We start from the raw sequence: 60,016 nt of genomic DNA, 5'->3' as shown, positions 1-60,016 counted from the left end.
GCAGAGGAGAGAGAAGAGAGAGGGGTTGCAGAGGAGAGGAGAGAGAGAGAGAGAGAGAGAGAGAGAGAGAGAGAGAGAGAGAAAGGAGAGAGAGAGAGAGAAAGGAGAGAGCGAGGGGTTGCAGAGGAGAGAGAAGAGAGAGGAGTTGCAGAGGAGAGAGAGAGAGAGGAGTTGCAGAGGAGAGAGAAGGGTTGCAGAGGAGAGGAGAGGAGAGGAGAGAGAGAGAGAAAGAGAGAGAGAAAGGAGAGAGCGAGGGGTTGCAGAGGAGAGAGAAGAGAGAGGAGTTGCAGAGGAGAGAGAGATAAAGAGAGGGGGAGAGAGAGAAAGAGAGAGAGAGAGAGAGCGAAGGAGGAGGAGGAGGAGGAAGAAAGCGCAAGGATGGATCTAAAGGAGGAGGGGCAAGAGGAAAAGGAAGAAGAGGTGGAGGAGACACCAGAGCGAGGGCAAAGAGGAGAAGAAGGAAGAGGAGTAAGTTGAGGAGGAGGAGCAGGAAGAGGAGGAGAAGGAGGAGGAATAGGAGGAGAAGGAGGAGGAATGGGAGGAGCAGGAAGAGGAGGAGAAGGAGGAGGAGGAGGGGGGAGGGAAAGGAGGAAACCGAACCATCAGCACGAGGGCGAGGAGGGAGAGGAGGAGGAGAAGGAAGAGGAGGATGAAGAGGATGGGAAGGAGAAAATGGAGGAAGGGGGGGGAAGGAAAAGGAGGAGAAGGAAGAGGGAGAGGAGGAGAAGGAAGAGGGGGAGAAGGAAGAGGAGAAGGAGGAAGAGAAAGAAGATGAGTAAGAGGAGGCAAAGGAAACGGAGGAAGAGAAGGAGGAGGAGGAAGTGGAGGAGGAGAAGGAGGAAGAAGAGGAGGAGGAGGAAACAAAGGAAGAATAGGAGAAGGAAGAGAGGAAGGGGGAGGAAAAGGAAGAGGAGGAGGAGGAGGAAGAGGAAACGTAGGAAGAGAAGAAGAAAGAGGAGAAAAATAAGAGGAGGAGGAGGAAGAGAAGGAAAAGAAGAAAGAAGAGGAGGAGGGGTAGGAGGATGATAAAAAGAAGAGAAGGAGGAGGCGGAGGAAAAGAAGGAAGAGGAGGTGGAAGAGAAGGAAAAGGAGAAGGGGAAAAATAAGAGGAGGAGGAGGAGGAGGAAAAGAAGGAAGATAAGAACAAGGAAGGGGAGGAACAGGAGGTGGAGAAAAAGAAGAGGAGGAGGAGGAGAAAAGGAAAAAGAGGAGGAAAAGAAGGAAGAGGAGAAAGAGAAGGGATAGGTGGGGGAGAAAGAGAAGGAATAGAAGAAGGAAAATGAGAAGAAGGAAGAGGAGGAAGAAGGAAGAGGAGGAGGAGGAGGAAGAAGAAGGAAGAGGAGGAGGAGGAGGAGGAAGAAGAGGGTGACGAAGACCTGGGAGTCGAGGAAATCAAAGCCAGAACAATGACGGCAGACACCCCTCTTGACAGTTCTCGGTCACCACCCTCCCCCCTCTTCCCCCCACCTCCCCCTCTTCCCCCCACTACCTCCCCCGAGGATCCTCCTGAACGAGAGGGGAAGGAGGAGAGGAGGAAGTGAGGGGGGGGAAGAACAGGACAGCAATTAGTGGTTACTGCGGTGATGTGGGGGGGAAGGAGGAGGAGGAGGAAGAAGATGAGAAGGAGAAAGAGGAGGAGGAGGAGGTGGAGGAGGAGAGGGAATAAGAGGAACAGCAACAGAAATTGGGGGATAATAGGAAAGGGGGAAAGGGAAAAGGCAAGAGAGGATGAGAAGAAATTGACAAGGAAAGGACGAGAGAAACATGAGGAGGAATTGAAGGAGTATTAGGTAAAGAAGGAAGAGGAGGAGGAGGAGGAGAGGATAAGTAGGAATAGAGAAGAAACAGGAAGAGAAATGTATGTGAAGGAAGAAGAAGAAAAGGAAAAGGAGGGAGAGGAGGAGGAGGATGATGATGAGAGGATAAGCAGGGATAGAAAAGGAATAGGAAGAGAAAAGTGTGAGGAAGAGGAAGAGGGGGAGGAAGAGGAGGAGGAGGAGGAGGAGGAGGCAGATGTGTCGTGAGAGGTTATTGGCCAATCGTACCCAAGTGCTGGAAGCTGACAAGAGGTCAAGACGGGTCAGGTTAGGCCTTTCTAGGTCAGGAAGGTCATCCTAGGTCATGAAGGTCATTCTAGGTCAGGAAGGTCATCCTAGGTCATGAAGGTCATTCTAGGTCAGTACAAGTCATCCTAGCTCAGTACTGGTCATTCTAGGTCAATACAGGTTTCCTAGGTCATCCTATATATAGTTTTTAATATTCGGAGCCAAAGTTCCTCAAAACCAGAATCACTTCCCAATATTGGAAACATCTGAATTCAACAAATTCCCAGTTGGGTGGAGGAACTATCTACAGCGTAAGTGTCGACGAACTTTTGAACGCAACTGCACCTCGCATGAAACACCCTCCGTCGCAGTTGAAACTTTTCTTTTCACCCTGACTGCCGGCATACGATTTTATTCAGCATTTTGGGGATTCTAGTGGCACCTCTATGGACCAGAACTACGCAGGATACTTTTACGTATGGAGATCTCCGCTCAATTGAAAAAATAAATAAATAAAAAAATGAATATGTAAATAGATAAATAAAATAATTCTAAAAAAGTAAATAAATAATAGTAAATAAAAAAATATAAATATCTTGGTTCTAGTATCTCTCCTGAAATATTTCCTTCGCCGGCTCCTCTTATCCCATGTGGCGCCAAACGATATTATTCACTTCATTGGCGCCAGATGATATTATTCACTCCATTGGCGCCAGGCGATATTATTCACTTCATTGGCGACAGACGATATTATTCACTTCAGTAGCGCTAGACGATATTATTCACTTCATTAGCACCAAACGATATTATTCACCTCATTTGCGCCAGACGATATTATTCACTTCATTGGCACCAAACGATATTATTCACTTCATTGGCGACAGACGATATTATTCACTTCGTTGACGGCAGACGATATCATTCACTCCATTGGCGCCAGACGATATTATTCACCTCGTTGGCGACAGACGATATTATTCACTTCGTTGACGGCAGACGATATTATTCACTTCAGTAGCGCCAGACGATATTATTCACTTCATTGGCACCAAACGATATTATTCACTTCATTGGCGCCAGACGATATTATTCACTTCGTTGGCGCCAAACGATATTATTCACTCCATTGGCGCCAGACGATATTATTCACTTCGATGGCGCCAAACGATATTATTCACTTCATTGGTGACAGACGATATTATTCACTTCGTTGACGGCAGACGACATCATTCACTCCATTGGCGCCAAACGATATTATTCACTTCATGGGCGCCAGACGATATTATTCACCTCGTTGGCGACAGACGATATTATTCACTTCAGTAGCGCCAGACGATATTATTCACTTCATTGGCACCAAACTATATTATTCATTTCATTGGCGCCAGACGATATTATTCAATTCGATGGCGCCAAACGATATTATTCACTTCATTGGCGCCAGACGATATTATTCACTTCGTTGACGGCAGACGATATCATTCACTCCATTGGCGCCAGACGATATTATTCACTTCATTGGCGCCAGACGATATTATTCACCTCGTTGTCGCCAGACGATATTATTCACTTCATTGATGCCAGATGATATTATTCACTTCGATGGCGCCAGACGATATTATTCACTTCATTGATGCCAGACGATATTATTCACTTCGTTGGCGCCAGACGATATTATTCACTTCATTGGCGCCAGACGATATTATTCACTTCGATGGCGCCAGACGATATTATTCACTTCGATGGCGCCAGACGATATCATTCACTTCATTGGCGCCAAGTTCCCCTTCACTGAAGCGATCAACCCCTTCAGTCCCCTGGAGACGATTTACAAACGACTAAACCCTCTTAAGAACATAAGAACGGAGGAGACTGCAAGAGACCATAAGGCCTACACTAGGCAGTTCTATGCCCCTTACCACCTGTCATCCCCATCCATGAAGTTGTCTAACCTTCTCTTAAAACAACCAATAGTTTCAGCGCTCACTAACTACATGGTTACTAAGTCTATTCCATTCGTTAACTACTCTGCTGGTAAACAATTTCTTGCCACCCGTGACCCGTTGGGTCAAATAAAATTTTAAATGATGCGTTGTTGATAAAATGGTCAATACAATCTTTATTAGGACAATGCTCTATTCAGTAGACGAAGGCAGTGACCTGATTAGTTATAAGAAGTGAAATGCAGAAGATTGTGACGTCATGTCGTCGTTGCTTGGAACACTACGCATCATATGATTTATGCGGTTCGTAATATTTTAATAAACTCATTATGCCTCATAGATGCTAAGTATATATATATATATACAGACTATAATTTCAGCTGCTGTCTCAAATATTCCCGCTTGAGAAATCTGGCAGCCTTGCTACGCTGGCGCCACCGGCTTAAGGTGGCGGCACACTAGGCATTTCTCGCTAGCATGCTACTTGCTTTTGCTACTTCGTTTGAGTAGAAAGGACTTCGGTTGAAACATTCTAGACTTCGGTAAGAACCTCTCAAGAATGTGTCTAACATTCGTATTCTAGGTTTACGCTTCTCGTAGTTCGTCCTTCAGCTTCTCAGATGCAAAAGTAATTTGACAAATTTGGGAAATTTGAAAAACAAAAATATCGTACCCGAAGTCGTTCCTACTCAAACGAAGAATCAAAAGCAAGTAGCATGCTAGCGAGATACGCCAAGTGTGCCACCACCTCTTGAAAAACAAAAGATCCTCACCGAAATCGTTTCTACTCGGAGTAGCGAAAGCAAGTAGCGTGCTAGCGAGAAATGCCTAGTATGCCGCCACCGTCTATTCTGGTTGGCTTCAGGGGACCAGATGTCCACCATCAGGCAGCACATTATCGCCAAACGATTCTAATCAAGCCAGAGAGGAACCTCACGCGGGAGGTTATACCCGAAGGCGGGAAATTGAATAATACAGAGAAAGACAGAGAGAGAGAGAGTGAGAGTGGGGGAGATAGAGAGAGAGAGAGAGAGAGAGAGAGAGAGAGAGAGAGAGAGAGAGAGAGAGAGAGAGAGAGAGAGGGAGAGAGGAGGGGGAAAAGAGAGATAGACAGAGAGAGAGAGTGAGAGTGAGGGAGAGAGAGGAGGGGGATAGAGAGATAGACAGAGAGAGAGAGAGAGAGAGAGAGAGAGAGAAAGAGAGAGAGAGAGAAATTAGGGGGAGAGAGAAAGATAGCGAGAGAAAGAGAGAGAGGGGGGTTAGAGAGAGAGAGAGAGAGAGAGAGAGAGAGAGAGAGAGAGAGAGAGAGAGAGAGAGAGAATGCCATCAGAGCACGATTTCAGAGAGGCATCCTCCAGACACAGTCCCCCCTCCCCTTCTACCCATACTCCTCCTCGTCCTCCTCCTCCTCCTCCTCCTCCTCCTCCTCCTCCTCCTAATTTACATGAGGGATTGCCTACACCGCAGGCATTATCCTCTTGTCCGGGGCCCAAATGTTTTCCTAAGCTCCTTTCAACCCCAGCGATCGATTCCCAAGACAAGAAAATATTTACCCTTGAAGGAGGAGGAGGAGGAGGAAGAGGAGAAGGAGGAGGAGGAGGAAGTAGAGGAGTAGAGGGAAGAGGAGGAGCAGAGGGAAGAACAGGAGGAGTAGAAGGAAGAGGAGGATAAGAAAGGAGAGAGTAAAAGGAATAGAATGTGGAGGACCAGAGGGAAGAGGAGGAGTAGGAGGAGGAAGAGGAGGAGGATTAGAAAGAAGAGGAAGAGGAGGAGGATTAGAAAGAAGAGGAAGGGGAGGAGAAGGCGGAGGAGGAACAGGGGTAGATGGAAGAGGAGGAGGAGGAATAGAAAGAAGAGGAGGGGAGGAGAAGGCGGAGGAGTAGTAGAAGGAAGAGTAGAAGGAGTAGAAGGAAAAGGAGGAGGAGGAGGAGAAAGAGGTGAGGAGGAGAAGGAAGAGGAGGAGGAGGAAAAGGTGGAGTAGAAGGAAGAGGAAGAGGAGGAGAAGGAGAGGGAGGGGGGAGTAGAAGGAAGAGGAGGAGGAGTAGAGGGAAGAGGAGGATGAGGAGGAATAGGAGAATGGGGACACGCCCCCGGGGGGTAGGGGGAGGAGGACAAAGATCAAGCAAGCTCTTAGTCGGATGCCACAATCACTCTTACCCATGGTGTAGTAGGGACTACCTCGGTTCTTGTGTGAATTAAATCGCCTGACGGCACTATCCCGGGTAAGTTCAGACGCTTTTATTCAGCTGAAGGAGAGTCCATTATGGGACAAAGAAGACCTTTCCCACTTAAAAAAAAAAAAAAAAAAAAAAAAAAAATTGTCCTGCCTCACAGAGTCACACGATTCCGTTCAACTCTGGGCCACCTCCTCCGCGCATGAAGGGCATAAGTTGCTCGACCGAGCACTATACATTTCCGTTGGGACACGAACCCCGGCACCCGCTACTTCCAGACAGCTGAACGTCTTCACTCATGAAGTCTTGAGTGATTCCGAGACTTTCAACTGGGTGACATAGAATCGCTTACGAAAACTGCTGCGAGAGAGAGAGAAAGAGAGAGAGAGAGAGAAAGAGAGAGAGAGAAAGTGGGAAGGTGGATGATGGAGGATGCGATTCTTGTTCCATGTCTTTAGTGAAGAACCTCGTGCGACATATATATATATATATATATATATATATATATATATATACATACACACATACACACGCACACACACACATATATATACATAAATATATAAGGAGGAGGAGGAGGAGGAGGAGAAGGAGGAGGAAGAGGAGGTTATCAATGGTTAGTAGGAAGAGGAGGTTATCACTAGTTAGTAGAACAGGAGGAGAAGGAGGAGGAGTAGAAGGAACAGGAAGAGGAGGAAGGGAAGAAGGGAAGAAGAAAGAGAAGGAGGAGGAGGAAATGGAGGAAGAGGAGGAGGAAGATGAAGAGGAGGATGAGCAGGATAGGGAGGAAGAGAATAAAGAGGAGGAGGGGAAGAGAAAGAGGAGGAAGAGAAGAAAAAGAATAAAGAGGAGGAAGAGGAAAAGGGGAGGAGGAGGAGGAAGATGAAGAGGAGGAAGGGCAGGATAAGGAGGAAGATGATAAAGAGGAGGAGAGGGAGGAGAAGGAGGAGGAAGAGAAGAAAAAGAGTAAAGAGGAAGAGGAAATGGAGGAGGAGGAACAGGAAAAGGAGGAGGAAGAGGAAGGTATTTGCCTGTTGTCAGTTTCCCTTTTATGCTAATGAAGAGGATATTTGAAGCTCACAGAGAGATCTTCAAGATCGAGTGCCAGCCCCCCAGGGCTGTACCTTTTAGAGGCAAGGGTGTAGATGACGCGCGAACGGGAGATCATCCTACCCGACGTCCGTCTCGCAGAAACACCCCTCGTGGGGTCGATCGTAAAATGAATAATGAATAGATAAATGAATGAAAAAATGAAAATATATAAATAAGAAGTAAAGGAATAGATAAATAAATAAATAGATTAAAGTAAATTAAGAATAAGAAAAATCAATCAATCAATCAAATGAATAAAAATAAATGCCAATAATAGCAAATAAATAGATACATAAATAGATAAATTAATAGATAGAAATAAGTAAGAAAAATCAATTAATCAATCAATTAACCCATAAAAAAATAAGACAATAATAGTAAATAAATATATTAATAAATAAATTAATTAAAATAAGTAAGACAAATTAATAAAAACCAACAAATAAGTCAACAATAGTAAATAAATAAACACAAAATAATTTTTTTGTGTTCATTTATTTACTATTATTGACTTATTTTTATTTACGTCTGTTTATTTTTCTCACTTATTTTCATTTATTTATTTATTTATTAATATATTTATTTACTATTATTGACTTATTTATTTTCATATTTTATGGGTTTTCTTACTTATTTTTATTTATTATTTTATCTATTTATCTATTTTTTCATCTATTTATTTCCTATTATTGAATTTTATTTTTATTTATCACATCCAACTAAACGACATTGGCCCTCGAGTTGCCAAGTAGCCTTTTCCGTCAACAAATTCCCCCTTACTGATCTCAACCCCAGATTAAGCCAAAGATCTTAATTCATTAATTAAATATCTACATTATCTCATCTCACATAGTTCAAGGACGACTTCAAACAGAGCGAGGAACGTGTTAGAGGATGAGGAGGACGAGTAAATGGGTTATCACACTGAGCTATTTTTCCTCCAACCTCCGATTAGTCGGCGGTACCGCCGTCATTAAATATACTGGAGGAAAATTATTTTCCTCCAGCATATCAGATTTCTTCCCGAAAGCTGTGGGTTGCTAATCTCCTCCAACAGTCGGAGGAAAAATAGCCCAGTGTGATAGCCCATCACTATCCACCTCCATCTCCCTCCATGCATCCCAATTTCAAATAGATACGAAACACATGAGCTAATACTATTTTTTGTTATCTATTTGTCCGTTTATTTAAAAATTCATCCATCTGCTTATTTTAGTTGTGATTACTCATTTATTTACAGTGTTAAATTTAGGATCTGTTCATTTAATTTGTGAGTATATATATATACATATATATATATATAATATATATATACAGGTATATATATATATATATATATATATACATATATATATATATACATAATGTACAATATTGAATGGGTCCCAGTGAACAGATTTACATTTATGAACCACAATTAACTTTGATTCTAAGCCATCAACGTCGAAGAACTCGAGGAGGCATACATGCAGAAATTTATATATAATATATATATATATATATATATATATATATATATATATATATACATATATATATCATAGAGAGAGAGAGAGAGAGAGGTTTCCTCTCTATCGACATAGCTTTTGTAATCATTCTCAAGCCTATCCACCACGTCAAGGTGGCAACTCTTGGATAGGATATATATATATATGTATATATATATACATATATATATATGTATATATACTGTATATATATATTTATATATATATATATCGTAACATCATGACAGGTGTATGAACGGTAAGAATGCAAAAACACGATTGGGAACAAGGGACTATTCCTGACCGGTTTCGCCTTTACCTCTGAAGAAGCCTCAAAGGCGAAACCGGTCAGGAATAAAGTCTCTTGTCCCCAATCATGTCTTTCCATTCATATATATATATATATATATGCTTTGTTGAAGTCTACAGCAGTAGTAGCATTGTTCAACTTGTAAGAAGTACTCTCGATATTTCGAATGAGAGAGCGGAGGTTGGAGGTCAGGGTATTGATAGAATCTCCAAGGTACATGGTGTTTACTCTAGACGTCTTTCGACCCAATCAGAGGTCATCTTCAGGAGTTACAATATACACTGTGAAAACAGGAATGACATACGAGGTGTGGCGGGGGAGATTTTGTACCCGCGAAGAAACACTGGGACAGGAAGTCATATGAGGTGTGGCGGGGGAGATGTCGTGTGGCGGGGGAGATGTCGTGTCCGCCTAGCTACCCACGGAGTGCCGACGGGTTCCCTGTAGGTTGCTGGTTGGGCTTCCTCATTGATGGGAGTGAAACTTCAGGCTGTAGCTGGATATTGATGGAGGGTTGATCCAGACGAATAAAAATTGATTCAGCCATCCTTAATCTCCTTCTGTCTTGTTCACGATACAGTATTGTTGTTTGTGTTTCTAGTTGTTGCCTGGTGAGGGAGTGTCCATGTGTGTTACTAGTGTGACGGAGTATTGCCCCATCCTGTAAATGTGCCGTCATCCTTTTTGACAAGGTGGTAGTGGTTGAACCTATATACCGTGAATTGAGGCGACTGCAGTCACCAAAGTTGCAAAGAAATTGGTATATGAGATTCACCTCTTGTAAAGGTCTTGCCTTTGGGAGGTAACTATTTTTCATGATGAGGCTTGATGTTCTTTTTGTTTTGTAAAAGATTATGAGCTTCAGGATGGCATGGGGGTCTGTAGGGATGACATGTGTGCTGATGATCTTTCTTAAAGCCTTTTCGTCTTCTTTATGTGCGGAAGACATGAAGTTTTTATAGAAGAGGGAAATATGACAAGGTTTTTCTGTTGTAGAGGGGGCTTGTGTCACGAAACTGTCTAGATGTCGCTTTATTGTCTCATCAACCAATTGTTTTGAGTAACCATTATTGGCAAGGAGTTGTGAGACTCTCTGCAATTCAGCATGGGTGGAAGTCCAAGTAGAAGAATGTGTGAGGGCTCTTTCCTGCAGTATTTCTCTGGGCACTCGCTAGCACCGTTGAGACAAAAACCCAGGTTTGTAGCCTTCACATATACTTCGGTGGAGAAAGAGTGAGGGCCTCGGTGAACTAAAACGTCCAAAAAGGGGAGTTTATAATTGGCTTCGAGTTCATGGGTGAAGTCAAGGGAGGAATGACGTTTAAAGGTGCTCACGATTTGTAAAATACTGTTTTCATTTTCTGCACTAATGAAAACATCGTCTACGTACCTTACATATACAGATGGTAGAAGTTCGGGGTGATGCAGAAATATTCTCCTTTCTATGGTGCCCATATAAAAATTAGCGAAGAGGACGCCTAAGGGGGACCCCATGGCAACACCATCAATTTAGACATACATATTACCATCAGGTCCTGACCTCCAACCTCCGCTCTCTCATTCGAAATATCGAGAGTACTTCTTACAAGTTGAACACTGCTACTAATGCTGTAGACTTCAACAAAGCCTGTATTCAAAATGGCCTCCTTCCAAAATATATATATATATACATATATATACACATACATATATAACATATATATATACATATATGTATATATATATATATATATATATATATATATATACATGTATGTATGTATGTATGTATGTATGTATGTATGTATGTATGTATATATGTATAAAACACAAAGATCAAGTGTGTGTCAGCTCGTTCAACACAAAGCAACATGTCGCAAATGACTTTGTTTCTTTGAACATGGTACAACTCGCTGCCCGTTTAACGAAACGCTTTCAACACGATTAATCTTGTCGTCAGAGATGTTGAAAGCAACAAGATGAACTGATTTCGTTAGAAAAATCTTACAATTTATAGAATACACAATAGGTGTGACGTTATGAAATAGTCGACAGAGAAATTCTCTAGATTATAACTCTTCCCAGTCGGTAAGAAGTGCGATTGAACGCGATTTAATTTATTCGTTTCATTTATTAATATGTTTGTTTTATTTGTTTAACTTTTTTTCTTGTCGTGTGGCCTCCCGGTCATTTGTGTTGTTCTTCCTAATCCTTAGACAAGAGGATTATCAAAATCCTCCATACTTACCTGAGAAATTTTTAAATATTGAATAGTGCTTGATCAGCTACCAGTAATATTTCAAAGAAAATATTTCGAGCAATATTATTGTAGATAGTTTCCTTTTCCATTATCGTTTTCTTTTATTTGTTTTCTTTTTCCATCACCGTTTTCTTTTATTTGTCTATTGTGAGCGCATTCGAAAATCAGGCAAATCGGCAGTCGTGGGCGTTGTGATAAGTAAAGCGATAATATCGCTTTAACCGGAAATTTTTATCGCTTATATTTATCGCTTTCAAATTTCCCGCGATAAATCCAGTGATAAAGTAGAAGACGAAAAACCGTTACGGCGGGAGGTTACAGGCTCATTGTTACGCGGCAAACAGATATGGTGTTTTAAGTGTAAAAAAGAGGTTTTTAAATGCATAAGTAGCAGAGATAGAGTATTTTTTTATCTATCGCAGGATTTATCGCTTATCGCTTAAAGGTATCTTGTAAATTTATCGCTTTATCGTTATAGGACTAATTTATCGCTTTATCATTATAGCTTTATCGCAAAATTTATCGCTGCCCACCACTGCAAATCGGTAGAATGACAGTTTGTGAACTTGCCGACATATTTGTAGAAACATATTTTATCATCAGCAAATTACTTTCCCTGACTCCAATGGTTATCACACTGGGCATCCACGGACTTCATCAGCGTCGACCGTTGAGGGTTCGTTTGAATACAAACGACTTCGGTTACAATATTTTATTTTTTATCAAATCTCCAAATATCAACTCACCTCTCCGTCATATATAGCAAAGCTGAATGATGAACGAAGAGATTGCAAACCTGAACGAATGTTAGACATACTATTGAAATGATCTTAGAGAAGTCTAGATTTCTGTAAGCGAAGTCATATTCTAGTTATTCAAATGGAGGTTGGAGGTAGGATGTGGGAGGAAAAATAGCCCAGTGTGATAATCCCTTCAGTTTATATCTTTGTCCTTTCTTATTACACATTGAGTCACGTCATGTTTCTCCGCAATTTTTGTATTATTATTATATACATCAAATGTGACATGATTTTCTTGAAATTTCATCTTCAATCAGATAGTTCAGATGTCAGAGTAGCCCTACTGTATATATTTACATTCTCCTCGTGTATTTCTCTAAAGTTAATTTACGTTCATATAACTAAAACTTATTTACTACATTTTAAGAGTACATAAGTCTACCATTTTTACCATACATATTGCTCACAATATACTATGTAAATTTCCAGAAACATTTATCAACCAATATTTTTGTTAAGACGACTTCCCTTCTTACATTCAGTTCATAAATCTATATGACTTTCAAGTTATAGCCAACTCATGAAGATCATTACATTCGGATCATTTCTGTCGTTTGTGTGGCTAAATATATACACAAAAGTTTCGCCTGCCTGTTCGATCCAGCTGCAGTTTGGTTGGTAATATTCCTGAATACTTAGTCGCATTTTATATTCTTCATAACATTAGGATGTTGATATTTTTAAATCCCACAAAAAATAGAATGGAATACACCGTATCTAAATATATAATACAAACGGGTCGTCCACTGTGCTACTTTGAATAAATATATAGAGAAAAATATTTATTTTTATTTTTATTTTGCCTTCATCAAAATCGTATTCCAGTACTTTGTTTCCAACGCACGATGAATCAGTTGTTGTGTACACTACTAATTATTTTGCTGCATCAGGGACTGTGAGTGACCGGTAGGGCGAGGAAATTATTTAAGAGAACAAAAATATGAATGTAACATTTACCCACAACGAGATAGTCCGTTGGTGATGATTAACATCATGGCGGTTATGATGGCAAATGTTTATTCATCATCGAGATAATTATAATCAGCATTGTATCAAAAAACATTTTGAAATACATAGTTCTGTTGCATTTACAAACATTTAATATATGCGTCCAGCTTTCAAAAATGAATATGAAACATGCCAATGTATATGACCCGTCCAGGCCCACAATGAAAGCTACAGGTTTCGTTTAGGTAGCCTACCGTACCACAGAAGTAGAATATTATATTTTCTAGTTTTACAGTAACACCAGGTGGTTTTATTTTAAGTGACTTAAACTAGCTCGACATATATCAATTCGAAATAAGTATGATAATTCATTTGTAAATCCTATGGTGGGGGAAGTCGGAATTGGGGGGTCTAACCTTCTCCCCACCTATAAAAAGAACACTACTGTCTCTGTAAATTTCTTTTAGTATCTTTAATCTCTAATAGCAATACATGTAACTCACAGTTTTATTTTTCAGTACTTATTATATACTTACCAAATGCTGCCTCTATCCACAATCGACCGTTTTTATGCATTTTTTCATGTTGCCGCCAAGATTTTTTTATTTAGCTGGATGGAAACCTCAGGTGTTTAAGGATTAATAATACCCTATTTTCCAAATATGTACTGCCATCTGGGAGGGCATCCCGTACAACCCCCATCCCCCACCCTCACCCGGCCCTGTTCTGGAAGGAAAATATTTCACTATCCATAAGTTAATACAATTTCCATTATCCCGTTAATTACATGGGCGTCCGGCGGGAGGGGAAGGGGAAAGGGGGGCATTCCCCCCCAGGAAAATATTTGTATAGATAAATTAAATTTTATTTGTAAAGGTTGTGTGGTGCTGAATGACCAAGGCGATTCCGGAAGATTCGTCTCTTCAAGTGTTCTCTATGAAAAATGAAAAATTTTCTCACAGTCTCAGATGCAACCCATCAATGAGTGAATCTTTTTTTTTTTTTTTATGTGGCGTTTTAGATTATGACAGCAATCTTTGTGATTACATCAATTGTACTGCACTGGTGTACTCTGTATGCATTCGTGTCCAAAGTTGCTCAAATTAGTTCACAAACCAGTCCTTCAAACATTCTCATAATCTCACTAAAACACACCACAACAACCTTCAGACTATACAAAACAAAACCCTAGAGACAATTTCAGGCTGTACAAACACAACACCTGCAGACCATTTACACCAGTGTTTCCCAACCTTTTTTTGGCTGCGACCCTAAATCCACTCTTAGCCTGGAGTCGCGACCCTAATTGTAATAATAAATTCAACCATTTTATGTTATATTTCTACGTACTTGCATAATGTTTATAAACTTTCGTTTTTATAGTTCAGTTTATATTTACTAGCACAATGAGTTTAAATACATTTAAAACTTGAATGAAAAAAGTTAAAAAAAGAAAGGAAACTTTATTTCATACCCTCTGGCGACCCTCAAAAACACCCTCGCGACCCCGGGGTTGGGAACCACTGATTTACACCATGGAACGAAAGTCCTCAAAGTCAAGGATCACCTTGACATGAGAAGCACACAAACTTGCCGCAGCCTCCACAAACACAGTGCACCCACTACACTACATAGCAGAACACCCATATGAGCCAAGAAACATTAAATCAACACTAAAATATCTATAATACATATATCACACACAAGTACTCTCTTCTCTTCCTCCACAACCACCAGACACCAGCATCTAGAAGTACATTCATAATCATGCCACTCATTGCTCCATCAACCACATTGGAAATAAGCTTACATGCTTTTTTTTGGTTATCCTCGGCAATTGTAATTGTTATTTCGAACTATGTGTTCTTTTCTTTATCTGCACTTCATGTATATTGATTCAATGCCAAATAAGATTACTATTATTATTATCATTATTACTATTATTATTATTATTATTATTATTATTATTATTATTATTATTATTATTATTATTATTATTATTATTATTATTATTATTATTATTATTATTATTATTATTATTATTATTATTATTATTATTATTATTATTATTATTATTATTATTATTATTATTATTATTATTATTATTATTGTTATTATTATTATCATTATTATTATTACTATAACAAACTGAAAGACAGTACATTGCTGCAAGCCAGATACCCTGATATCCACTCTCCCCCGAAAGGACAGAGTCCACCTGGCCGGACTGTGGTGAGGTCACCATCCAGCCCTTCGAAGTTACCAGAAGAGGCTGGATGACAGAATCGCAGACAACTGTCCAGGATGGAATACTTCACCTCATACCATACAACACATTATGGAAGACTGCATTGTACACAATCACACACCCCAACAGCACAATGTACACTCTATAAGGGATTTATGGGAAAAACCCCGTTCAAGCCGTGGCGTTCCTCAGGGAGACTGGACTGCTCGGCCAGACAGTCTAGGGAACAATAATAATCCCCCTTCATAAATCTCTCAGGGAAGAAAAGTTACAGAACTACTGTGTGAGTGTAGGGGCTGTGTTAAGAACATCGTCCCCACTCCCCCCTTCTCCTTTTCTACTGGCGCGTCCTACGACCTTGCCGACCCACAAAGAGGCCCCATGTAGATATGCTTGCACCACCCGGCTACATCGGATCGACCAAAGCTTCCATGAGGCCCATGGGTGGGACAAAGCCTCCTTGAGGAACTCACGTGCAGTACCAGCATCAGTCCCAGCGATGACTAACCTATACCTCGGCCAGCCGCGTGAAGATGAACACTGTATTCGTTGAGGAACGCACACCCATCTTGGTGACTCAACAGCGTAAGAACGTTTTGCGTCCGACTTCCCGCGTATCGATTTTGACCTCGCGCCAACTAGGGGTGCGGGTCATGACCTGCCCGTGTATATAAAGACCGGACGAACGCCGAAGATTTAGATCGCCTCGAAGCATCACACTGTGAGCCTGGCTCGCTGATTCCTTGCTTTCTCACCTCCTCCCCCCTCCCCTGCAATGTTGGAACACGACTTGAAACACAGTCATCACCTCCCTCGTCTCTCCACCCTTTTCTCGCACTTGGAGCGAGTCCTATCATATTATTGGCGCCCAACATTCCTTTCTAGATAAACAAATTCTCTCCATCAGGGTTTGCCTTCAAACCAGACTAATAGGCTGCTTCTTTGGTACCAAATTTTGAGAGAAATGATCTCCACCTGTCAGCTTTTCTTATGAAGAAAAATTATAAAAAAAAAGAGAGAAAACTTGGGTTTAGTCCTACTGTAAGATTTGAGAGCTATCCCCTTATGACAGTAGTTCCCAAACCATCTTATATGACGTCCTATTTTTGCTTCCAGCAAACTTGCACATGCTCCCTAACGCCTTTTTTTATGTAAACAAAATTACATAATTATTTTCTATCTATATATTAGCATTTAGCTAACTTAATAGAAAACAGGTTAGGGTGACTGATAGAATTATATTTTGCATGTATGTAAGAGCAGATATTTGTTCTTGGAATTATTTCATTATTCTTATCAGTGATTTTTGGGCAGATGACTTCACTCCTTCCTCTTGTATCCTCCTCACACCTCGTGGAGGGAGGGGGTGATGTGCTAGTTTGGGAACCACTGCCTTAAGGGTTAAGGCTGCATTTCCAGGTGGAGGTCATGGCGTTTATGGGCTTCACGGACAAGCAATTGGGAGACGATCCTCCCGATCTATACAGCTGGACCACCTCAAACTGATTCCCATCACTGTTACCTTATCCCATTCAAAACTGGTACTAGCTTTTCTATTAATTTTGACTAGTGCCTTTTGATTTATTCATCAAAGAAAGTCTCTATCAGTTTAAATTGATTTTTTAGTTCATATAACTATAAAAATATCTTATACAGATGTTCCCAACAGCAAATACATCTGTCAATGACTATCGAAGTGTATAGTTTATATACTACTAATGCAATCCCCTTTGAAATGGGAGGTAAAGTCTCAAGTCATACACCCACACTAAAAGATCCATCCACACCACCTCTTCCACCTCAGCACCTTGGGATGAAAGATTGTCTGCCTCCCCCCACTTCAACCCATAACCATACTGCATGAGTCAAATGTACTGCATCAAGGCAAAACTCACCATAGGTCCTAACACCTGCCACCGGTATATCCCCATCTAAATACTATCTATATACCAAAAGCTTTTCCCCTTGTAAGAAAGGTAGCCAAGTCAAAGGCACGTACCTACTCCCACCTATTCCACTTCCGTCCACCACCCTTTCCCCCCCCCTCTCATCTTAGCTCCTCTTGGATGATGGGTCACCCCTGTATCCCACCCACTGCCCTGGGCCAAAAGCAATGTAGTGAGACTCGGTACATTCACAGCAAGGCTGCTTCACTTAATCACCATACCCCACTCCCCATCCCCTCATGCAGAAAAAGAGAAGACAGAGAGAAATCCCTTTAGGCTGCTTCAAAATATCATTCACACATAAGCACCTCTTACCTCACCATTCACTGCCCCTCCTTTCCTTACATAACAGTATCATCTATATACAGTCACTCTCCACTCATCTCTGTCTCTTGCCTTCTCCATTTCTTGCTCAACAACCCCTTTCACCCCATCCATCCATCTCATCCTTGGTTGTCCCCTCAAGTTCACTTCCTCCACCTCTGCCTTCCACACCTCTATTACGGTACTAATCTTTCATCATTCATTCTTTCCATGTGTCCAAACCATCCCAATAATCTTTCATCAGCCCTATCATCTCCTTTTCCACTCCCATTCTCCTCCTAACTTTCTCGTTTTTCACTCTATCTAGCCTAGTGACCCCTACTATACTTCTCAGAAATTTCATTTCAAACACATTTAAACTTTTCTTTCTGCCTCTCTTATATTCCAAGTCTCTGCCCCATACAATGCCATTGGCACAATCACCCCTTCATGTAATCTCCTCTTTGAATACCTATTTCTCATAACACTTTTTAATCCCCTATGGTATTTACTTGCTTCTATCTACAATTTACCTCCACCTCCATTCCTCCCTTTTCTGCCACATGTGACCCCAAATACTTAGCTATCCACTTCCTCCAGCTTCTCTCCATTTTGACTTACTTCCAACTCACAGCCATCCACCCTTGTACATCTCATCACCTTGCTTTTATCCACACTTACCTTCAACTTTCTCCTGTCACATACCTTCCCAAACCCCATCACAATCTCCCTTAATCCCAGCCACATCACAGTGTCATCAGCAAACAACAACTGGCCCACTTCCCATTTTTCTCTATTTTCTTTAACCATCTCCTAAACACAATTACAAGTACAGAAAACCTTAATACAATTCTAAAAAAAAAAGAAATTCTGAAAGCACACTATATATGTCTTGTCGTAAACACAGTTACAAGGAATATATGAGTACACTAACAAACTAATTCTATCTATCTAAATACCAAGGGCGTCTTGATCACTTTTAACTTCTATTTTTCTTTCTCTTCCCCTACACAAGTTTCTCCCTTACGACCCCAGTGACTCCAATTGTCTTCAGCATCCTACAGAAGGGGACAAACATGCTGCCAGTTTGCTCCCTGCATATTGCAATAGTTGACCAAGTGGGGTAGAACAGTCATGGTTTAAGTGTGTTTAAACCTGACCGCCCCCACCAGAAAACTTAGCTGTGAATAAGTGCCAGAATCTGCCGGGTGTCAAGGTACAGTGGTAAAAAACTGACCACCTTACCTCATCATCCCAAGACCTAATACATATGTCTCCCTACAAGACGTGAGCCTACTTTTAATATTCATGATTCTCAAAGACAAAGGTTAAATATAATTAATAAAATACCACATCATTTCATAGGAAAATGCTTTATTCAAAATACGTATAAACCGCTGGAGATGAATCACAGGTGAGGACTACATGAACTGTGCAGACCTTACTTTTGATGTGCAGAGATCCTTCAGTCCACACATCAAGGACCTAGCAGTGAAAAAATAAAGTAAATAAATATACATACATATACCAACGGCTTTTTCCCCCTTAAAAGGGAAGTAACCAAAAAACAAAGGCATAAAAACCACTCCCACCCATTCCATCCCCATATATTCCACTCCCATCCACCCCCCTCCCTCTCTCTTATCTTGACTCCTCCTGGATGACAAGTCATCCCTGTATCTCGCCCACTGCCCTGGGTCAGAAGCAGTGTCACAAGACAGCACATGCACAAATATGTAAATAATTTTCATCAGCAGAAAAGAAACTAATCACAGTCTACAGAATTCCTAAGAACCACACTTGACTACGCCAACAATCAAGAAAACAAGGGACAATCTAAAATTACACAAAACAGAGCATTAACAATAATAACATTATGCACAAAAACCACCCCAATAGAACTATGACCCACTGAAACCAAAATCCTCCCTAAAGTATGCAAGAGGTCCACACAGTGGCGTGCAGAAGACTGGTGATCCCTGAGGCCCAATTCTTTGACTGTATATCCCAGATTCAATTATACGACCAAGTACTGAGAAATACTATGAGAAAGGATGATATTTTGAATACATAAACACAAATGAAACATAAAATAAACACTTTATTCAAGTTCAATATAAATAAACCAAATATATTTAAATTCTTTTCCCTAAATGATCTGATTGGATGTCCCCTGTAAGAGCCACCATCCTACCCTCCCGATAGGGGGGAGTTTGTGATGTTAAACCAAAACAAATCATAATATCTATGGGATGTTGGTGAAGTATTGTGTCAAGTGGTCTGTCTTGGTGACACCACAATACAACTACGCTGGTACCACAAGATAACGAGACACCACATGGACGGATTAGTGTCAGTCACCAAAAATAGGTGCTCAGATAAGAGGTGCTCAGATAAGAGGTGCTCAGATAGGAGGTGCTCAGATAAGAGGGAGGGTGAAGGGGTGTGGAGTGTATTCAGGGATGGAATGGGTGGAAATTATTTTATGCCTTTCCCTTTTTGGCTACCTCCCTTGTAGGGGGGAAAAAGCCTTGGTATATGTATGTACCAAAAATAATGATTTGGTTTAACATTATGAAATACCCCTCTCATAGGAAGCAAGGACAGTGCCTCTTTACACAAGACTTTATGAAGCAGGGGACAAAAATCATACTAATAAATATTTTGGCTGTATAACAAAAGCATATACAGTACTACCTCTCATTAACGGACTAAAAGGGAGTTAACGGTGTCTCTTGATGTGAATAATCCGTTGATTTGGAGTGGTTTTTGGGTGGCATAGTGATTGCACAGCACTAAACAACAGCACCGAAAACACAGCGGAAACACTGCAAACACAGATAATTGATGTCCGTTAATGAGAGGTAGTACTGTACAGGAATACCTCACTATATGAATGAGTGCTATAAAGTAGGTAAAACAAATGTCGAGTGTATGTGAAAGCCCCAAGCAAAAATTGAGGATGGGGTTGACAGGGTCTATGAACACAATCCCCCTATTTACATGTAAAACCCTTAACCTCGATATACGAATTTTTGCATTGTGACCAGTCAGCTGGGAACAAAACTCAGTAGTATAGCGAGGTATTCTTGTATTCACCACTGCACAAATTCATTAACTCACCTTCAGGATGGTTTGTTTGTGATTCTGTAACATCTCCAGTTATCCATAACACTCTTCATGGTGCCAATGAGAAGTAACAACATCAACTCTTCATACAAAATGGAAGTCATAACTTATCTTAAGTAAAGCTTTAATCACACCATTTCAGACTAGTTTACCTCTGTGCAACCCACACCTCTATTAATTCTTCTTGGGATGATGATCACATCCCAACCCCAGCCTTTCATCAGATGCCTGAAAACATAAAGATAAATACATAATTATTTGTGTTTTACATACATTTACCAAAGGCTTTTTCCCCCTTACAAGGGAGGAAGCCAAAATACAAAGGTATAATCCACTTCCACCCATTTCATCCCCACATACTCCACTCCCATTCACCAACCCTCATTCCCTCCCTCTTATCTTGGCTCCTCCTGGATGACGGGTCATCCCTGCATCTTGCCCACTGTCCTGGGTCAGAAGCAGTGTTGCAAGGCACAGCACATCCACAGCAAGGCCATTTCATTTAATTAGCAACCCACACTCTCCACCCCCTCATGCAGAAAAAGAGAAGACAGGGAGAAATCTCTTTGGGCTGCGTCAAATTACCCCAACACACACACTCCCTCACCCCCACATCCCCCCACCCACTCCTTTCATACATCACAGCATCATCCATACACAACCATTCTCCATTCACCCCTATCTTCTGTCTTCTCTTGTCCTTCCTCAACAGACATTCCCCTCTTTCCCAATGCCCCTTTTACCCCATCCATCCATCTCATCCTTGGTTGCCCTCTCATGTTCACTCCTTCCACCTCTGCCTTCCACACCTCTTTTACTGATATTTTGTCACTCATTCTTTCCATGTGTCCAAACCACCCCAATACTCTTTCAACCCTATCTCCCAACTCCCTTTCCTCCCCATTCTCCTCCTCACCTCCTCGTTTCTCACTCTATCCAGCCTAGTAACTCCTATCATACTTCTCAGGTACCTCATCCCAAACACATTCAAACTCCTATTTCCTCTCCTATGTTCCATGTTTCTGCCCAATACAGAGCTGTCAGCACAATCATTCCTTCATACAATCTCCTCTTAGTATCCATTCAAAGGAACACAAAGGAAGAACAAACAACAGCAGGCCTACTGGCCCTAACGAGGCTGTTTGTGTTTACAATACTAAGCTACAGTTAAGAAAACAAGGTAACTAGGCAATAGAAGATGAACTAACACTACTGCTACCACTATCCTATCCAGTTACAATTAACTGCTGGGCTGTCAGATCTTTTATTGCAAGGGATAATATTTTACTTGTGGATTGGAGTCTAAGTATATATCTAGGCAATTTTTAAATGTTGTTATTGTGTTACTTTCAATGAGAGTGGAAGTTCCATAATGTCTATTTCTCATTACACTTTTTAATCTCCCCCTTTTACTCCCATTGCTTGCATCTCTTTCGCTCCTTCCCACTTGAGCCATGCAAGGACCGCACCTCATTATTTTCTCAGCACAGGAATACCTCACTATACAACCGAGTGCTATAAAGTAGGTACAGATTGACCTCTCATTAACGGACTAAAAGGGGGGTAACGGTGTCCGTTGATGTGAATAATCCGTTGATTTGGAGTGGTTTTTGGGTGGCATAGTGATTGCACAGCACTAAACAACAGCACCAAAAACACCGAAAACACAGCGAAAACATCGCAAACACAGCTAATTAACGTCCGTTAATGAGAGGTCAATCTGTAAAACAAATGTTGGGTGTATGTGAAAGCCCCAGTAGGCAAAAACTGAGGAGGGGGTTGACAGGGTCCATGAACACAACCCCACTATTTACATGTAAAACCCACCTCAATATACAAATTTTCGCATTGTGACCAGTCAGCTGGGAACACAACTCGGTTGTATAGTGAGGTATTCCTGTACATATACCAAAGGCTTTTTCCCCCCCTTACACAGGAGGTAGCCAAAAGACAAAGGCATAAAAACCACTCCCACCCATTCCATCCCCAACATACTCCACTTCCCTCTACCCTCTTCCCTCCCTCTTATCTTGGCACCTCCTGGATGACAGGTCATCCCTGCATCTTGTCCACTGCCGTGGGTCAATTCATCTTTATTGTGGAAAAAGGGTCCACAAGGGAAGTATACAAAGTAAAATATACATTGAAAGAGACAAAAAGCAGAAGCAAATAGTTAAAGAATGCACCAAAGATGAAGACAAAAATTATGACAAACATACATACATACATACATATACCAAAGGCTTTTTCCCCCTTACAAGGGAGGTAGCCAAAAAACAAAGGCATAAAAACTATTCCCACCCATTCCATCCCTAATACACTCCACTCCCCTCCACCCTCTACCCTCCCTCTTATCTTGGCACCTCCTGGATGATGGGTCATCCCTGCATCTTGCCCACACCAAAAGATCTTTTCCCCTTTATGAGGGAGGTGCACAAGTCAGAGAACCCACCCAACACATATCCAAAATCCGTTTATTGCTTCTCCCATCTTAGTTCTTCATGTGAGATGAAGAACTAAAAGGCTCAACACAACACCTTTTTACACTTAAAGAGTAACTACAAAGTATGAGGATCCCATGGCAGTGGACGAGATGCAGGGATGACCCATCATCCAGGAGGTGCCAAGATAAGAGGAAGGGAAGAGGGTGGAGGGCAGTGGAATATATAGGAAATGGAATGGGTGGGAGTGGTTTTTATGCCTTTGTTTTTTGGCTACCTCCCTTGTAAGGGCAGTGGACAGGATGCAGGGATGACCCATCATCCAGGAGGTGCCATGATAAGAGGGAGGGAAGAGGGTGGAGAGGAATGGAATGTGATAGGGATGGAATGGATGGGAGTGGTTTTTATGCCTTTGTTTTTTGGCTACCTCCCTTGTAAGGGGGAAAAAAGCCTTTGGTATATGTATGTATGTACATATGAGAATCTCCTTACTGGTGGTTATGTCATCCATCTCCCTGATGAAAAGGAGTTGATGATGTTGATGTGTTGAAATACGCCATGAAAGCGGAATGCAGCATCCCCATCCGTCGCACTTCATCTTCACGAAGTCTCAACAACTGTACCTCTTTCTCTTTCACTTCTTGTTTGGCTTTCCTTACCTCTTCATCCTTCTTTTTCAAGTCATTTTCAAATTCAAGCTGATTTTCTTCTAAAGATCTGGAAAATTCCATGAGCAACAATTACCAAAGGTTATCATAGTATATTGTGGAACACTATTCAAACATTTATGTAGTGATCCTATCTATATATCAAGGGCTTTTTCCCCTGACGAAGGTGATGGAAACAAAGCTAAGGACTGCACAGAGGAGAATGGAGAGATCAATTATGGGAATAACACTGAGAGGCAGAAAGAGAGCAAGTTGGGTGAGAGAGCAGACTAGAGTGAGAGATATTGTGGAGGCAGTAAAAGAGAGGAAATGGAATTGGGCAGGTAAGTTGGTGCAAACGACTGATGAGCGATGGAGCAAGTGTGTTACTGAGTGGACACCGCAAGATAGGAAGCGTGGAAGAGGGAGATAAGACAGAAGGTGGAGAGACGAGATCGAGAAGTTTGCAGAAGTGACGTGGCAGAGGATGGCGCGTTCGTGTGATTCATAATGCTATGAAGGAGGAATGTGTCCAGCAGTGGACTCAGGATGGCTGATTTGATTGATTTTCCCCTTTACCAGGGGGGTAACCAAGTCAAAAGGCATATACCCACTCCTACCCATTCCACTCCAATCCACCACCCTTTCCCCCCCTCCCATCTTAGCTCCTCGTGGATGACCCATCACCCTTATAGTGGCTCATACTTCATTAACATTGAAGAGATTTTGCTCACACACATTTACCAACAATTGGTTTGTTAGGGACATTTAAAGATTTTGTACTGCATAATGCCTGACAGTTTCATTCAATATTAAGGAACCTCTGATTCTTAAAGTTTAAATCAGCACATTTCTGCTGTAGGCACAGGAAATAAGATTCCGGGACTGATAGCATGATCTTTTGACTATCAAAGTTTAACTCTCATCAACCAGTGATATAGATCATTAGTGGGATCACTGATGGATACCTGCAAGTGCTCTTGCAAGACAGACATCAGAGAGAAACAGCCCCTGCTGCCTATGTTCAAAGCCCATCAACACCCTCACCTCCATGTGGAACTACAGGTATTCGTCTACTTACATGATATTGCTTGTTTGCGAAAACGTCATAACTCAAAATATAGAATTTTTCAGGAGAGGCATTTTAAAGTTTCAAAATGCTCTCAATATTATAAAAAGCCCTCAAACACCATAGGTGGAACATTTTTTGGAGCATCAAATACGCCTCTAAAGTTTATAGAAGTTGAAACAATCATAATCTTTACTAAGTCTAAAATATTTGTTGGAACAAGTTGGAACATGTAAGGTTATGTCGTTGGGACATTTAGCACTCCCTAGCGGTCAATTTTTGAGCTACAGATATGACACTGTTACCAAAAAAATCCGTGTTTGAAGATGAATATGTCTGTATAGATAACTCAAAAATTCAGTTTTTTGAGTTATGACGATGTTTTCGCAAACAAGCAATATATGCATTCTTTGGCCATTGCACAATTTGAAAATGGAGTGGATTCCCCTAGATCAGCATTTCTCAACCAGGGTTCCCCGGAACCCTAAGGTTCCGTAAAAGATCCCTAAGGGTTCCGCAAGAACAAGTGAGATAAGCTAAGGCACTTTTGATTTTTTATTTAATTTCATGTACGTAATATAATTAAACACGCACGACATATTCTTGGTTATTGTAATAATGCGATATAGACATCATCCTATCTAACCTATTTTTATGATATAAATAAAATGACATGGTAAAATAGACAAAATAGAAATAAAATAAACAAAATAAAATAAACAAAATAAAATAGACATGGTATATGTTTTTGTTTTGTTTTTGTTTTTTGTTTTTTTGCACAGGGGTTCCTTGAGACATGCAATTTATTTCAAAGGTTATGCAAGGGTAAAAAGGTTGAGAAATGCTGCCCTAGACCTACACCTACCATGAGTATGGGAAGGGGATGGAACACATACAGTGATTTGAAAAATGTAAGGCAAAATAAATTTCTAGTATTACATGACACGCTAAAGCAAAAACGCAATACCTGGACTACATACATACATACATATACCAAAGGCTTTTTCCCCCTACATGGGGGGTAGCCAAAAAGAAAAAGGCATAGAAACCACTCCCACCCATTCCATTTCCTATATATTCCACTCCCCTCCACCCTCCTCCCTCCCTCTTATCTTGGCACCTCCTGGATGACGGGTCATCCCTGCATCCTGTCCACTGCCCTGGGTCAGAAGCAGTGTCGCAAGACACAGCACATCCACAGCAAGGCCGCTTCATAAATTCGGCGACCCCCACTCTCCACAATACTAGAACACACATAAACATGCAAATACCTATACAGCACCAAAAAGCACTAAAAAGAATATAAGGAAGATTGAGATAATTCAGAGAGCAACTACGAAGATGGTCCTAACACTATCAAAACTGTCATATGAAGAAAGATTGTCAAAACTAGAACTACCGACTGGAACAAAGAAGAAAAAGAGGGGACTTGTTAACCATCTATAGAATTATGAGAGGTGTGGAAGTATTTGATAGAGATGATTTACTAAATTGGGATAAGAGAAACACAAGAGGACATGGAAGGAAACTCAAAAAGGACAGTTATTTAAGAGACCTGAAAAAACAGCTTTCCCACAGAGTGGTGGATGTATGGAACATACTAGATGAAAGAATAGTGTATGCAAAAACAATACAAGAGTTTAAAAACAAATTAGATATGGTGAGATACAGAGATGGGACACCACAATTGTAGCTCCCCTTCTCATAAGATACAACTAGGTAAATACAGCCTTTAGAGGCTGAAACTCGGTCACTGAACATAACCCAAAATCTCTCTCTACCAACATCACCTGTATTTCCTCAATCTTTTCACAGGAAAGCTGACAACCAGTGAATGCTTTATTACTATCTTTATTACTATAAACAGATGACACAGAAACAGTCCCGCAGTAATGCAACAGACAAAAGTCCAATGGTTCTTCCAGAGAGATCTACTGTAGAACCATCATCATCATCATCCTCATCATCATCTCCTTCTCCTTCTACTTCTTCTTCTTCTTCTTCTTCATCTCTTCCTCCTTCTCATCCTCCTCTTCCTCCTCCACCTAGCCAGTGACATAGCTACCTCCCAACACTTGTACAACAGACAGCACTGCAAGATTTCATCTTTTTTTTTTCAACCTTACCTTTCTAATTTCTTTATAGTTGCATTTAACTTCACAACTTCCTGTTTATTTATTTCTAGTTCTTCCAGTTGATGTTTAACCTCCAGTCGAACCCTGGCTTCTGCTACTTTCACCTCTTCATCCTTGCCAGACAGCTTCTGTTGTGATATATCAAGATTTATATCAGAAGAAATACATATATACATACATACATACACCAAAGGCTTTCCCCCCCCCCTTACAAGGGAAGTAGCCAAAAAAGAAAGGCATAAAAACCACTCCCACCCATTCCATCCCTAACATACTCCACTCCCCTCCACCCTCTTCCCTCCCTCTTATCTTGGCACCTCCTGAATGAGAAGAAATACATACATTATCATCTATACACAGCCATTCTCCACTCACCCCCTGGGATACTATACATATTGGTAAATCTGGCCCTGAAGGCATCCTAGCTTTAGTATTAAATACAAACTTACCATCACATACATATACCAAAGAACCTTTTTCTCCTTACCAAGGGGATGATCAAGCCAATGCATACATACATACATACATATACCAAGGCTTTTTCCCCTTACAAGGGGGGTAGCCAAAAAGGAAAAGGCATAAAATCATTCCCACCCATTCCATCCCTGAATACACTCCACACCCCTCCACCCTCCCTCTTATCTTAGCACCTCCTGGATGATGGGTCATCCCTGCACCCTGTCCACTGCCCTGGGTCAGAAGCAGTGTTGCAAGACACAGCACATCCACAGCAAGGCTGCTTCATTAAATCGGCTACCCACCCTCTCCGTCCCCCCATGCATAAAAGGAGAAGACGGGGAGAAATCCCTTCAGGCTGCATCAAATTTTGCTCACACATACTTCCTCAACCCCCAAAGCATACACTCGCCATATATCCATCCCACTTCCACCTAAAATCTGTTCATTGTCTCTCCCATCTTAGCTCATCATGAATGGCCAGCACATAAGATTTCCAAATACTGCCATGGACAAATGAAAAATGGAGAATGGAGCAGATTGTTAGCACAAGTTTTCGTTTGCCCAAATGTAACCCAAAAAAGTCAAAAGGTGTGATATATGATTCTGGCCATGCAGGTTAGGGCACTGTTACTTGCGGCGAAGGTTGAGATGATCATGATTTGAAGCATGCTCATGGCAAGTTGAACTAAGGATATGGTTCATTAAATTCCACACTACAAAGTCCTCCGTAAGGCAGGATTGCGGAGTTGGAGTCGGAGAGAGTCAGAGGTTTTAGCTGGGAGTCGGAGTCGGATTTCTAAGAGTACAGGTAAACGTCGACTTACGATGGCATTAGGTTTCGATAGAGCCATCGTAAGACGATTTCATCGTAAGTCGATCCCCAATTTGTGTATCACACTGTTCCGTGGTCACTGTACCTAGCCTACCTGTATATTAACCACCAGAGATACTGAATATAGCCTATTAAACATGTACAGTAGTTTATTTAATTATTTTTATCCTTTTTACCATATTCAAACACTATAATATGTATTTTCAGTACGGAACTTAAATCTCGCGCGGGCAGCAGCCAATGCCAGCCGTACGACGTGACGTAATAATACTCGCATCATAAAATATAGTCACCGCTTATATCGATCGTTCTCTCTTTCACCCGCGAATTTTGAAAACCACAGAGAATGGGATTTAGGGCACATTTGAGAGAATGTAAAAACACAGGGGCGACTACAATAAATATAATCAAGACGCCGATATGGCAGCGTCGCGAATCCACTTGCTCCTTATGACGCCTACGTGTGCGGCACCGTATGGAAGGGGTTAAATTATCATATCGTCGTCGTCGTCGTCGTCATCGTAAAGTCGAACAATCGTAAGTCGCGGCCATCGTAAGTCGACGTTTACCTGTACTGGGAATCAGAGTCGAATTTCTAAGAGTACTAGGAGTCGGAGTTGGAGTAGGGATTTTTTATCTGACTCCGTCTCTTTAAGTCCAATAGCTGTAAAATACTGTCTATAGATGTGCACTGTGAAATAATTTGTTGCTATTGTGCAAATAGAAAGCAGTAGGTCTCATTATTCCAAGTTTAAAAAATCTAAAAAATTTGATATGTTTTGTGTTGAGAAAATTTAATAACCATCCAGTATAGAATAGTTTTATAGCTAGTTACAGGATATATACCATTTATAGAAGTTTCCAGAATGTAGTTTGTATAAATGTTTCATTCATTCTATACTATGGGAGTTACAGCCTGTGGAATGTATTTCTATTTTTGATAAATATTCCTGAATAATTTGCAACTGTCAAGTGACAGAGATAATTTTTTCTTTAAATAATTCAAACTAGCTACTTTACCTTTGTTGACAGTCTAATTCAAATTATGTTAACATCTAGAACTCCATCAAGTACACACGTACATGACAGTGTAGACAATAGTAAATATCCACTACGTATGCACTATGCACATACATCTTCATGTATGTAAAGGTCAATGGAAATGTTTTTGTGTGTTTTACTGTTTTGTAGGAGCTATGTCATGCTGGGATAATGCCCTGAGATAAACTTTGACCAGTCTCAGAGGCCAGATAGGAATGACATTAGAGCATATGTCACAGCATTTGGTGATGACTGAAAAGGGGAGGAACAACAGCAGCTATGAACAGTGTGCACAGGGGAAGGTTGTCTCTCTCTTTCCTGAACTGATTCCTGGTTTTTATGATAACATGGTGAAATTAATTCTGCAGTAAGTACTAGGTAGGGCATCCTCCATTAACCTTTCCTCATCATGATTTGTCACATTTTTTCCTAATATTGTGATAGAAGGTTTATGAGAATGGACAAATGAAATAACAGATGATTTTTTTTTTGTGGGGGAGGGGAGGGGCACAAAGGAAAAAGAAAATATATAGCTTGAAGTGGCAACTCTGCCATGACAGATTTGAAAGTGCTCATAAGCTGGTAGATGATCATGAGCATAAATAATACCATTATATATTTAATATATATATGTTTATACGAATATACGTGCTTGTGTGCATATATATATAAAGCTGGGTGAGTGTATATGTGAGTATATTTATCATACAAGTGAATGTTCCACGTAAAAAATGATATACCTGTACATTAAAAATATTTATAAAATGCTTGCTGAATAGGTGTGGGAGGCTGGTATATGGATCTGCAGAATAGATTTCCACATAGGGGTCAAGGAGTTGTTGTTGTTGTTGTCGTTCCCTAGACTGTCTGTCCGAGCATTTCCGTCTCCCCAAGGAAGGCCACAGCCGAAACTGGGTTTTCCCACAAATCCTTTATAGAGTCAAGGAGTTAATGAGTTGGGAGTCGGAGTCGGGAGTCAGAGTCGGAGTTGGGAGTCAGAGTCGGAGTCGGGAGTCGGGAGTCGGAGCCGGAGGGATCAAAGGAGTCGGTGTCAGCATCCTAGGAATTCTAGGAGTTAGAGTCGGAGTCGGACCTTATAACATCCGACTCCGCAACCCTGCCGTAAGAGGCACCATCATAGCCTCCTGATAGGGGCGAGGTTGTGACATTAAACCAAATCATGTAAAAAAAATATCAATAAATAAATTAAATTAAAAATAAATAAATAAAAAGTGCCAATAATGACAAATCTATCACAGTACTTCAAATGACTAAATTTTCTTTATTCTGGCCAGAACCTAATTTATGTACTATGCCACCATGCTGAAAGAAAACTCACTTTAGCCCCTTCAATTTTATGGCTAATGTTTCAACTATATAAATAAATTTGGTTTCAAAATGCAAAATTTGTATAGTGTGACATTAAGAGCTGACAGCTACTGACTGATCTCCTTTCCTTACAGCTTTCAGTGACATATAAACAGTCCCACAGTAATACAACACAGACATTCCAAAATTTCTTTGCTGAAAGATCTGTACAAGGTTCTGAGGACTCTTACTGCTATTGTGGGCCTATGAACTAACCACTTAGTGAAACTCGTGGCAAAAATTTATTGATTGTATAGTGTTAATTACTGGAGGTCAAAGTGAATAGAATTATGGATTTAACTCTTTCACTTCATGAGGAGGGTCACTGATTTAATGAAGCGGCCTTGCTGTGGATGTGCTATGTCTTGCGACACTGCTTCTGACCCAGGACAGTAGACAAGATGCAGGGATGACCCGTCATCCAGAAGGAGCCAAGATAAGAGGGGTGGAGGGAGAGGGGTGGATGGGAGTGGAGTATGTGGAGATGGAATGGGTGGGAGTGGTTTTTAATGCATTTGTTTTTTTGGCTATCTCCCTTGTAAGGGGCAAAAAACCCTTGGTATATGTATGTAATATATATATATTCCCCCCCCCAACCCAGGAAATGAAGAAATGGGGGTATGCCAGTTCCAGTTGTCAGGCTATGCTATGGAAGTCCTGCATCTCAATGTATTACCTTTGACCTGAGTAGTGCGGGGGGAACAGGGAGAGAGAACAAATGTGTTTTGGACGAGTATGGAGAGGATGTAGGACAAGCATATGCTTTGACTCAATTACCCCTTTATGAGGAAGAAAAGACTTCATGGTATACATATGTATATAAATACATACATAAACCAAGGGCTTTTTCCCCCTTACAAGGGAGGTAGCCAAAGTCGAAGGCATAATCTATTCCCACCCATTTCATCCCCACATACTCCACTCCCATTCACCACCACTCCCTCCCTCTTTTCTTGGCTCCTCCTGGATGATGGGTCATACCTGCATCTTGCCCACTGCCTTGGGTCAGATGCAATGCAGCAAGGCACAGCACATCCACAGCAAGGCCGTTTCATTTAATCGGCGACCCCCCCTATGTCCCCTCATGCAGAAAAAGAGAAGACAGGAAGAAATCCCTTTGGGCTGGATCAAAATATCATACGAATATACTCCCTCACTCCCCCCATCCCCCACCACTTCCTTCCATGCATCACAACATCATCCATACACAACCATTCTCCACTCACCCCTATCTTCTGTCTTCTCCCTTCCTTCCTCAACAGACATTCCCCTCTTTCCCAGTGCCCCTTTTACCCCATCCATCCATCTCATCCTTAGTCGCCCCTTCATATATATAAATACATCCATACATATACCAAGGCTTTTTCCCCCTTACAAGGGAGGTAGCCAAAAAGGAAAAGGCATAAAATCATTCCTACCCATTCCATCCCTGAATACACTCCACACCCCTCCACCCTCCCTCTTATCTTAGCATATATAAATGGAGAAGAAAAATTCAAGACAAGCTACATGAAGGATGTGAGAGCAAATATCTTACTGCATCCAGCTGAGTCACTTGGTTCTTGAGAGTATGAATCTGCGAGTTCATCTTTGTATTTGTACCCTGAAGGTTGGCGTGAGCAATAGATTCTTGGTGAAGTCTTTCTTCAGCATCCTGAAGGCTCTGTTCAGTGTATTCTATTTTTTCCTGAAGTTCCCTCAATGCACTTTTCTGAAACAATTGTAAATAAATTTTTAAAAGATACTTACCACGACTGCAGTACACATTACTAACACCCAAACAAGTTATGTTTATATTTATGTATATTCACATTTCTTATAAATATCTTACTCTTTCTGATTATCAATACACCACATAACATATGGCTAGTCTCCACTATAGGAAAGAGAAAGGTGGTCTTAAACAACAGCATACTATTCAAAACGTCATGGAATACTGCATTATACACAATCATGCATGCAAACAACACAACATACACTCCATAAAGGATTTGTGGAAAACCATATTTTGGCCGTGGCATTCCTTGGGTCTGCTCAGACAGACAGTTTTGGGAACAACAACAACAACAGCAAAACTTACATGTTCTAGCTTCATTTGTTGCTTCTGACTTTTAAGCTGGGCCTGAGATGTTGTTCTTTCTGTTGACAACTGGGTTCTTAAAGAGACAAGCTCACTCTCAAGCTCCCCCCTGTGGGATTCTGCCCCCCTGATCTGGTCCCACAGCTCATTCTGTAAATACAAATAATTTTGTAAATGTGACAGGATACTATCTTTCTATATACTAAGGCTTATTAACGTGGGATAAAAGAAAAACAAGGGAGCATGAAAAGAAACTCAAAAAGGATAATTATTGAAGAGATCTGAAAAAACAGTTTCCCACACAGAGTGGTGGATGTCTGGAACAAGCTGGATGAAACAATATTGTGTGCAAACGCCATACAAGAATTTAAGAACAAACTAGATGTTGCGAGATATAAAGACGGGTCACTACAAGCATAGCTTCCTTTCCCATATAAAACAACTAGGTAAATACATATAACAATGGCTTTTACTCCCTTAAAAGGGATATAGCCAGTCAAAGCCATACATCCAATTCCACCCATTTCATCCCCACATACTCCACTCCCATTCACCATCCCTCCCTTCCTTTTTTCTTGGCTCCTCCTGGATGACAGGTCATCCCTACATCTTGCCCACTGCCCTGGGTCCGATGCAGTGTAGCAAGACACAGCACATCCACAGCAAGGCCACTTCATTTAATCAGCAACCCCCACTTTTCCATCCCCTCATGCAGAAAATAAGAAGACGGAGAGAAATCCCTTTATTTCACATTAGTATTCTTGTAATATGTTTGTCTTTATATAGTTGTAACCTTTTCCCTCTTGAAATTAAAAAAATTATTCTATATTAATATTCTGTAATATATATATATATATATATATATATATATATATATATATATATATATATATATATATGTACATGTATATACATATATATATATCACTGTTAACCCACTATCGGAGAAATAATAACGGAAAGTACAGAAAAACTGTATATTTCGACTACTCTCTGTAGTCCTCTTCAGCAGAATGCTTGAATTCTCTTCAAGCATTCTTCTGAAGAGGACTACAGAGAGTAGTCGATATATACAGTTTCTCTGTACTTTCCGTTATTATTTCTCCGATAGTGGGTTAACAGTGATCTTTTACAAATGTGTTATAACATACTAGTTTCCAATATATACATATATATATATATATATATATATATATATATATATATATATATAAAAGAATACATACACACTGAATGGTTCCCAGTGATCTATTAATATCCTTTTCAACCACATATCACTTTTAATTCCGTACCATCGCAAACGAGACAGAGAATCGCTCGAAGGAGGCATCCATTAGAAATTGAAATGTAGATGAGCCGAGGATTCGAACCCAGCTAACCCGTAACAAAGTTATAGTGACATAACCCAATGTAACTTTGTTACAGGTTAGCTGGGTTCGAATCCTCGGCTCATCTACGTATAAATTTCCAATGGATGCCTCCTTCGAGCGATTCTCAGTCTCGTTTGCGATGGTACGGAACTAAAAGTGATATGTGGTTGAAAAATATATATATTAAAGAATATTAACGTGAAATAAATGTTTTAATTACAAGAGGGAAAAGGGTACTACTATATAAAGACATATTACACTTTTTTTTTTTCTTGTTGCTTTTCCACAATATCAGAAAACTACTCTATGATAAAGTACCTGGTTTAAGATACAACATGAGGGAAAACTACACAGCTTACCATATAGTTACATAATGACCAATATATATAAATTTAGCCTGTTAGATACATCTATCTTTCCATGAAAAAGTCAAGATATGCTTTGACTCAGCTGTCCCACTTACACAGGGGTCAACAGTATATACATACACACAATTACTAATATGCAATTCCAAATGGTTCCAAGGTGAGGTGAGGAGCTTATACCAGCAAGAACTTCACTGCAGGTAAAGCTGTAATTTTTTGCATGTACAGTATATGGACATTGGGGCAGGAGACAGTTACCGATAACCAACAGGACTCAAACAAAGCCTTCGGATTTGAAAAGCTGAATCAAACACAAACATTTCACAGGAACATATCAAGGTTTATTATTCTTGCAACAATTTCTCACTCTTTATTAGCCTGTTGCTTTGTCAAGATATTTAGGAAAGTTTGGTTGGTGTACCAATTACAGAAACATACAATACATACTTTTTCATCTACCCTATCTGCCAGTTCCCTTTCTACCTTAGCTCTCCTCTTCACCTTTTCATTTCTTACTCTCTCCATCCTTTTAACTCCCACCATAGTCCTCAAACAATTAATTTCACACAAATTTAAATTCCTCCTTTCTGCCTCCCTTAATTTGCAAGTGTCTGCCCCATATAATGTTATTGGTACAATCAACACTTCATACAGTCTTTTCTTCACATCCATTCCAGATACCGATTTCTCTTGACACTTCTTATTCCCCAAAAACATTTACTGGTTTCCTTCACTCTACAGTTTACCTTCACCTTCACTCTTCTATTTCCTGCTGCTACATGTGACACCGAATATTTAAAATTATCCACTTCCTGGCTAGTACAGTGGTAGCACGCTGCCCTCGTATTCACAAGGTAAGCAGATCGAGCCTTGCCCAGGCCAGTGAGCTTAAGCTGTTAATTGGGAGGTTACTGCCATGGCTGGGCACCACAGTGAGGGGTTGAGACTTACCTCAGCTGATGTTCTGAGGAGAGTCTTTGAGACTGATATCGGAAATGAAACCCAGCAACTTTAAATTCAACTTTAAACTCTCTCCTTTATGACTTACCTCCAGCTTGCTGCCAACCTGTGTGAAAGGGAACATCATTGCAAAGCTGGCACTGCCCAGGAATCAAACTCAAGACCTCCAGCTATCTGGGCAGGTTTGTTTACAGATTACACCATGGTCATCTCTGGTGACCACTTGCATATCTCCCTTCTCTGGGCTTCTCCCAGTCCAGGAATGTGCACTGCTATGGGATACTACTCACTGCACCATATGTGACAGGGAGTGTCACTGTAAAGCTGGCCCTGCCCAGGAATTGAACCCAGGACCTCCAGCTGTCCTAGCAAATTTGCTTACTGACTATGACACGGTGACCTCCAGTGACCACTCGCACACAACCTCACCTCTTGCACATCTCATCATCTTGTTTTTAATCTTGTATGTATGTTTTTAATCTTGTATGTATGTTTGTACTTTCAATTTCCTTTTATTCCATACTTTCCCAAACTTCACCAATTGTTTCTGACCTTCCTCTGTCCTTGTCACAAGCCTTTCGCACTTCAGACTCCTCTTCAACCTGACACCCTCATCACTCTTGGTACATCTCATCACCTTACTTTTGCAAACATTTGCTTTCAGCTTTCTCCTCTCACACACCCTCCTAATCCTTGCCACCAAGTGCTTCAGTTTATTATCAGATTCAACCACAAATGAGGATGGTGACATAGAAACAGTCCCACACATAGAAATCAAGAAAGTGCAATCGGAAAGGGACCTTGGAGTAATAATCACCAAAGACATGACACCAGATAAACATATAAACAAAATAGTCGGAGAAACCTTCAACCTATTAAAGTCAATGAAAGTGGCATTTGATTACTTGGATGAAGAAATGATTTAAAAAATATTAGTTACATTGATTAGACCAGAACTGGAATACACAGCAACACTATGGACACCCAGTACCAAAAAAAATATAAGGAAACTAGAAAGATTACAGAGACCAACGACAAAGTTGGCACCAGCTCTTTCCAAATTAACATATGAACAAAGATCATTGAAACTGGAACTACCAACACTGGAGCAGAGAAGAGAAAGAGGTGATCTACTGACTATATTTACAATCATGAAAGGAATGGAAATCCTTGATAGGAATGATTTACTAAAAAATGACAATGGAAAAACAAGAGGTCATGAAAAGAAACTCAAAAAGGATAACTATAGAAGAGAGCGGGAAAAGAATAGCTTCCCACACAGAGTGCTGGAAATCTGGAATACATACATACATACATATACCAAGGCTTTTTCTCCCTTCCAAGGGAGGTAGCCAAAAAGGGAAAGCCATAAAAACACTCCCACCCATTTCACCCCTAAATACCCTCCACACCCCTCCCACCCTTCCTCTAATCTGAGCACCTCCTGGATGACGGGTCATCCCTGCACCCTGCCCACCGCCCTGGGTCAGAAGCAGTGTCGCAATAACTTAGATAAAGAAACAATGTGTGCAAATACAATTCAAAATTTTAAGAAAAAATTTGATGCTGAAAGATACAAAGACGGGTCACCAAGAGCATAGCTTCCTTCCCGTGTAATACAACTAGGTAAATACAACTAGGTAAATACACTGATGGAACAGACAATAGACCAACATTTCTTCCCTAAGAAGCTCCATAGGAGGGTCCAAGGATCAATGGCAGCTGTTGCAAGGTTGTGGCTCAGTCAGTGAGACTTAAAGCAACACTTCATTATCATTCTTACAATCACTGACAACCACAGGTATACACATCAAATACCCATAATCAAGAAAATAATGCTATTCTATTGCTAGATAAGAGGATTTACATTTTATTACATAACTACTTCTATTTATCTTTATACCAGGCTACCTCCCTTGCAATGGAGTAAAGATACTAAGGAAGATGGAACACTGCTATGATAGGAGACTATATAGTCACTGATGAATAAAGATCAAGGAGCTCACAGTAGGAAATCACGTTCAACAGTGTATGTATCTTTATACCAAAAGGTTTCTTCACTATTGAAAGGAAGGTAGCCAACCAAGGAATGAACCCACCTTCCACCCATGATGATGATGATGATATGGTTTAACATCACAAACTCCCCCCCTATCAGAAGGCTAGGACGGTGCCCCTCACAGAGGGCTTTGTAGCGTGGAATTTAATGAACCATGCCCTTGGTTCAACTTCGCTGATGGCAGGATTTGAACCGCCATCCCCTCGACCTTCGTCACAAGTAATGACGCCCTAACCCGCTCAGCTAGCGAGCCTCCACCCATACCACACATAAATACTGTCAATTTTGCTAAACTGTAAAAAGAAAGTAAATAAACAAATACATAAATAAAAGACACAAACCTCAAGTCTCTGGTGCTCTGACTTAAGGTGCTGCACTTCAGTTAACTGCTGCTGTTCCATGGTCCTTAGAACTTCTTTGTGCTTCATTTTTTCTTGTGATATTTGACCTATATCAATACACAAGTTTCAGAAAGTAAAAACAACACAAAATTGAGTTATCACAAATAACACAGTGTATAAGAATAGTTAGTATATTACATATGCCTTTATAGAATATACATGTGTATCTAATACTGACAAAAAAAAGGTAAAGGCAACATTCCACTACAAATTAAGAGTAAAGTATCAATACCAGGGTTAGGTCCATCTACATGTACTTGCACTTGGACTTAGGTACAGATTTTGATGTACTTGGAGTTTAAAAATTCAGTGGTACTTGTACTTGTACTTAGACCCAAAGTACTTGAAAAATACCAAGTACATTCAAGTACAAACAAATATATTGTATTTAATCAAAAGTTATACAGTATACTCTACATAAATTCTAGCAAACTTTGTGATGTTACTACTGGGTAAATACATAGAATGTTATGATACTGTAGTGTAATATAGGATAAAGCACCAAAATTATGTAGTATTTCCTCAACTGGTAACATGCTACAGTAGACAGGGCCAATACAGCACCTCAGTACTCAATTACCGTGAATGCATTTATTCCTATCACGCTCCACTCTTCACACTGCACTTATATTCTGTGTGAAATTTAGTTTTATTACTGATACAATAACATTTACAGCACAGGGAATATCAGTTATTCAAGTTATTCATAAAGTATATGTTTTTGTTTTGCAATTCTGTGATGAAAGAAGTAAATGTGCTAAAATAAAAGGTTTAACTTCCATTTACCTTTCTATATTGAATTCTACTTTTTTAATAATGTACTCAATTTGTATCCACAAAAAAGTACTAACTTTCTTGCTTTATGAATCTGTGACAGGATTTTTTTTTATCATATAAGGTACTTTTACTTATGTACAATGACACATACTTGGACTTAGATGTAAGTACATAGCAAAATGACTGTACTTGTACTTGAAAAATGTCCAGGTACTTGGATTTAAAATACAATCACTTATACTCGGACCCAACCCTGATCAATACTGCATGGAGTGAGACAGAGATGATTCTTCATCCATGAGGTGCTGAGATGAGAGGTACAATAGATGGGTTTAGATATGTATGTCCACTATCACCGTCATCCGGGAGGTGCTAAGATGAGAGGGAGGGTGGAGGGGTGTGGAGTGTATTCAGGGATGGAATGGGTAGGAATGATTTTATGCCTTTTCCTTTTGGGCTACCTCCCTTGTAAGGGGGAAAAAGCCTTGATATATGTATGTATGTATGTAAATATGTATGTAGTGGGTATTTTATGTTCTTTAAAATTGCCACACACTCACACACCTCTGTAAGGTACAGAGAGTTTCTGGGATGTATATACACTCAACCTTCTAATTGCTGGACTAAATGAGGGTAAGTCCAGTCTGGCAACACCAAAATTCCAGCAACAGCAAAATTCTGGCCCAGTCCAGACCACATCATTTCATGGACTTAAGTATATTTTTTTCAAGATTATGCCTATAATGTCCAGCAAATATCCTCATAGCCTAGATCCCTCCACCTAGTGTGGCTTTCTTAATCTACATCCAGGAAATCAGGTCATGCCTGAGATATTCGACTGCTGGACTTCTTTGTTGGACAGGCTTAGACAAATATCTGGCAATCAGAAAAGTTGTCCAAGATCAGACAAATGTCCAGGAAATCCTAAGTCCAGCAAATAGGGGGTCCAGAAAATCAAAGGTTGAGTGTATATGGTATATGTAGAGAGATGATGTTGGAGATGTGTTTAGAAAGGGAGTTGATGATAGTAAACACAAGTTTTTACAAAGGGAGCAAAGCATAATTATACAAGGGAAAGGGTGATGGAAGGAAGGTTGGTAAATAGGGCATTAATGGATTATGTAGAGTATCAAAAGGAAGGATATAATAAATTCTAGATGTTCATATTTTCAGGGGAGAGAGAGTTGGGGAATGGCAGATAATTTTTTGGTAGAAGGAAAAGTGAGAGTGAAGGAAAACTGGAGGAGGAGGAACAGGGTGGGAGGTAGAAGGGTGCTGACAGTTAACATATTGAATGAGAAGGAAAAGGAGAAGGTATACCAGGAGGAGCTGAGAGAAGTGTGGAAAGTGCCGAGGGATAGAGCAAAGGTAGAAGCAGATTAAGAATGAGTATTTTTTAAGAGGACAGAAGACAGGGGTGAATGGAGAAGGGTTGTGTATGGATGGTGCTGTGATGCATGAAGGGGAGTGGGTGGGGGATGGGGGGTGAGGAAATATTTTATGAGAAAAAATTTGATGCAGCCCAAAGGGATTTCTCCCTGTCTTCTCCTTTTCTGCATGGGGGACGGAGAGGGGGGGGTTGCCAAATTTATGAAGCGGCCTTGCCGTGGATGTGCTGTGTCTTGCAACTGCTTCTGACCCAGGGCAGTGGATAGGATGCAAGGATGACCTGTCATCCAGGAGATGCCAAGATAAGAGGGAGGGTGGAGGGGAGAGGAATATGTAGGGAATGGAATGGGTGGGAGTGGTTTCTATGCCTTTTTCTTTTTTACTACCCCCCGTGTAAGGGGGAAAAAGCCTTTGGTATATGTATGTATGTATGTATGTATTTATTAAGTAGAAAGTGACAAAGTTGCAACAATAGTATGTGGGACAAAGAGGACAGGAGGGAATAAAAGGAAGAGTGGTGAATGGTGGAATGAAGAGGTGAGGGCAGTAGAGGAAGAAAAGATGCGAGTACATGTGGATTGGTTGTGAGGTAAGACTACAGAAGCATATTACAGGTACCAGGAAAAGACAGAAAAAGTCAAATTTAAGGTGAGGGAGACAAGGAGGAGAGATGTAAAATGGAGTAGAAGTATGACAGAATTTTTTGAAAAGAATAAAAAAGAATTTTGGAAGGAAGTGACGAGACTGATATTGGTGAGTCAAGTAGAGAGAAGGTAAAAGGCCCAGATGGACAGATGTTAATGGAAGTGAAGGTAGTGAGGAGAAGATGGATAGAGCATTTTAGAGAGTTGTTAAATGTGAAGGAGTTTAGAGAGGGAGAGAGGGATTGCGGCAGTGGGAGGCGCTAAGAAAACAACCATGATGAGAAAGGAAAATGAAAATGCAATAGGAAAAGATAAGGTACAAGGAGCTTTGAAAAAGATGAAAGCAGGTAAGGCACCTGGGTTGGATGAGTCTCATGCAGTGTATATACATCCATATATTGCCCAAAAGTGAATAGAAGTGTGATTTAAATTATAGAAAATCACATATGAGCAAACAAGTAAAAACAAGTAAAAATATTTCCAAATTCTTTACTTTCACACTCCACTCTGGCCCCCTTCACCTCTGACTGCAGCGAACAAATCATCTCCTTCATGTCCAACATCTGTGTTGCATTACTGCTGGTTTTATATTCTAGTTCATTGACCTGAAGATAATTTTTTTTCATTAGAATGCTGTCCAGGCTCAAAGCTTTAACTTGTATTCATACATATACCAACGGCTTTTTCCCCCTTATAAGGGAGGTAGCCATATGAAAACATTAATTTTTCTGAATATCAACTGTGAAACATATTCAAAAATCACTATAACTATCATCAAATAAAACTTACTCTTTCAATATTGATACAAAACTGATTCTTTCAACAATGATATAAAACTGATTCTTTCAATATCAATAACAATGAGTGCATGTAACTATGATAATCGTCAAAGAATGTAGTAAATTTTCATTCTGTGTAAGTTTACAAAAGACAATTGTGCAAATCTTAAAGAGTACCTGAGCTTGTAGTCGATTGTTTACATCTTTCAAAGAATTAACTTCTCTTTCATACTCTGCCTTTGTTGAAAGCAGCTCCTGAAGAAAACAATAGCAAACTTCAAAATCTACATATCATACATTATATATATATGTGTATACATATATATACATATATATATATATATATATATATATATATATATATATATATATATGTGTATACATATATATACATATATATATATATATTTTTTTTTCTTTCTTTTTAGGAAAAAAAAATGTGATGTGAAATGGGGTAGGAGTATGACAGAAAATTTTGAAAGTAATAAAAAGATGTTTTGGAAAGAAATTAAGAGAGGAAGAGGAGGCGAATCAAGTAGGGAAGAAAAGGTAAAAGGTACAGATGGAGAGATGATAATGGAAGAGATGGCAGTAAGGGGAAGATGGGCAGAATATTTTAGGGAGTTGCTAAATGTGAAGGAGGATAGGGAAGGAAAGATAGCTGCAGTGGGAAATGCGAAGAAAATGAGAGTGATGAGTGAAGAGAATGGAGGAGAAATAAGGAAGGATGAGGTGAAGGCAGTTGTAAAGATGATGAAAGCAGGTAAGGCACCTGGTCTGGATGGATGCCATGCAGAATGTCTGAAAAAGGAAGGTTCAGTGATGGTGGACTGGTTGGTGAGGTTATTTAATGTTTGCTGGAGAGAGGGTAGAGTACCGGAGGACTGGAGAAGTGCCTGTATAGTTCCTCTTTAAAAGGGAAAAGGGGACAAGTGTGAATGTAGTAGTTTCAGAGGGATTAGCCTGTTAAGTGTAGTAGGGAAGGCTTATGGGAGGATCTTAATTGAGAGGATTAGGAGAGGAACAGAAGGAGTAATTGGTGAGGAACAGTGTGGTTTTAGGACAGGTAGAGGTTGTGTAGATCAGATATTTGTGGTAAGACAGATATGTGAGAAAGCTATAGGAAAGGGGAAGGATGTTTTTTGGGCTTTTATGGATCTGGAAAAGGCTTATGATAGGGTAGACAGAAAGGCACTGTGGGAGGTTATGCAGATTTATGGGATAGGAGGAAAGCTTTTGGGAGCTGTCAAGAGTTTTTATGAGAGTAGTAGAGCTTGTGTCAGGATTAGAAATGGAGAGAGTGAGTGGTTTGAAGTAAAGGTGGGACTTCGTCAAGGATGCGTTATGTCGCCCTGGCTGTTCAACTTATACATGGATGGGGTGGTGCGAGAGGTGAATGCTAGGGTAGTGGGTCAGGGATTGGAGATGGTTAAAGAAAATGGAGAAAAGTGGGAGGTGAGCCAGCTGTTGTTTGCGGACGACACTGCGCTTGTGGCAGGGTCAGAGGAGGGATTGAGGAAGCTGGTGGCAGAGTTTGGGAGAGTATGTGATAGAAGAAAGCTAAAGATAAATGTGGGTAAAAGTAAGGTGATGAGATGTACAAGGGGTGAAAGTGGCAGTAGACTGGAAGTGAACATTAAGGGAGAGCGACTGGAGGAAGTGGATAGTTTTAGATACTTGGGTGCAAGTGTAGCAGGAAAAGGTGGAGTGAAGGTGGAGGTAGAATGTAGATTGAGAGAAGCGAGTAAATGCCTTGGTGGATTAAAGAGTGTAATGAGGAATAGACATTTGGGAATGGATGCGAAGAGGAGACTGTATGAAGGAGTGATTGTGCCAACAGCACTGTATGGGGCAGAAAAGTGGAACATAAGAGAAGAAGAGAGAAGGAGTTTGAATGTGTTTGAGATGAGGTGTCTGAGAAGTATGGTGGGGGTTACTAGGCTGGATAGAGTGAGAAATGAGGAGGTGAGGAGGAGAACAGGGGTGAAAAAGGATTTGGGAGATAGGGTTGATGAAAGAATATTAGGATGGTTTGGACACATGGAAAGAATGAGTGAAGAAAGATTAGTAAAAGAGGTATGGAAGGCAGATGTGGAGGGAGTGAACATGAGGGGACGTCCTAGGATGAGGTGGATGGATGGGGTGAAGGGGGCTTTGGGGAAGAGGGGAATGTCTGTTGAGGAAGGAAGGGAGAGGACGGAAGACAGAGGTGAGTGGAGAATGGTTGTATATGGATGATGCTGTGATTGCATGAGGAGGAATGGGCGGGGGGGTGGGGGTGGGGGTGGGGTAGTATGTGTGAGTAAATTTTGACGCAGCCCAAAGGGATTTCTCCCCGTCCTCTCCTTATATGCAAGGGGGGACGGAGAGGGGGGGTCGCCGATTAAATGAAGCGGCCTTGCTGTGGATGTGCTGTGTCTTGCGACACTGCTTCTGACCCAGGGCGGTGGACAGGGTGCAGGGATGACCCGTCATCCAGGAGGTGCTCAGATGAGAGGGAGGGTGGGAAGGGTGTGGTGTGTATTTGGGGATGAAATGGGTGGGAGTGTTTTTATGCCTTTCCCTTTTTGGCTACCTCCCTTGGAAGGGGGAAAAAGCCTTGGTATATGTATGTATGTATGTATGTATGTATATGTATATATACATATATATATATACATATACATATGTATGTACATATATATATATATATATATATATATATATATATATCTATGTATGTACATAAGTGGAGTAGGAAATACAGGAGTCTTAGTCAAGAATAAACATAGATTAAGACTCCTGTGTTGTTTCCTACTCCACTTATGTCAACCTGCCATATATATATATATATATATATATATATATATATGTATATATATATATATTATATATATATATATATATATATATATACATATATATATGATGTAAGTGGAGTAGGAAATACAGGAGTCTTAGTCAGGAATAAACTCAGACTAAGACTCCTGTGTTTTCTACTCCACTTATGTCAACCTGTCAGAATGTCTCAACATATATATATATATATATATACACACACTTCTTCAATCTTTCACCCCATATACATTACAAAAAGATCATACATACGTACTTTTAACAAAAGGCCCTTTCCTTTTATATGGGAGGTTACCAGTCAAGGTGCACCCACCATTCCCCAATCCAATACCCATTTGTTTTCCACATTACATGGTGACCCTCCCCCTCATCCACTCCCGAAATCACAGCATAGACAAGAAAAAGTCCCTTCAGGCTGCATCAATTATCATCCATTCACAACGACTCTCCATTCACAACGACTCTCCATTCATACCTATCTCTCAACCTCCCCCCACACTGCTCAAGAAATATTCCACTTTTATCCGATGCCCCCTTCACCCCATCCATCCATCCATCCCATTTTTGGTCTTCCACTTTAGTTCACTTCATCCACCTCTGCCTTCCACTTTTTTGCTAGTCTTTATTCATCCTAAACCATCTCACTGCCACTCTCTCCCCATGAGCATCTGACCCCATTACTTTTGCCCACATTTATCTCAACTTCCTCCTTCCATGTATCCTCTTAAACTCCGCCACTAGCTGCCTTAGTCCTAAATCAGACATATAATTCTATAAGTAAACATGACCTAAGGCTATAAGAGGTATAATTAAGCATACATACATATACCAAAGGCTTTTTCCCCCTTATAAGGGAGGTAGCCAAAAAACAAAGGCATAAAAGCCACTCCCACCCATTTCATCCCTAACATACTCCACTCCCCTCCACCCTCTTCCCTCCCTCTTATCTTGGCACCTCCTGGATGATGGGTCATCCCTGCATCTCGCCCACTGCCCTGTGTCAGAAACAGTGTCGCAAGACATAGCACATCCACAACAGTGCCACTTCAATAAATCAGTGACCCTCCCTCTTCATCCCCTTATGCAGAAATGGAGAAGATGGGGAGAAATCCCTTTGGGCTGCATCTCCCTAATGCATCATAGCATTTTCTATACACAATCATTCTCCGTTCACCCCTATCTTCTGTCCTCTCCCATCCTTCCTCAACAGACATTCCCCTCTTTCCAAATGTCCCTTTTATCCTATCCCTCCATCCATCTCCTCCTTAGTCACCCCACCCATAAAGACCATAAATCACCCCAACATTGTGTGATCTGCACCTCCTGGGCACTTCTGCTCTGTCGCATAGTCTCTTCCTTTGCCTTCTTCAGGTCCTGCTGAAGAGAGCTGGTCCTCTGCTCTAAGGATGACACTCGTTCCTGGCTCACATTCAGAGCAGACTTCACCAATTCTAACTTGGCTTCAAGAGATTCCACTTCAAGAACTTTGGATCTAAGTTCTTCCTCAAGCTCCCCAGCATGAAATGCAGAGTCCCTAGAAAGATACATCACAACACATCATTAAAACTCCCACCAAAAATCACATCAGGCCTAGATATATTTTATGTAATTCATGATAGGTATTGTCATCCAGGAGGTGCTAAGATGGGAGGGAGGGTTGTGGGGAGTGGAGTTTATTTAGGGATGGAATGGGTGATTTTATGCCTTTTTCTTTTTGGCTACCTCCCTTGTAAGGGGGGAAAAAGCTTTGGTATATGTATGTATGTATGACAGGTATTGCATATATTGATAATATGAATTATTACTCTTTAGAATTTATAAAATACAAATTTCTAACTCCTGCAAACAGCACCTTTATATATTTTCCATCTAATCACCTCACACCTACAAACCACAGAGCTATGGTGTGGGACAGAAGCATCCTCAGTCCCATCACAAATACCTTTCACCACTTTCTGTTTAAAATATGCAAATACTGCACCTCTTCACTTTCCCAGTAATTTGCTGATGACACTGAGCTTGTGGAAGGGTCAGAGAGGGGAGGGAGTTGGTGAAGGAGCTTGGGAGGGTATGTGATAAAAGAAAGTTGAAGGTAAATGTGGGTAAAAGTAAGTTGATGAGATGTACAAGGGGCGAGGACGGCAGCAAACTGGAAATCTAAAAGGAGAGAGACTAGAGGAAATGGATAGCTTTAGGTATTTGGGGTCTCGTGTGGCATGAAAGGAAGGAGTGGAGGTGGAAGTAAATTGTAGATTGAGAGGACTAAAAAGTGTAATGAGAAATAGGTATTTTGAGAATGGATGCAAAGATGAGATTATATGAAGGGATGATTTTCCTGATAGCACTGTAAGCCTTTTTCTTTTTCTTTTTGGCTACCCCCCTTGTAAGGGGGAAAAAGCCTTGGTACATGTATGTATGTATGTATGTACTGTATGGGGCAGAGACGTAGAATTTGAGAGAAGCAAAGAAGAAAAGTATGAATGTGTTTGAGATGACACGTCTGAGAAGTATGGTAGGAGCTACAAGGTTGGATAGAGTGAGAAACAACGAGGTGAGGAGGAGAGTGGGGGGGTGGAAAAGGAGATGGCAGATTGGGCTGATGAAAGAGTGCCAAGATGGTTTCAACATAAAAAGAATGAGTGAAGAAATATTAGTAAAAGAGGTGTGGAAGGCAGAGGGGTAGGAAATGAGTTTGAGGGGATGATCAAGGATGAAATGGATGGATGGGGTGAAAAGGGATTTGAGCAAGAGGGGAGTGTCTGTTGAGTAAGGAAGAGAGAAGGCAAGAGATAGGGTTGAGTGGAGAATGGCTGTGTATAGATGATACTGTGATGCAAGGTAGAGGGGGTGGACGGAGGTGCGGGGTTAGGGAGTGGTTATGTGTGAAGGATATTTTGACGCAGCCTGAAGAGATTTCTCCCCATCTTCTCTTTTTATGCATGAGGGGACAGAGAGGGAGTTGCCGATAAAGTGAAGCGGACTTGTTGTGGATGTGCTGTGTCCTGATACATTACTTCTGACCCAGGACAGTGGGTAGGATACAGGGATAACCCGTCATCCTAGAGGAGCTGAGACGAGAGTGGAGTAAGGGTGGTGGGAATGAAATGGGTGGGAGTAGGTATATGCCTTTTGACTTGGCTACCTCCCTGGTAAGGTGGAAAAAGCCTTTTGTAAATAGACTGAATTCCAATCAACCAGTTTATTGCCCTGGTTGTCTCCTACAGGAAACCCATAGTTCCCAGAATGCTGACCAGATCAGCCAATAAGTCACAAAAGATTTTGTGTTGTTGTTTTGAAGGGAACAATGTAAAGTAGTGAAGTATGATGTCATCTGTGTCTTTAGTGTGGTGGATGAATCTAGACCAACTCAAGTCTGTTACCTTGCCAATTCTGTGCTGGTACTGTTTACATGCACAGGGAGTGACCTCAAGTTTCATTTAATAAAAACCCACAGCCCCTCAGTGGCAGGCAATGGTCCTCAACCCCTCCTGTAGATCTCCCTGGGAAGATATGTTGAACTGATACTTGTTTTGTATTTAACCAGTTGTATCTTCTGGGAAGAGGAGCTACACTCGTGGTGTCCCGTCTCTGTATCTCGCCATTTCTAATTTGCTCTTAAATTCTTGTACTGTTTTTGCACACATTATTGTTTCATCTAGTATGTTCCATACATTCACCACTCTGTGGAGAAAGCTGTGTTTTCCAGGTCTCTTCTATAACTGTTCTTTTTGTATTAGTATGGAAATGTTTATCTGTCACTGGTTTATAATTATAGAAGGAGACCAGTCAGTGGTTGTCAGCTCTCTTGTGAAAAGGAAAAGTAAATACAGTTAAAGTTGACCATCATAATGAAATAAAAAAAATAATACACAGGGCTACTCTCAACATACCGTAAAGCCTTGTTCAATGTAAGATCTGTGTTTACAAGAGATTCTTCTAACTGTTTGATCTTCATACTGGAGACAAGTTCCCTTTCTTGAAGTTCGGTCTTTAAAAGCTCAGTTCTGTTTACATATTCTCCAGTTAATGCATTTGTTCTAGAATTCTGAGCCAACTGGTACTCTGAAAAAAAGTGTACTGTCAACCCCTAAGAATCAATTTAATTAATTACACCAATGAACATACTAATGCAAAAATGTAACTTTATTTCATTCATTTTTTATATATATATAATGACACATACATCCATACATCTATAGCTAAAAGGTCGGCCCTGGAGTAAATTGGTCTTAATTCAGTGACATTTAAATTTAGGTCCCAACCTGTAGTTGAATGGAGACATCTGGCATCAATCACAATAAAATCTATAAAGAAGGGAATAATCTAAAAGGAATAAGAATGGCAACTGCTAATACTTATGAATCACACTCACCAATAGCTGCTATGATATCATTTGGGACACCATTACCCGTGAGATTCAAGCTTCTCAGGTTCTTGTTATGCTTGAGGCAATCTAGTAAAGCCTTTCCTCCAATTGCTCCTATGGAATTCCAGCGAAGGTCTTGGGAGAAAAAAATTATCTATGAAACTGATTAAAAACTATAAATTCAAAATACTATTGTAAATATATATATATATATATAAATAAATATATATACATATATATATATAAATATATATATATATATATATATATATATATATATATATATATATATATATATATATATATACATACATATACATACATACATATATATATATATACACTGTCATTCTGGGAGGTAACTGGCAATTTTCCATATCAAATATTTAATATTTTCTTTACTGAGAAAGAATAACACCATTTGCTCAAAGAGAAAATAAAACTCAATTATGATGCACAACATTGTAGTTGGCAGAGGTTTACCCAAGGCCTGACTTGACATGTTTGTGCCTCATTTGCAACACTCTGAGCTTGGTGATTCTGACAGGTATGTTGCAAGCCCACCCCTGGCATAAGTGCCACTCATGGATAATATATACATGTGTCTAAGATTCGCCCTCCCATGACTCTACCCACCACTAACCCCAACGCAAGGAGACTAGGATTTGGGTATACATATTAGCCCATTAGTCCCTGATGTTGTGGGAGAGTATAAGCACCCATTACCTTGGCACTAGTGGGAGACAGCCATGGACTGAGTGGTGTTGGCCCAGGTGGTAGCTGCTTGACTCAGGGCATGCCTAACCCAAAGATGCAAGTCAGGTAGCCAAGGCAATTTGCTTCTCTGAACCAAGAGAGGCAACCTGTCTTGGTCTAAATAAAGAACCAAAGAGGTGTGTTGCTATTCCAGGGGTGGGGTGGGGTGGGGAGTGTTACCCTAGTTAAACCACAGTACAGTACTAAAACATCACTCAACCTCCAAAACTCCCCCATTTCAAGGACCTACATGAATGCCACACACAGCGAACACTTGGGTTTGTGACCAATAACAGGATAGCCATTAATTCTAAGAGTTAATCTGCCCTTTTAATGGTTTTCTTTTTCTTCCATCTGGGTGCCCAACACACCCACCTCACTGGTGGTTAACCAGTGGAGGAATTGGTTTAGTTGCCGACAATCCGAACATGTGGCAAGTAGTACTGAGTTACATGCTACTAGTAAGACAACTACCTCACCTCACAAGTAAGTGTTCCACATAGTAAACTCAAGACAACAATTAAGGTAAAAGTTTATTTTGAAGAAAATATCCAAAAGTAAAATAAAACATCTAAATATAAACTTCAACACATACTAGAACTTAGTTCCTCACCAACTGAAACAAGACTGTTATTCCTAACAAGGGCTTTACAAAGAATGTGTGTGCAGTCTATGCCAAGTTGATTACTCCTGAGGTCCACATATTCCAGTGACGAATTTGTTGCAAGAGATTCACACACACTTGAAAAAGTTTCCTTATTTGTTCCAAAGTTATTCCACTCAAGGGTCAATCTGGGAATAAGAGAATGCAACAATCATGCAAGAAAAAATAATTTCACAGAATCTTATTTACATTTTACATTATGCCAGCATTCAATTAGTGGGATACAGGACCATTTCAGCAACATATTTATTCACTCTTTCTGGGTAGGTATCACCTTATTGATTATAACTTACCTTACAACTCCCTTGTTACATTTTATCATTTTTGCCACTGCCAGAGCACTTTGCCCATGAATGTTGTTGCCCTTCAGCGAAAGAGTTGTGACAGATGAGTTACCACACATCCCCAAAAGCAAAGCCTTCAAATGGTCTTCCTCGACCAAACAATCCTCAAAACTAACCTGGGTTTTCAAATGGAGATGAAAAAGATTTTTTCTATCAAGAGTGAAGACTGAACATGCAGTTTCTATTTATCAATATCTTTTATAAGCATAACACCAAATCCTCCTTTAAACATACTCTATTACTACAATTCCAGCCTAACTCCTCCTAATCATTATGGAGGATGACAAAGAATGAGGTAGATGGGTGGGGTGTATGAGGCATTGGATACAAGATGAATGTATGTTGATCAGAGAAAGGAGAGGACAAGAAACAGATGTGAGTGGAGAGTGGGATGACAAAATAATGCAACCCAAAGATCTTTTCTTCTCTGTTCTGCATTTTTGAAGTGACTGGGGTGGGAGGTTGCCATAAAATGAAGTGATGGAGATGAATCAGCTTTAACTGTTGGACCTTGCTATAGATGCATTGGGTCTTGCTGAACTGCTTTGACCCAAGCACTGGGCAGGTGACAGGGATGACTTTTCATCCATGATGAGTTAAGATGGGATGGACACTGAATGGGTTTTTGGATACATATGAAATGGGCATAGGAAGGGTATATACTTTGACTCAGACACACATACCTTAAAAGGGGAAAGGGGTCTTTTCACATATTTCTATATGGATTTACGATGGCAAAACCTAAACACTATTCAAATACAAAAACTGACAAAATACATGCATACACATGTAAAGATAGTTTGAATCTCAAACTAGAATCATGGCTTAAAAAGATGTTTTCTCTCATTTACTACATAAATATTTGGAGTGAATGAAGGTGATCATCATATGGTGAAGCAGTGGGGGTAAACCAGCTCCTGCTGTCAGATCCTCCCAAAGAAGGATTATACCTCATTGGTTTGTTTTTGACCCAAACAGAGTGGTGGGGGGAAAGGATGATCATTCATCCTTGAGGTGCTGGGTTGGGTTTTATTTATTTATGATAAGTGTTGGCCTTTACTAGGCTAGATAGAGTGAGAAATGAGGAGGTGAGGAGGAGAACAGGGGTGGAAAAGGAGCTGGGAGATAGGGTTGATGAAAGAATATTAGGATGGTTTGGACACATGGAAAGAATGAGTGAAGAAAGACTAGTAAAAGAGGTGTGGAAGGCAGATGTGGAGGGAGTGAACATGAGGGGACGTCCTAGGATGAGGTGGATGGATGGGGTGAAGGGGGCTTTGGGGAAGAAGGGAATGTCTGTTGAGGAAGGACTGGAGAGGACAGAAGACAGGGATGAATGGAGAATGGTTGTATATGGATGATGTTGTGATTGCATGAGGTGGAATGGGCGGGTGGATGGGGGGTGAGGTAGTATGTGTGAGCAAAATTTGACGCAGCCCGAAGGGATTTCTCCCCGTCCTCTCCTTTTATGCAATGGGGGGACAGAGAGGGGGGGTCGCCGATTTAATGAAGCGGCCTTGCTGTGGATGTGCTGTGTCTTGTGACACTGCTTCTGACCCAGGGCAGTGGACAAGGTGCAGGGATGACCCGTCTTTCAGGAGGTGCTAAGATAAGAGGGAGGGTGGAGGGGTGTGGGGTGTATTCAGGGATGGAATGGGTGGGAATGATTTTATGCCTTTTCTTTTTGGCTACCCCCCTTGTAAGGGGGAAAAAGCCTTGGTATATGTATGTATGTATGTTGGCCTTTACTGTGGAGGCACTGTATATGGTGGAGAACAGAGATTCAAGCTTCTCGGGTTCTTATTATGTTTGAAGTAATCTAATCAAGCCTTTCCTCCAATAGCCCCTATGGAGAACAGGGATCATCCTTTATCCAGAGTGCTACAGAGGGAGGACTGATGAATGGGTTTTGATGGGTATTGTTGTTGTTCCCTACACTGTCTGGCTGAGCACTCCTTCTATGGGAGAGAAGGTTCTTTGGTATGCATGTACACATGTATGATGTATGTGTGTTTGGACTTTGTCACCCTCTTTATAAGGGAGGAAAGAGCTTTCAGTACATATATACATATATTCTAAATAGCATCAAAGAAAGTAAACATTCACCTTGCTTATTGAGTCTGTTGATTGCAAAACCTTTCCTAGAACTGCACATGTTCCCATGGAGAGAGAACAACCTGAAAGATCCAGAACTGAACCTCTGCAACAGAAATAAAGATAGTCATTAGCTGGAAAAAAAAACATATTAAAAAGGGTCAATCTATTTTATTACGAAAAAATACAGCCACTCCCTTATATGTACCTACATACAAGTAAAAAAAATCAAGGAGCCCCAGAAAAATAACATATGACATACATAAATGTAACACACAAGCATAAATTTCCAGTAATTGTTAATCATTATCATTCACTCTATTCATAAGGCCAACAACAGATTGTGCAAGGTGGTCAATTTCCTGTTACCCATTTTTTTAAGCTCTCTACTAATACCAACTGTGATTCCTCCATCTTTTTACATATGGAGACCTGACAACCAGTAACTAGTCCCCTCCAATTATTACAATCCATTGGTAAAGAAACAGCAGGAAGATGGTTGCAGATGCCAGTTATCAGCTCTTCTTATAGGGAAAAGTGGAGTATTGTATTTCATATTGTATTTCACTGTCAATAACAAGCACCTCTCTCCTTGAGGACAACATTGTGCCAGAGCTGAAGTTGTGAATATAGTTCATGAGAGATTTAGGTACAGCAGCAGAAAGGAAAGATAGCACACATTGAAAGTAATAAGCATTCTTCTTGAGTGGAAATTAGTCTCCAATTATAAAATAATGCCGCATAGCTTTGCTCCATTGGGGGTGTCAATAAAGTCCTTAACAAATTGACTGCATAAAACTTATGAAGTCAATACCCAATCAAGAGGAAGGGTAGAGGACATATAGTCAAAGTTGATAAAGACCAAGTGTCAACCCCTCAGGGTTGCACCTCCACATGAAGGTGAGGGTTCTCGCAGGTTTAGAAGACAGGTCCATCTAGCAGGATCACTCTTTACAATTACCTGTTTTTGATCCCTAAGAAGAGGTTAAGTTAGGTTATAAACAAGGGCACAGTGCCAATTTTGTGGGTGTCAGAGCTCTGGAGGACCTGATTAAAGCTTGTGAAGGTCCTGGTAAAAGCTTGTGATCCCTATCATATACTGTATGTTACACAATGATTAAGTATTTCATATTTGCATTCACTTATTATCCTAAAATAAATATAATTATCAAGTAAATAAAGAAAAGAAGAGCCACAACCCATTTGCAGAGGTGCCGGAGCAGTAATCCAGTAAGTACCAATAGCAATGCACCCCTGGTTATAATCCCTCCATGATAAGGTTCTAAGAACTGGCTGTACTTCCACACAGCTCATCTGTCTTCAGTACAACTGGGGTCAAATATGAGGCCTGATTGTTGTTGTTGTTGTCGTCGTTCCCTAAACTTAACTGTCTGACCGGGCAGATCCATCTCCCTCATAAATGCCATGGCTGGAACAGGATTTTCCCACAAATCCTCTAGGGTGTAAATTGTGCTGTTGGGATATGTGATTGTGTACAATACTGTCTTCCATAATATGCTGTATAGTAAGTGTTGCATCCTAGACAGTTATCTGCGATGCAGTCATTCTGAGAGGGCTGGTTGTAGCCAACTGTACTGGCATTATCTTTATTAGCTGTCTACATACAGCCTACACATAATCTATTTTATGAATTAGAACAAACTGATCTGTGATGACCCTTTCAGATGTGTCCAATTTCATGTATTCATGTTACAGAGCAAAATGACATTTAAAGCTTACCCAACCTAACATTATGATTATGGACAGCCTGTTCTCAAACAGCCTATCACCATACAACTTATTTTAATATGGACCCTATATCTTGGGTATATTTGTTTGCAATTAAAAAGGCGCCACCAATATTAATAAAATAACCCACCTGTAAATGGGTTACAAAGAAAATATATAAAGAAAAAATATTACCTGGAGAACTGTCACCCTAGAATGTTCACCCGAAGAATCACTCCAGGATAACTACCTAAAGAATTATCACCCCAACCAACAACTGAAGAATTACCACCCCAGACCACAGTGAATAGAAAATTAGAATGGACCTAACCCTAATTTAACCTAACCTAACAAATCTAACCATAGCCCACCTAAATATATCTGTAACCTCAGGATAGCCCACCTGAAAAATGTCACCCTGTCAAAGACAAAGTTTGGGGTGACAATTCTGATGATCTACAAAGAATAATCTATCATTTTAGCAATTATTGTCATATAAGTAGCATTTCAAACAGCAAGATATTACTTAACAAATATCGGGTGAATAGAATTAAACCAGTCCCCATAAAAAATTAGATCTCAGTTTAGGTGATTCTTATAATAATAATTACTAAATGATAGTAAATCTAATAACTTTAGTTTATATGATAGGTACCCGGAATCCGCGCGCGGCGCCACTGTCGATCTTGTGTTGTTTTCATGGCCAAATGTTGCGGCCCACTATTTTTTGTTTAGTTCAATTTGAATGCTTCCCGCGCTTTGCGCATGCGCAAGATATTCAAATTACCTTGTTGTTTTGCAAGTGTAAGGCTAATTCTTGAAATAGAAACAATTTTTCAGCGACTTAAACGGAAATTTGGTTTTCAAACTCGGCAACATAGTTTTCCGAGTAAAAATATTAAGGTAAAGAATGTCTAAACATAATTTTAAGTTACATAAACAAGTTTTTCAACCTATTTTCTCCCAGAATTGAGAAGCTTAAGAAAATTGACTTTTGCGTGTTTGAGCTAAAAGCCCCGGAATTTAGCTATATCACCCATGAATCTGATGCGTCCAGTTCGCGTTCGATTTTGTTTACTATTACCATTGACGACCAAAAACACACAATGACGGTTTTTGCTCAAATGCATAATTTATATATAAAAAATAGCATATGGTTGCATTATTTGACCTATTTTCTTTAAAATGTGTGATTTCCATGTAGAATGATCGAAGAGAAGTTACGTTTTTATCCTCTACAAAATTATCAACCGGCAACCAACGTCATTGTTTGGGTTTCGTCGGCGTTGGTTGCCGGCTGATAATTTTTCAGAGGATAAAAACGTAACTTCTCTTCGATCATTTTACGTGGAAATTATCCATTTTAAAGAAAATAGGTCAAATAATGCAACCATGTGCTATTTTTTATATATAAATTATGCATTTGAGCAAAAACCGTGATTGTGTGGTTTTGGTCGGCGTCGGTCGACTTCGGTCGGCGTTTAGCGACAGCTTCATGGTTGCCATGAAAAGGCAAATATGGTATGATGGAGATGTCTCACTTTGTTTTTGACATGCTCATGTGATTTGTTGATCCATAAAACCCAAGTATTCCGAATTTTGATAAAATTGGACCAGTGGTTTAGAGTTAATGTGTATTTCTTTACCGAAATCTTTACAAATTACCACCCTTAATTCTAACACTTTGTTATGGTAAAGTCGAGCCAAAAATGCGGGCTAAGAAAATAATTCAAAAAATCGTATCTCCCTTATTTTTCAAGCTATTTCAAAAATTTAAAAAGCATTTTGTTTCTAATAAAGTTGTCTTTCATATGCAACAATAATATAAAGGTTAATTTTTTTTTGAAAATTTTGTGGGGGTACCTATATATGAGCTTATATTATTCAGTCTGACTCACTTGCTAAGAGCTTCTTCTACTTCATCCTGTCTATCTATTTCATGCTTCTTGCATAAAGTTTTATACAAGTCGACAGTACTAGTCATTTCTGATCTTAAACTATATTCTCCTTTCATACATACATCACAACAACTTTACGTCAACGATTCTGATATCGTAAACAACTTGTTTGAAACCGTGTAATTTTAAGAATCACTTCTGTTCCGAACACATATTGAATCACAAAACTTGACGTTAGTTCTTTTTAGTATCATATATATGGTAGACGTATTATCATTAGTGAAGATCGTGTGTGTTGAATGAGTGACATATCTCTTTAATTAAGAATTCCATGAGAAATGAGCATTGATTCTGAGCAAGAGTGTCTTGAAAATTTAATCTCTCCTTGAGAAATGCGGAAAGGTGAATGATGGTAAAAACTGTTCCCTATATAGACTGGATCGACCCCTCTTACAGTGAATCATATTGCATTCTAGTTATAATTTTACTAATGTTGTTTGTAATAGCAGCCTCATAAATGTACAATTAATCATAAGAATTGACCTTTGATTTTCCTCGGGAAGAACCCAGAAAATCTGATAGTTCAGGGGCAGGAATCTACAAAAAAACAAACGGTGAAATAAAAGGCACGCTACTGTTAGAACAATTTCTACTATAAATCACGAAGTGATGGGGTTGGTTGTATCGATGAAGAATCTCGCCCTGTCCCAGGCAATGCAGGCATACCTTGTACACGTCTCATACAAAAACTTGACGGAGAAGAAAAATTACATTCTCTCAGTGCATGTTAGAAGTACATAATGTTATGTAACATGAGCAGAGTAGCTCACAAAAATATCTTCTAGGCTTTAATGAATGTGGACAGTTACAATATAATGATTGGTGTCACGGAAAGGTTGGTACTTGTGCATAAGGTGATGCGTGCCTATAAAGGTGCACTGGTCTCCCTTGTAAAGGTCATCCACAACCATGTAGTAATTACTGTACTTGGTATCTATTTTTCAAGTGTCACCGTCATTTGTGCCATATATACCCACTTAAAAATTTAAATATAGACATGTGAGCTATACGTCTAGCGGAATTATTTGAGAGATATGAACTCAACCAAGCATTGAGATTTCCCATCATGACTACTGCCGTTTAACAACAAAGTAATATCACCGTAAGATGACCTTTCAATACGATGTTATAAGTCATTAATTTTTCTCAGGTTAACGCCAGGAGATTTCAATTAGCTAAGGACCAGATTACTTCGATGATGTATTCTCTAATGGCGTTTAGTTATGACAAAGACCGTATCACCTATAGTAATCAAAAGTTTTCCATGAGCTCACACACATAGATAGTTTTCAACAAAATTTATTCAGAAATTCCTTAAATATTAGTTGTTCAATGCCTCAGACCGAATTTAGAACATATATTAATGCGGAGTCGAGAGACGACATTGGAATCAATCAATCAATCAATTCAGCCATCCTGAGTCCACTGTTAAACAAAGGCCTCCTTCATAGCATTCCATGGTTCACACGACCGCGTCAACCTCTGCCATGCCACTCATGCAAACTTCTCAATCTCGTCTCTCCACCTTCTGTCTGGTCTCCCTCTTAGCATTTTGGAATACATGAAATGAATTATCATCGAGTGGGTGTCGATGGACATAACATCGCTGAAAGGAAGAGAAGAGAGTTTATTTAGTCGGATACAAAGATTGTAAGATTACGCATTTATGGGCATAAGAAATGTGGCTGAATTAAAACGATGGAAAATACAGTTGTACATCATTCCACGTGTCAAGCAGTTCACATACACTCACATTTCAACACACTTTTTCTCATCCAAGTGTGTGATAGGGCCCAGCATTGCTCACCCATAAGAGCTCTGAGCTTTCATCGGGGAGGATAGCTAACAATCACGAATTTAACGCGTGATGCAAGCAAAAGCACCCCTTGAACCTCACATTCACTTGTGATTCGACTTGTCCATAGATAAACGTGGGACATCTGAAACTTTCGAGACTTCAAAGGTTTGCGGCACTTTAAGTAAGATAACAATAAGAGAGGTAGTTACGCGAGGCCTGTATCGAACGAGTAAGTCGTTCGTACGTTATCACTTTTCGGGAAAACCCGCTTGGGAATGTCGTTGTTCATGTTTATCAGGAACTGGGTTTCCGGAGAGATATAGATGTTCAGTCCCAAACTACAGGGTGGTTCGAATGTCTTGCTACCCCTATCAATAGAGGTACAAATATTACAGTAATACAAAATACATGTCCTGGACTCAGGCTGCTTGTAAGTGTATGGGCATATGAGCGTATGCATTCAGGCATAGAAGCTCTGCGACATGACGTCACTGAAAGATTCGGCAAACCAGCTCCTCCATAGATGACAATACTGCGGTGGGAACATATTGTTCCAGTGTTCTTATTTTTGTTCTATCGTTCTTACAGTAAATTAACTGAATCCAGGACATGTATTTTGTATTACTGTAATCCTTGTACCTCTGTTGGTAAGGATAACAAGACACTCGGACCACCCTGCACATTAATTTCAAACATTTACATCTTTTGGCTCATGACCCATACGCTAACCTGAATTTTGTAAACGTAGATGACGCTTTGGGAAAGGGTCTGCTAACTTGAATATTGTAGATGACTATTTTAAAGAGATGTACGCTGTAGCATGAATACGATGATTTTGAATACAAATTGAAGTACTGTATATGTTCCATGTTTTTTCCCAGAATACTGAGCAAAAGGGATTACTTAATCTTACATTTTAAAGATTTACCCTCAATGATGTGTTGAATATACTTCTGCCACTTTGATACTGCTTTCTGTCATGTACCGCTGTCCACGTGGCAGGTTGCTCGATCTTTACAATGAGGTAATGAAAGAATATATGGGGGGGGGGGCAGCCTCCTCCCTGGATCAGCCACTGTCTTCCGCATCAGTGGCATCTGCTATAACTCTTCAAGGGAAAAAATTGTCAACATTACGGCACTAACCATTCTGGCTACCGTTAACCAATTTTATCCTGAAGATAAGGGAAAAAATGGCACAAAAGAGGTAAATTTTGCACATACACATTAAAAGAGCCGTTAAAAAAAATCCTTCGCGAGGATTATCATATAACGAAAAAAAGGAGAGAGACTTCAAAACGGTCACTTAATGAATACAGAAGTTTCGATATTTATTTTTATGCAAGAGGTCTAACTCTATGGCGATATTTTAGTGTAGCATTTGGAGTACAGGAAAAGTCTCTATGAAATAACTCTCTCCCTTGGTGACATTTGCTTATTCTAGAACAAATATCTACATGTAACCTTGGACACATTGATAACACCAGAGTGAGCAGAAAATTACCAGTGAGTGGGGTGGGGGAAGGTCGAGTCGGGGTCGGGGAAGTACGTACTTGCCATATATGCACCAAATGCGACGGAACCTTTTGAACAAAGGAACTGTTTTGTAGACATTTTTGGTCAGGTTTAATGAAAGCCAATTTTACTTGCATGAAGGGTGGGCTTGGAAAAAAAACAGGTATCGGTGTGTGTTCTTTCTCTAGTCCAGGCATCAACTAAATGAGATCGCCTGTATGTTATTAATTAAGGAGTAAAAAATATATATGATACCGGACCGTTTTGGGGCGCGTGTATGGTGACGTGAACTTTGTATATAGCCCAAGACAGCTTTCGCGTTATCTTGACATTTGGAGACAGACAAGTGAAAATAACAAATAAAATAATCAATCAATTTAATCTAATGAAACTGAATAAATCACACGACTGTAAATAAGGTGATCACTTAAACACAGACAAAGAAGATAATTTTTTTCCTTTCCTATTTTTCTTGTTTT

At 40.2% G+C, this 60,016-nt stretch overlaps 1 protein-coding gene across 2 annotated transcripts; it reads right to left on the bottom strand.

Moving 5' to 3' along the window:
* Nucleotides 1-18,892: 18,892 nt before the first annotated feature.
* On the bottom strand, nucleotides 18,893-57,095 carry LOC143039609 (leucine-rich repeat-containing protein 45-like). Of its 2 annotated transcripts, none has more exons than XM_076209867.1 (16): nucleotides 56,819-57,095; nucleotides 52,552-52,645; nucleotides 50,395-50,561; nucleotides 50,051-50,229; nucleotides 48,688-48,816; nucleotides 48,206-48,377; nucleotides 45,636-45,849; nucleotides 41,658-41,735; nucleotides 41,195-41,306; nucleotides 37,832-37,938; nucleotides 32,737-32,886; nucleotides 32,194-32,367; nucleotides 26,948-27,084; nucleotides 23,598-23,822; nucleotides 20,659-20,892; nucleotides 18,893-19,020 (listed from the first exon to the last, which is right to left on the bottom strand). In XM_076209867.1, the coding sequence occupies exons 2-14, from the start codon at nucleotides 52,606-52,608 to the stop codon at nucleotides 23,609-23,611; spliced, it is 1,890 nt and encodes a 629-aa protein (XP_076065982.1). In that variant the 5' UTR covers nucleotides 52,609-52,645; nucleotides 56,819-57,095; the 3' UTR covers nucleotides 18,893-19,020; nucleotides 20,659-20,892; nucleotides 23,598-23,608. The 2 variants fall into 2 exon arrangements, with proteins under 2 accessions (XP_076065982.1, XP_076065981.1); XM_076209866.1 differs by lacking the exon at nucleotides 56,819-57,095 and adding an exon at nucleotides 56,166-56,330.
* Between the last annotated feature and the right edge of the window lie 2,921 nt (nucleotides 57,096-60,016).

This window comes from Oratosquilla oratoria, chromosome 26 (genome assembly GCF_046742065.1).
Source record: "Oratosquilla oratoria isolate Oo_2021 chromosome 26, ASM4674206v1, whole genome shotgun sequence".
Taxonomy (NCBI): Eukaryota; Metazoa; Arthropoda; class Malacostraca; order Stomatopoda; family Squillidae; genus Oratosquilla; species Oratosquilla oratoria.
This window is presented reverse-complemented; position numbering and strand designations above follow the sequence as displayed.

Bases quoted from the DNA above. Each gene is read 5' to 3' on its own strand.
- LOC143039609 (XM_076209866.1), bottom strand. From the start codon at position 56,281: ATGAAAGGAGAATATAGTTTAAGATCAGAAATGACTAGTACTGTCGAC. The intron at 37,939-41,194 runs GTAAAGAATTTG...GTATTGATATAG, and splicing joins GGCCAGAGTGGAGTGTGAAA to GTCAAATATCACAAGAAAAA. The intron at 27,085-32,193 runs GTAAGATATTTG...ATATCACAACAG, and splicing joins AAGTGACTCAGCTGGATGCA to AAGCTGTCTGGCAAGGATGA.